The following is a 72,089-nucleotide window of genomic DNA, read 5'->3' as shown; positions in this document are numbered from 1 at the left end:
ACATAGAAGGGACCAAGATGCTGGCAGCATACCTGTACGAGGTGTCTCAGCTGAAGAACTGAGAAGTCTCACTTCCTGTGGAGGCCTGCCCAGAATCAATCTGCCCTCTGCCCTCTCTTCCTTCCAGCTTTCTTGGGAAGTGGAAGTTTCTTTTCCCTATCTCTCTCAGGTCACAGGCAGACTTGCAAGAACGGAGACGGTGCCTCCACTGTCACCAGGGCAGAGGCAGCTGTGTCAGAGAGTCGGCGGTGTTTAGTCCTAAGGCTTACTGGGGACAACTGACTGGCCCAGGCTGGGAGGAAGGAGTTCTCAGAGGTGGTGGGTGTGACTTCACCTCCAGAAAGTAGCCAGAGTCCAAAAGCTCCAAGTCTGTGAGAGGTACTGTCCCTCATGGACTGGAATGAACAGGATGGGTTCTCTGCTTTCTGTCTCAGGTGAGGCTCAGGGAATATTCAGGAGCTTGTGCTGCAATGGTGCCATGGTGACCCCTCACTGTGCTCTGTATCCCTTCTTAAGACCCTAGCTGACCATCACTGGTGTTCCCCCCATTGCAGCCTCTCAGAATCTGTCCACACAGTCCTAGTGGAAGTGTCAGTCCAGAGCCAGCTACCCTGCTAATAAAGTGACGATGAGCCCCCGGAGGGATTGCTGTGGTCTCACTTTCTTGGGGAATACGCATGCAGGTGTTCATTGGTGCACGACCTGCTTGGTAGAGCACACGTGTGTATGTGTCAGGTAGTGTCGGGTACCTGTCACCTCGTGATAAAGAGTAGTGGCCTGAGCTCATAACGCAAGACTTGTGTCCACCCTTCTGCCTCCACATCCAATTCTTGCAGTCCCAGGGCTGGGTCAACAAAGATGCAAGATGAGTGGTGGAGGATCATGGCGGAGATCTAGAAGCCATCCTGAGCACACAACTGCCAAGGACTAGCTGGAGAAGGAATATTGTGATAGTAGAGGATCAGGAAGCTGAGGCAGAGGAATTGCCATGAGTTCAACACTACCCTGGGGTATAGTGTAAAAACCCTGTCTCAAAATAGTAAGCAAAAAAAAAGGCTTCGGAGTGATAGCCTGCAGAACAAATGACTACCCACCCACCCAGCTCTACCAGTTCACATAAATGAGAACGTAGTGAGCGGGGCACAGATTCTTGTGAAGAGTTCCCACTCAGTACCGCAGAAGAAAAGGGAGGGGACCTATTGTATCACCACAACTGCCACAGGTGAGCTCACAAGTGTACTAAAATGCTTAAACTTGGAGGACTTGCTTAGTCTGAAACATACCCTAGGTTCCTTGGTCCCCAGGGAAAACCCAGTGACTTTACAGTGGAGAAGCCCCAACAGATTCGTGGACCAGGTGACCAAGTGAGCATCCTGCAGCGATGCCCATCTGTGTCACATACCTGGACCAGGTGACCAAGTGAGCATCCTGCAGTGATGCCCAGCAGTCTCTCCTCTCCTCCCCTCTCCTCCCCTCTCCTCTCCTCCCCTCCCCTCCCCTCCTCTCCACTAGGTGATGCAGTGATGCCCATCTGTGTCACATACCTGGACCAGGTGACCAAGTGAGCATCCTGCAGTGATGCCCATCTGTGTCACATGCCAGGACCAGGTAACCAAGTGAGCATCCTGCATCGATGCCCATCTGTGTCACATACCTGGACCAGGTGACCAAGTGAGCATCCTGCAGTGATGCCCATCTGTGTCACATACCTGGACCAGGTGACCAAGTGAGCATCCTGCAGCGATGCCCATCTGTGTCACATACCTGGACCAGGTGACCAAGTGAGCATCCTGCAGTGATGCCCATCTGTGTCACATACCTGGACCAGGTGACCAAGTGAGCATCCTGCAGCGATGCCCATCTGTGTCACATACCTGGACCAGGTGACCAAGTGAGCATCCTGCAGCGATGCCCATCTGTGTCACATACCTGGACCAGGTGACCAAGTGAGCATCCTGCAGCGATGCCCATCTGTGTCACATACCTGGACCAGGTGACCAAGTGAGCATCCTGCAGCGATGCCCATCTGTGTCACATACCTGGACCAGGTGACCAAGTGAGCATCCTGCAGTGATGCCCATCTGTGTCACATACCTGGACCAGGTGACCAAGTGAGCATCCTGCAGTGATGCCCATCTGTGTCACATACCTGGACCAGGTGATGCAGTGATGCCCACCTGTGTCATACACCTGGACCAGGTGACCAAGTGAGCATCTTGCAATGATACCTATCAGCAACCCACATCCTTGAAGGGGTTTCCTAAGGAGAGCTTGTCAACTCTAGAGACTTCAGTCTCAGAGAGAAAATACCAGACGCTCTGAAACTACAGAATAATCTGAATAAACTTTGGAGCCTCTCATGCCCTACATTGAATAGAATAGTGATTTTGGAAACCATGACATCATCTCTAAGGTTTAGGCCCCTGCACTCCCCTTGCCCTCCTACCCTGGAGTCACAGCCAGATTATCTTGTCTGTGTCTGATGTCTCCTCCCTGCTTGGGGTTAAGATACTGGAGCAAGAGACACACCCTATATAAGCCAAGTCAAGTCCCATGAGACCTTTCTGTATGAATTTGAATGTGTCCTCAGAATAATTTGAGTGGGAGGTAAGGTGGAGGATCCTTATTAAAAACATACATTCCTTGGCCAAACAATATGGAAAGATGATCAGCACCTCTTGCCACCAGAAGAATGTGAGTCTGACCACATGGGGCATTATCTCATATATCTCATGTACATAAGAGGCTGTGGAGACATGAACTATCACACTGCTGCTGGGATGCAGCATGTGCAGCTGCTTAGAAAACAGCCCAGCAGTGTCTCAAATGGTAGATTACACGACCCTGCAATCCCACCCCAGCCCTACATATACAAGAAAAGTGAAATCACGTCCCCACAAAAACTTTTACACAGATGTTTGTACACTTATCATTCACACTAGTCAAGAGACGAGACAACCTACATGTCAATCCACCAACAACTGAGAAATAAAATGTGCTCTATCCACACGAAAGAATAGTGCTTGGCTGTCAAAGGAGTGAAGTACTGATATGTGCTACAATGTGGCTTGAAAATTTTATGTTCAAAGAACTCAGAGGGCTGACTTCATGGAAAAAATTGAACATTAACTACTTGAAAATATTATAATTATGTTTTTTAAGAATATGTAACCGTCCAGAATTACCATGAAAAATGAATGCCAAACATGTTTTGGACTGGGCCAGCGTGCACCTAAAAATGTTTGCTAGCTGAGTATGTTACATGGGAGCTTGTGGCAACTACCTGCCCAGCCAGCAGGTGGCTCAGCATGGACACTCTAAGGTGGTGGCTGGCCCCGTGGGTCCTACTCACCATTGTCCCTAGCTTGGAGTCCACTGGGCCAGAGTTCCAAAGTTTCCTGCACAGCCCTGACTCCAAGGAACATGGAAAAGGAAGTCCTTCAGGACCCTGGGTGGGTCTCATTAAACATCTCTCTGTGCCTTGGCCTGCCCTGGCCCACCATGATCCCTGGGATGAAGGGTCCTGTGAATCAGTAGATCTATTAACATCTGGAAAACAAAGATGCCTCATTCAACTCTCCCAGTGAGAGACAGTGTGTCCCAGTTGCACAGATTTGGAATGAGGTTGTGGCCCAAGTCATTTGATGCTATCAGAGGCCAATTGATCCTGGGCACATCCCTGGAGGGCTAGGGACAAGGTCACAGCACCTGAGGACTGCATGCAGAGACAAGCTAAAGGCCACACCACCTTCACTGCCCAAGACAGACTCCAGCTATGCTGCTGAGGACTGTGCAGCTGGAGTGCAACGGGATGTGCACTGGTACCTTAATGACTGGAGTAACAAAGGACCTTACCAGGTCATTTAAACAACGGGGACGTGCTTTCCCTAACCTGGCGACCAAGGTGTGGCCAGGGCTGGTGGTTTACAGGGCTCTGAGGAAGAATCTGCTCCAGGCACCTCCTCAGCTGCTGCTGCCGCCTTCCCCTTGTTCTCCCCTTCCTCTTCTTACTCGTGTGTGTCTGCTTCCTTCTCTTTCCTTCCTCCTCCACCTCCTCCTCTCCCTCCTCCTCCTCTTCTTCCTTCACTTCCTCCTCCTCCTCCTTCACCTCCTCTCCCTCCTCCTTCACCTCCTCCTCCTTCACCTCTTCCTCCTTCACCTCTTCTTCCTCCTCCTCTTTCCTTCTTTACCTCCTCCTCTTCCTCCTTCACCTCCTCTTCCTTCTCTTTCTTCCTTCACCTCCTCCTCTTCCTCCTTCACCTCTTCTTCCTCCTCCTCTTTCCTCCTTCACCTCCTCCTCTTCCTCCTTCACCTCCTCTTCCTTCTCCTCTTTCCTCCTTCACCTCCTCCTCTTCCTCCTTCACCTCCTCTTCCTCCTCCTCTTTCCTCCTTCACCTCCTCCTCTTCCTCCTTCACCTCTTCTTCTCCTCCTTCACCTCCTCTTCCTCCTCCTCCTTTCTCCCTCTTTCCTCCCGTGCCTGTTCAGAGTCTTTCTCTGTTTCTGCTTCTTCGGCTCACCTTCTTCCTCTTCCTCTTTTTTGTCACTTTTTCCTCCTTCACCTTTTTCTTTTCATCTCTCTCTTTTTCTCTTGAAATAAGGTCTTTCCCATTCTAGGCATATGCTCAAACTCCTGACTGCCACTCAAGTCTGATGGATGATGGCTGTCCTTGGTCTCCTTGGATTGTATAACATTGCCCTAGTTTGTCTTCACCTTCACATGGCTCTGGACTTAGAGTTAAAGGTAGAATAAACAGGTTATAGAATTTGCCCCTGGGATTAAGGAAAGCTGCTGAGGCCAGGCATGTGTCAGGGGTGTCCCTGAATAGAGATCTAGAGAGACCATTGCATGAAGCTGCGAAGTTAAAGCCTGGATTGTCTTAGAGAACCCAAGATGTTAGAGATGCTAGAGTCGTGGTCTATCTCCCAAGGAGAGCTAATAACAGGGAGTGAAACCAGCCCAAGAGAAAGAAGTGTGCTGCAGTCAACAAAGCTGAGCAGAATTGGAGAGTTGGAGAGCATTTTGACATCAGGCATGGAGATGCAGAGTTTGGAGTTTGCCCAGCTGTTTTTCTGTCTTGCGTTGGTCCAGTATTTCCTTGCTTTGCTCCCATCTCTTAATTTTGGAATGGTAATGTATATCCTGTACCTTTATGTGTTGGAAGTTTGTGATCTGTTTTTTTAATTTGATTTTTGCAGGTGATAACAGTTAAGAGATCGAATGAATCTCAGAAGGGACTTTGAACTTTGGACTTTAAAACATTGTTGAGACTGTGATAGACAATGGGGACTTTTGAAGTTGGACTAAATGAATTTTGCATTATGATATTGTTACAAGCTTGTAGGGGCTACGGAAAGAATGTGGTAGTTTGAATGTAATTGACCACCATAATCTCATAGGGAGTGGCACTACTAGGAGGTGTGGCTTTGCTGGAGTGGGTATGGCCTTGTTGGAGGAAGTGTGTCACTGTGGGGGTGGACTTTGAGGTTCCCTATGCTCAGGATACCACCCAGTGTTTCAGTTGACTTCCTGTTGTCTGCAAGATGTAGGAATCTCAGCTACTTTGGCAGCATTGTGTCTGCCTGCACACCGCCATGCTCCCCGCTGTGATAATAATGGCCTGAACCTCCAAAACTGTAAGCAACCCACCCCAGGCTTTCTTTTATAAGAGTAGCCATGGTCATGGTGTCCCTTCACAGCAATAGAAAACCTGAGACAACCACTTACCCAGGGCTGACACTGTAATGCCCGTGCATGAGTCCCCCGCCCCCATAAGACCGCCAAGGAGCCGATTTCCGATGTAAGCACAAATGGTTTCGTTTATTCCAGCCTAGGCAGGGACCTCCCCAACACCACTTCACAGTAGGTGAGAAGAGGGGGGTCCGGGCACTCACTTTAAGGGGTTTACAGAGGAAAGGTTCCCATGCAGAATGTTAATATCTCAGGGGCTAGGGATGAGGTAAGCATAAGGTTGCTAATTGCTAACAGGGTTCAGGGTATCTACAGGGGCATAAATTTTTATTCCCTATGTCCTATTTTTGTTGACCCATTCAGATTGACTGTTGTATTCCTTCCGAGTTCAACTTCTGGTTAATTGAGCTCATTACTCTTTGCACCTTGTTTTGCCAAGTCTAGGATATACGGATTTATTGTCCCAGCCTTATCTTTCCCACAGGTTCAACTTTTGGTAAATTCAAAAAAACGCTAGTCAGCCAATACCTTTGGAGGAAGAAGAGGGAAGGGGAAGGAACGTCTTTTAAGATGGCTACTAAAGAGCTGGGCGGTGGTGGCGCACGCCTTTAATCCCAGCACTCGGGAGGCAGAGGCAAGCGGATCTCTGTGAGTTCAAGGCCAGCCTGGGCTACAGAGTGAGATCCAGGACAGGCACCAAAGCTACACAGAGAAACCCTGTCTCGAAAAACCAAAAAAAAAAAAAAAAAAAAGGGATGGCTACTAATTTCTCCCTTTCAACACCACCTGCAATGAGCTGGTCTCTCTCACATCAATCATTAGGAAAATACCCCCACAGACTTGCCCATAGGCTAATATGTTGGAGGCATCTTCTCAGCTGAGGTTCCTTCTTCTCTCTATATGGTTCTAACTTGTGTCAAGTTGATAAAAAGAGCCAACTAGGACACTTTATTTAATTGTTTATTTAGACAGGCTTTCATTATGTTACCCTGGCAGGTTTCAAACTCACAAATCCACCTGCCTCTGCCTCCTGAGTGCTGAGATTAAAGGTGTGCCACCATACCTGGCTATGTGTGCGAGTGCGCACGGGGACACACACACATGTGCACATTTGTGGGTGGGTGTCTACAGAGGCCAGAAGAGGGCGTCGGATCCCCTGGAGCTGGGGTTACAGGCAATTGTGAGCTGCTTAATGTGGGTGCTGGGACCTGAACTCTGGATGAGCAGCAAGTGCTTGTCACTGCTGAACCTTTCTCCTGCCCCATGCTCACAGACCTGTTTTCTCGTTCAGGTAGGCGTGGCTGAGTGACTGCTCTCCAGAGAAGGAAATGCAAACTAAGCCTGTCTTGTGTCTGATGGAAGCACCACCTGCCCTCCCTACAGGCTGCTCCAGCCCGAGGTGGTGCAGAGACCAAGGCCCATGGGAAGCAGCTGACAGTGGAAGGGAAGAGCCGCAGCAGCAGGACCCTGGCCCCCACCACAGAGCAGCCCCCGGGCCAGCCCTGGTGCACCACCTTTCACACACGGCTCAAAGCCTTCGTGGTTGAGGCTGCAGCAGTCTGTCCTGCATCATCACTAATTCATGCACAGCCATTGGAAATGTGAGCATTTCCTGCATCACTAGTTCTGACTAGTGATTCCACAAAGTGATTCCACAAAGTGACAAGGACAGAAACAACTTGACTCCACATTCCTTCAGGACAGGAGTCTCTCTTTGAGGTCAGCAATGTGGTGGCAAATGTTCTCTCCTTTTCCAAACTGGACGAGGTAGTTGTGCATTCCTAGAGGCCAGTTTCCTGCTGTGAAGAAACAATGGAGACCAGCTGCAAATATTCACAAGTGCAGAACTGTCTCCACCCACAGCACAATTTCCTCAGGAAACATTGTTGCTGAATGCTGGCCATTTCACGAGCGCCGAATAAAGCTTTTTATCTCCTCACTAGACACAAGAGTCCAAGTGCACAGACCCTGAGAGTCAGTTCAACAGTTTAACACAGGCATGTAAAATGATATCAGATTGTTTTCTTGGGGTACATTTCTGAAAGGACTAATGGGTCAGGGGTGGCGGATGGTGAGGACACATTCAAGTTGATGTAGAAAGGTCCCATGGGACTTGACTTGACTTGGCTTGGCTCATATACGACGTGTCTCTTGCTCCAGTATCTCAACCCTAAGCAGAATTCTCATTCCATGATCAGACTGCTTCTGAGGAAGCAATTCTGCTGTCGATGTGCACAAGAGGAGATCTTTCACCCCTGAAGCTCCTTAAGAACTAGAGAGGGAAAGATAGCATCAGAAGACTGGATATTAGAAACCGCCACCACTGAATAATAATGCAGGGTGTTCCCCTCTCAGGAAAGGGTTTTCCCGTTTATCAGGGATGAAGGACTGTTCTTCAGTGTTTGTGTACACTAATGTCTATTCTTTGTATTAATAGATTTCCAGCTTGCCAAGACTGATGAAGGCTTTCCCCTATGCCTCAATTTCTAGGCAGCCAAGCCTTGATATTGCAGATAATCCATATACTGATAAAGGAACTGTTTATTTAGAAGTTATATTGGGGAGAACAACTCACTGAACAGAATAGGCAAAATCGTCAGAGTCCTGGAAGGCTGATGTCCTATCTCCTGCCGCCTGACTCAGTCCGCACTATCCAAGGCCATGAGGGAGGGAGAGGCCCAGGTGTACATGCCCCTCAGCTTAAGCTAGCCCTGAGGCCATGCCCTAGGGGCTGGTACTTCAACATCATGGGTGGAACAGATACCCACTACACCTTGACTTGTGGATTTCCTCCCCTCCACTTTCTCCCTGCACACCAGCTCACAACTGCCGTGTAAGAAGGCAGGAATGTCAGTCGGGTTCACTTTTGGCTCTCAGATACTCCCTTGTCTCAGCACTTGCAGAAAATGCAGCTCTGTCAGGGAGGTGGCCACCTCTTGTGAGCCCTATAGCCAAGGATCTTCACATGCAGGAGTTCCCATAAAGGAGGCTGGCAGCTGTCACTTGCTCCTGACTAGCAAGTAGCATCTGGGATCAAAAGTATGGCAGACACAGGCTCAAGATGGTCCATGGTATCACCTGCTTGCCAAAGTTCAGGTCGCCCCTAGCCTTTCGCTCTTTTTTTAACAAAAAAGTTTGGAACATACCCAAAAGTAGACATGACTGCATGTCTCCTCTGCCAGTCAGCAGGTTCCAACAAATGTGAACTCTTGGATGATCTTATTTCAATGAAAGCCCCTTCAGTTCCCTTTCCAGCTCTAAGGTAATTCTAAAGTAGGTCCTAGACATGGCTGTATTCATCTGTAGGCCATTCCACATATAGCATAAAAAAACATGTACACATCAATGATACTATCACACACTACAAAAATTGCAAGCATTCCTTCATCTCCACAAATGCACAGCCTACCCACAGCCTGTGACCAGACATACACCTTCAGAATGTCTTTTTGCAATTGTTAAGAGTCCACAGAAGGTCAACATATTTGCTCTGTGTATCTCTTATATCTTTGCTCTTCTAGGGTGTTCTCTCTCATTTGAAGGTAAAGTGTACTTAGTACACTTTACTAAGCCAGGTCATTTTCTAAAAATTCATATATGTTGGGCTGGCAAGATGGATCATCAAGTAAAAGTACTTGCTGTCCAAGCCTGAAAATATGAGTTCGGTCCCTGAAACCACATAAAGGTGGAAGACAGAACCAGCTCCACAAAGTTGCCCTCTGACCACCACACAGGCACATGGAGGCATCATGCATACCCCCACCACACACACACACACACACACACACACACACACACACACACACACACACACAATAATAACAAGTCAATTTTTTAAACCTATAAGTGATCATCAGGTACTCATAATGATTTTAAGTTTCTGCTCTGCTTGGCAGTTATAACAAGTTTAATCATTCTCTTCTCCCGAATAAGCAAAGAACAGTAAAGAGCCAAGTGTCAGTAAATGATTGAGACTGTCCTCCCCTCCTACTCTCACCTGAGTTCTGAAACTTACAAAATGTTACCTTTGTTGTCATAGGAGCAACGTTTTGGATTATAAGTGGCATGTTGTAAAAAAAAAAAAAAAAAGCTGTTTTCTCTCTGTGTGTCTTGTATCACTATATAACCCAGACTGGCCTGGAACTCACAGCAACAGCAATCTTCCTGCTCCAGCCTTTTACAATGGGATTACAATGTGAGTCCCTATACCTCTCTTAACCCTTTAATGACTCAGTTTACTAATCTGTGAGATGGGGCAGCCTCCGAGTCGGCCTCACATGACTGTCAGAGTTCTTTAGAACAACCACAGCTGTTAACCTCAGCTCAATGCCTTCCCATCCTGCATATTGTAATGTGAACAAAAATCCTGGCTGTAAAATATTGGGACTTCTGTTAGTGAGGGTAGTGTGAAATCCTCCATTCTCTCCAGGGTTCTAAGTTATGGCGGAATCCTGACAGCACTCAGCTTTTAATGAAGAGAGGCCAATTGTCCTGCACATGAGGTTCAGCATAGTAAATGGTTAAACAGTGTCCCTGGAGTCCTCCCAGAGGTCCTGGGAGAACCACAGGGGTCATTCAACACAGTAGATGGTTAAACCCTGTCCCCAGAATACTCCCAGTGGCATCTTGGAAGAACCATGGGGGTCCTTGAGTTCCAAAGGTTCACCTTTCTGTCAATCATATCAGCAACTTTCCAGGTCCTAAAGCAGTGGAGCGTGTGCAGCTAGGTGCTTGTGTGTGGAGAGGGCTCTCCTCCATTTCTGCCTGCTGAAGTGAGAACAGACTCAGAGGCTGTCCCCGCCACCCCAGCCTCTACTGTGTAGGAGGGAGGCATTGCCAGAGCATCATTCAGTGACAGGTGCTCCAAGCCCGCTTAGGAAAGATGTTTGGTCAGCTGCCTTCTGGGAGCATGTGTAACCTCTAGCTGGTTGCACCTCTGAGCAGTCACCACCTGCTGCCCACCAGAGTCTGTCTGGGATACCTGCTCTGAAGGCACCGGGATTTGGCCAGTTTCTGAAGATTTCCCCCATGCCTTCCAGGCCCATACCCAGTTCTCTCATAGAGCAACGTGTGAACAGGAATCTATCAGCAACTGAGGCTTTTCTGGTGCTTGGATCTGGGCTCCTAGAGAAGCGGCCTGAAGAAAGAGGTATCCACAGAGGAGTCTGTCCTCTGTCCTCCCCACACCTGTCTCCATTTCTCTCAGCCCTAGAGCAGGCATGCATGGTTTCTATGCCGGGGGCTAGACGAGCTACGATCTGTTTAGTCTTACTGTTTCAGGACAGACAGGGGAAGGTTGTAGCCAAGGACTTGAACTTAAAAACTTCCCTGACCTGAGTCAGCCCTCCACACACTGAAGTAAGTGGGAGGCGAGGGACTTCTGTCCCCAAAGCACAATGCCCCAGTGTCCAGTGACTCAATCACCCTTTCAAGAAGTTACAATCCTCCCTCTTCAGAAGGATATTGGTGAACAGAGGGACTTTGATGGCACACATGTGGCTCAGAAAAAAGACACCCAGCTTCTGGCAGCCAACAGCATGTCAAGTCAGAGACTATCCCTGCAGAACCCCAAAGAATGGGATCCAGCAGACACTGAGGGCAGAGATTCAGTATGAGAGAGAGGAGGGTATTGGGAAGAAACAGATTACACAGAGTTCCCTAAGAGCCCAGGTCACAGGGAGACACCAGCCTGGCCAAGAGCAACCTCTATGTCCCAGGTTCCCTGAGTCCAGAGTCCGGTGTCTGTTTCACCTTCAGATAAAGAAGATAAAGGCAGAAGAGAGCGGTTAGTAGATACTGACCGACTGATTGATTTAGTGACCTACTCAATGCGCTGCCTATATTGCCTATTTGCCAAGCATTACTTCACTTGCTACCTGGAATAGAAAGTTCCAGGTAGAGAAGTGGCTGAGACAACAGATCACTGACCTTAACAGTTTGCTGACTGCCACGTACGCTTCTGTGAAATCTCGCCTGCCGCCCCCACCTTGTGGTTCTAGGACATAAAATGGGAAGCCAAACTGGACCCTGCATCAAGGCCTTTCAGGAGTTATCCTGGCTTCGGTCCACCAGCGACATCTCCTCCTTCCACTCTCCTCAGTGTCAGAGCACCTGCAGCAGCTCTTACCCAGCTCTGCACTTTACACTAGGCCCTGACCCCACACAGGAGGACTGCCCAGATCTACCACCTGGCCCTGATGACCAGGTGGTAGGTTTTGGATCTTGAACTCCTGGTGTCAGGGTCATAGGTACGAGCAATTCCCAGTCTCAAGGCCGAAGACATCCAGGTCAAAAACATGCCTCTTAAGGTAAGCAACCAAGTGTCCCAGCTCTTGAGTCCTTCTTCTCTTCAGCCTAACCTTGTTGCCCTCGGGAAAGTCCTCAATGCGTGACAGATAGCACTCTACATGGAGCTTGTATGGGGAGACTGGGTTGATCCTAGTGCAAAGCCAGGCTCTAGAGAGATTACCTTCTAGAAAGTTAAATTGTAGGCTCTGATCAAGATACCATCCACTCTTCAAACCTCACTTCAAAACATAGCAACAACACGCAACTTAATATTTTAATCAAAAAACACACTCAAGTTCTTGCCAAACAGCAGAGCTTCAGCTTGGCTGGGCTGGGTCTGAAGAAGCCACAGCATGAAGGAGAGAGGCTCTGCCTCTCTGTCCTGAAACAGCAAGACCAAATAGACCACAGCTTGTCTAGCCTCTGGCGTAGAGTTCCACTGCATGTAGCACCCCGTGATCTCCAGCCCCCTCGGTTACATTGTTTGGGACTCTGAGCCGCCAACGTGAACCCTAGACCTGAACTGGACACCTTAAACCAGGAGGAGGCTACCACAGCACTTCTAGACACAATAGTTACAGAAAAGTAGAATAAAATATCTGCCACTGAATCGGAGCCCACAAGATGAAATTCTGATGTGTATAAAGATGGGACAGAAAAAAAAAGTGACCTGGTCCTCCCAATACAATATTAGAAGCCTGGCTAATACCCTATCACAGAAGGCAGACTGCCAAAATAAACACATAGTGCACTTATTAAAGTATACAGAGCCAGCCAGACATGAAACCCGAAGAAAGGGCCAGTAGATGACACCTACGTGTGTGTGTGTGTGTGTGTGTGTGTGTGTGTGTGTGTGTGTGTGAGAGAGAGAGAGAGAGAGAGAGAGAGAGAGAGAGAGAGAGAAGGGAGGGCTGGAAGAGGCATTGTAAGGCAGTAGACACTGTTTAGAAGAAAGGGAAGATCTGGGAAGCACACACAACGACCTGGGTCGAAGTTCCCCTGGGTCCTGGGCCTGCTGCTGTTTTTCTCCCATGTCCTTACCCTTGGTTAGGAAATTTAAGACAGTTGCTTGCTCTTTGGTAGACGGGGGAGTCCACCAAAAGCCCCTGTCTGCATTTTTAAGGAAGGAGGATCAGAGGAATCTCCAGACTGGAAAGGCAGGGGGATAGCCATAGAGACCAGGTTCTGAGTTGTTCTCCAGCTCAACCCATGCAAGTGCCACCCTCAGGGTCTGTTGTCTGAGCCACCGTAGGAGAGACAAACAATAAGAAAGCATTGCAGAAGGCGATAGGAGGAGTTGCCAGGCAGTGTGCCATTTCCAGGCACACTGGAGCGTGTGTCGAGGGGCGCAAATAAGCATGTCTGAAACCTTTAAGGAAAAATGAAAGAATGGTACCCACGTGCGGGAATCAAAACTTAACAATGCTTTATCAAGAACAATGAATCAATTCCAAATGAGCAGGTTGCACACCTATAATCTTAGCACTCAGGAGGCTTAGACAGGAGGAATTCAAAGCCAGCCTGAGTTACAAGGTGAGCTCGAGGTCACTTTAGACTACCTAGTGAGCCTCTGTCTCAAACCACCCAAACAAATAAACAAAATACAGATATGGAAACAGCTATGACAGGTTTCAATCAGGAAAACCAGGAGAGAAGTAGCTCCATGGGTGGTGGTGGTGGAAAAAATTATTCCAAGTGTCACATAAACATGAACAAAACAAAAATAACTCAGGCAATATTTACTTTGGCAACAGTCCAAGCTGGGTGAGCAAGCAATCAGGGTGAGAAGTTCACTTAGTTTTCTATTTCACCACATTGGAGCATGTAATACGAATCTTAAATGGTCTTATTAATAAAAAGAAAAAAAAAAACTCAGTGCCAGCTATTGGGGTAAATTCTGAAAGATCAGAGAGACAGAACAAGCCACAGCTAACCTCACCTGGCCAACCTCTCAGTCGATCCTCTTTCCTCAAACTGGAAGCCTCTGAGTCCTCATCCAAATGGATCTCCGCTGAACTGCTGCTAAAAGCCCAAAAGCCTCTAGTTCCTGGTCCTCACACCTTATATACCTTTCTGCTTCCTGCCATCACTTCCTGGGATTAAAGGTATGTGTCACCATGCCTGGTTGTTTCTAGTGTGGCCTTGAACTCACAGAGATCCAGATGGATCTCTGCCTTAGGAATGCTAGTATTAAAGGCGTGTGCTACCGCTGCCTAACCTCTAAGTTTAATATAGTGGTTGTTCTGTTCTCTGACTCCCAGATAAGTTCATTGGGCTGCACAGTGTATCAACATCCTAACCTGTAACAGAGAGTCAGATTCCAGAACTAGGGAGGTTTGTAGAACACTGTAACCTGTAACATCCTAACCTGCAACAGAGAGAGAGTCAGATTTCAGAACTGGGGAGGTTTGTAGAACACTGTAACCTGTAACATCCTAACCTGTAACAGAGAGTCAGATTCCAGAACTAGGGAGGTTTGTAGAACACTGTAACCTGTAACATCCTAACCTGCAACAGAGAGTCATATTCCAGAACTGGGGAGGTTTGTAGAATACTGGCCCTTGGCAAACTAGCATTCTTTGATAGAAAAGACTGTTTCTCACAGTCCCTTCCTCTTGATGGTACATCTTCATTCTTGTCCTCACATCCAGGCAGCATATGCTGTTTTCACGGTCTGAAGTCTCCAGTAACTATAAGTTATTGTGACTGAGGATGTTTGGTGAGCCGAGAGCGGTTCCAATGAGCTTCTGGATGGGGCCCCTAACACGAGGAGCCACACAACATCCAAACAGGATCACAACCCCACAATAACAAGGCCTGTTGGAAATGAGGTCACCACTCCTCTCCATTTTCCAAACAATGGTCCATAAGGCTAGCCAAGGAGTCATCTATTCCCAAATTCTCAGCTAATTTGTTGACTAAAGCAGGCTAACCCTGAAGGGCCTTAGCGGTTGTTCCACTGCGAACTGTATTGTTAGGTCTAAAAGCAATGTTACACAAACTCTGCATTTCTCTGCTAGAATCATTATCGAGACCTAATCTACTGTTCTGAGCCATCTTACTAGTTGAGTCTTGCAGTACAGATACTCCCTTGACCACTCCCCTTGTGTAGCTGGCAAACCATCGTTGATTGTAGTAAAGACAGTTTATCCAAACTACATTTCTATTGATAGTGGAACAATACCAACTCAAATCCAGCAGCTACCTGGTTTGGAGCCTTGATCTAACTAAGGATATCCCTAGGTACCACCTATCTAGCATCTGTGTAGACATGGGGATTGAATGGTGCCTCCCCAAATCAAGAATGCTCTCCTCTTGTAGGAAAGACTCTGGAGTGAGTTGAGGTATCTAATGCCAGAAAGAAACAACTAGCCAGTTGAGTAAAAGTGCAGGTCCTACTAAACAGACTAGTAAAGTCTCAAGTAGGGACCCCCGCTAATACCACCAGACATCTGTCTTTGAGAACACCAGGGCTGACTAGCTGAACATCTCTTCAATGACAGGTCATCACTGTTACATTGCACGTGGGACTTAATTATTCCCTCCATCTTGAGAGGCAGGAGGTGGATCTATTCCCAGGTGATGGAGGCTTTATTGCTCCCGAAATCTGTCAGTACCTCAAATCCTTCAGTGGAGGAAACAATGGTGATATGGTCTGGACTCATTGTCCCTTTGGGAGGTCTAACTGGTTTTAGAAGAGAGAGACCATACAGTGTATTTTGTTAAGGTGAAATGGGAATGGGACAATTTTACCTTCCTGTTTGCCTGTTGGACAGGCATAATAATCACTCGATTGAACTTGTGAACAGAACATTTGATCCATTCTAATCAGGCATTTGCATCCCATATCCTGTTTTGATAGTAGAAGTTTGTCTTGGTCTTTAACCTCTACTATAGTAACTTTAGCTGGATCATTATTCATGGAAATGTTGAAGCCTAATGGGGCTGTGGGGCAGCCAAAAGGTACTCAAGGGATCATCAGTCCCAGATCTATGTGCATTAAGTCCTAATGACAGATAAGGGCTGACCTGTTCGTTTAGGATTATTAATTGCCAGGAGAAGGGAGTTTTACATTTAAGGGATTTGCAACTGGGAGAAAGGGTTCCTCTAATTAGTTGGATTTTATTCAGCAGCGGTTTAAGATCATTCTTATTATGGAGGGAGGTCTATCCATTATCTTAGGTGACCATCAAACATCTGCCCAGTGGAGGTATGGATAGCTAGTACATATGGGTATTGTCTTAGTTAGGGTTTTTGTTGCTGTGATGAAACACCATGCCCAAAGCAACTTGAAGAGGGAAAGTTTTACTGTGCATATGCTTTCAAATCACTGTTCATCATCAAAGGACTTCAGGACAGGAACTCAAGTAGGGCAGGAACCTGGAGGCAGGAGCTGATGAAGAGGCCATTGAGGGGGTGTTGCTTTCAGACTTGTTCCTTATGACTTCTGTGTTAGTTAGGGTTTTATTGCTGTGAAGAGACACCATGACCATAGCAACTCTTATCAAGGAAAACGTTTGATTGGGTTTGTTTTGTTCACAGGTTTAGTCCATATCGTCATAGCCAGTGGCACGCAGGCAGACATGGTGCTGGAGAAGCAGCTGAGAGTTCTACATCTTGATCCTTAGGCAGCAGGAAGTAAAGGTTTGAGTTTCTGAGACCTCAAAGCCCACCCCACAGTGACACACTTCCTTCAACAAGGGCACACCTCCTAATAGTGTCACTCCCTGTGGGTCAAGCATCCAAACACATGAGTCTATGGGGACCATTCCTATTCAAACTACCACAGCTTACTTAGCTTGCTTTCTTATAGAACCCAGGACCACTAGCCCAGGGATGGTACCACCCACCATGGGCTGGGCCCTCCCCCATCAATTGCTAATTAAGAAAATGTCCTACAGACTTGCCTACAGCCCAACGTTATGAAGGCATTTTCTCAGTTCCCTCCTCTCTGAAAACTCCAGCTTATGTCAAGTTGACAGACGGCTATCCAGCACAGGTACAAAGGAGGGTTCCGGGATGGTCACACCTGCAGATGTTTTCTGTCTGAAATGGACTCTGTTGTAATGGTTTTCACAGGAAAAAAACAAGACAGGCATCAAACTTAACAGTCAGGGAGAGCTGGATCTGTTTTATTAATGACCCAGGAGCAGTTAATCATCTGGATGTGATACAGTAACAACATTAGAATCTATTTAGAGTCAGTTTGGTGTCAGATGGGCCAGGAGTGGCCATCCATCTTTCCTCAGAGTCTGAGGAGAGTGATTTCTTTACCTGAGTGTGGGGACCTTGGTCTCCCTGGTAAACAGCACCTGATATGGCCCCTCCCAGGTGAACTCAAGCTTGTTTTCCTTCTAAGACTCAATTAGAACTCAATCAATGGGGTGAACTGGGGACTGTTGCCTGGAGGAGGGTTAAACAAAAGACAAACCAAGCACATAACTCCACAGGAAATGGTCTTTGGTCTTAGTAGAGAGGCCAGTAGACTGGCCCAAGTAGGGCAGCCTGTAGAGCATTTCGTGAGATGGCCAGTCAGTCCTTCCCTGGGGCTGTTCTGACTCTTAGGCAGACAATTGGAAGACCCTTTGTCCGGGGGAGTCCTGTTTGAGAACACGTTTGGTTAATTGATTCTTTAGAGTTTGATTCATCCTCTTCATTTCACCTGAGGAGGGACAGTGCCGGGGTGTGACAGGCCCAGTGACTACCCAGAGTCATCACGAGTCCTCTGAGGAAGTTAGCTGTAAAACAGCTTTATTATCTGAATCTCTATGGTCAACCAGACCGCTTCTAACAGCACCTTAGTAGCATTAGAAGCGGCAGCACTTGTCGATGGAATAGCTTTAGCCTAATTAGTTAATTGATCACTATAACTGAACTACATCTAACTAAAAGATGCCTGGCTGCCTTGAGCATCTCGGTGTCATCAGTTTGGATGTTCTGAAAGGGTCTAAGCCAGGGTTTCTCCTCCCATGCACTGTTTCCTTAGGTTCATTTGTTAACCTTTTTTTACATGCGGGACAACTCTGTAATTTGTTTGGCTATTGTATAGCTCTTCATGCATCTGTAAAGTTTTAAGACAGTGTTACACCAAGCCTGTGAAACCCAGGAACTCCCTTGGTGGAGCTTACTTAGTATTTCTGTCATCACAGTTCTTGAAGGCAGGAGTCATCTCTGTTAGGGGCTTTTAGAAGCTTGTAGATTTTCTAACTATTTGCCCTTGGGGTAAAAGTGGGAGAGAGACACTGGGTGGGGAGAAAGTAGGAACTGTGTGGAACATAGACACCTCTGTCTGGAGACTTGTTCCCTTTGCTGCCTTGTCTGCCACAGATTTCCATGGAATGTCCCTTTTGATGCCCTGGAACATACACTGCCACAATCTACCTTCTTTCCTTCCTCCTTCCTCGATCTCCCCCTCCCCCTCCCTCTCTCTCTCTCTCTCTGTCTCTGTCTCTCTGTCTCTGTCTCTGTCTCTCTCTCTCTCTCTCTCTCTCTCTCTCTCATTTGTTTTGAGACAGGGTCTCTCTACATAGCCTGGCTGTCCTGGAACTTACTCTATAGACCAGGCTTGCCTTGCTCTCACAGAGATATGCCTGCCTCTGCCTCCTGCGTGCAGGGATTAAAGGTGTGTGCTATCATGCCCAGCTTCCCACCACTAATTCTAAGATTTGGAGCATTCCCCCCACCCTTTTGTTTCTCTTAGGCTGTTGTCCCTGTCTTTATTCCTCTTGGGATGTCACTGACACCAAGAGGTCATCCATGTACTAAATCAAGTTCACCAGGAGGAAGTGCTCTTCCTTCTCTGGTTTTGTTGTTTGTTGTTTTACTTTGTCAGGGACAGGGTCTTCCCATGCAGCCCTGGCTGGCCTAGAACTCACTATGTAGACCAGAGTGGCCTCAAACTCATGAGGATCTGCCAAAGCGCTGTTGTTTTAAAATTTTTCCAAAATCTGTCCATCAGTATTGCTGTGTCCTATCCACCTGGGGACCCTCTCACTCAAAGGAGAAGAGGTCCTCAGTCACAGGAAAATCCCCAGCTCATCTTTTAGGTCAACAATACTGATGCAATTGTAATTATATGGAATCTTACTGAGGGGAATATAGGGCTTGGGTAACACAGAGTGTTTGCTGTGGACATCCTTGGCTCACTGCCCTAAGGTCTTTAAGAATCATCACACTTTCTCACTGGCAAGACTGGGATGTTAGGTGGAGACATGCAGAGCTTGAGGAATCCATCTCAAACCAATGCATTAATGATGGGTTTTAATCCTTGTCTCCCTTTAAAACCTATGGGATACTATCCTCATCTTATTACATCCCCTCCGGTTTTTAGAGTACTATGGGTTGGGAGGATCTTTAAATCCCCTTTATTTCTAACTTGGTTCTAGACTTCAGGAAAGAGATCTTCTGCTTGCAGAAAAGGCACCAATAGCCATATGTGGTGGTTCCCATCAATGCTCTAGCACTAGCCACAAAGGCCGGGTGATAGAGCATGGTAGTAGATACAATTGTCCTTGATTCAGTTACCTGTGCTAGCTGATCTGAAACCACAAGGAGCCCAGAACTCAGCACCAGGTCCTCCTCCACACTCAGCCTCTGGTGATTTCTGGCTCCTTATAACTCCACCCAGCATTCTTAGAAGGCTGCTTAGGATTCTTCAAACTGGATCTCCTTTGTCAGTATCGCTCACCAGTCAGCAGTGTGTGGGCCTTGCCTTTGGCAATGGGAATGAATCTAAGCCAAACTTTGCCTCAGCCAAAGTTTTTTGAGTCAGACTGGCAGATTAGACCACAGGAGAAGACGGTACAGAAACTCAGTTATCGGGGCTTTGCAGTGCATGGACAGCCGGCAGTGACAGATTCATCAAAGGGGTGGGGGTGGGGGGCGGAAGTGGAGAGTATTGAAGGCACTGTGGTACAGCAGACAGGCAAGGCTCAGGAGACAGAGTCACACCCAGTGCAGCTGAGAGGGGTAGGAATCTTTCCTAGCAGTAGGGGATGGCTTAGTGTTATCTCATGGGCAATGTATGTGTGTCCACATCCGAGGGGGCAGCTGATTTCTCTTAAGGAGTAAATTTACACACCTGTTGTCTCTCTTGAGCCTGCCTTTTGGGGTCTAACTGTTTGTATAAGACATCACAAATCCTTGGATCAGGATTGTCCACTTGTTGGGATGTTTGATTTTAGCTGCCTGTACATTTCTAGGGAGCTTTGCTCCTCACAACTGCTGCCTTCGTCTGGGGGAGGGCTGCTCCCTGAAGGAGGCCCCTCCCTCCCTGTCCCCTGCCTCCTGCCCCCTGGGTCCCCGCCACTCCTCTCTGCAGGAATCCCTGGATTGTGCTCTGCCTGCCTGGGATTAACATAACCCAGAAAAACCTGAGGGCTTTGTTTTCTTCCTTTTTATTTTGTTTGAAATCAATCACCATGAAAAACAAGGCTAATAAAACATGATTTTTTTTCTGTCATAACAAATTCAACGAAGCAGAAACAGGACAGAGCAGCCTCTGTCAAACAAGAACATTAGGACTCCAGGCGACTGGGTAAGTAAAATTTTTGGTGCCTAAATTGATGTTGTTGCTGAGATCTCTTCCTGTGTTGCGGCGGACAACCTGTTGGGCAAATGGGACACCGAAGGCTTTCAGGTGGAGGTTTAGGAGAGACACTGGGCAGGACTGTTGGAATAAGAAGGTTCTTCAGAGAGTTATGAATGCCGTGAGCAGACAGACAGATAGACAGCAGTGGTGGGGGCTCTGAGTGTAGTTCTGGCCTCAGTGCCACAGAGAGATGGCATGGTGAAGGGTCTGAGGAGAATTAACCTCTTGTGGCAGAGTTGGAGTCCATTCTTCCAACTCTACGGAAGGGAGAAGACGTTACCTCCATGAGCCTGTAGCCGGGTTCTCTGATTCCCTGGCAGAGAGCAGGGAACTGGGTGGGGAGCAGGATATTTGGCCACCAATAGATGTAAATTCACTTCCCCAGGTAAGAAATCCTGGCACCTGAAAGTCTGGTAGCTTGGGCTTCCCAGACCAATTGGTTGCCGATCAGTGTCTGTAGGGGAGCAGCTGCTGCAGGTGTTGTGGTCAGGTTTGGATCCGAACATTACATGGCCCCCTTTTCTGTTTATATAAAGAGAAATAAGGGAATGGTTTTATGGGAAAGGGAGGGAGCAGAGAAGGCTCAAAGGGATAAGAGGCATCACTGCAGATACAGACATGCTATCATTTCTACTCTGCAGTCTGTTCGTGGTCAAAGACGACCAATAGAGTAGCAGGTTTGATTCTGCTTACAGCCTACTTTTGCCTGCTATTCATGGCGCAAAGGGATTATCCCTGTTGAGTGTGGCTCTGGTCAAGGTGGTTCAGAGTCAGTTGAACACGCATGTTGACTAGCCTGGTACAAAAACAAAGAGAAAGGACAAGTGATGTCTCACCAGGGAGGAAGTCTGGGCAGCAGGTGTATGGTGTTTTGGATTCCTTGTGACTCCACCCAACATTCCAGAAGTCTGATTGGGGTCCTCCAAACTGGGCCCCTTTGTGAGTGTCACTCTTTGGAAGTGTGCAGGTGTCCCCTTTGACTGTGGGAATGAGTTTAGGCCACACTTGGCCTCAGCTGCAGCTTTGGCTCACACTGGCTGAGCAGACGACAGTACACGGGGCTACAGAAACTTGTGGAAAAGCTAAGAAGATTCTGAGGATCTGCTCCTTAGGGGAGGTGGCACAGGGCAGGTAAGGTACAGCCGAGGGGCCCCTGGGAAGACTTCAGAAGCTAAGCCTGGAACACTGGGAACCTTTGTTCCAAATATACAGCAACCACCAGTAATAAGCAGGAACCGAAGTTCGGATGTCTGCTGAAGAGGCACTGAGGCCAGAACTCTGTCCCAGAACCCCCACATCCAGTCTCCTTTCCTGTTGCCTGGCTCCTCTTTCTGCAAACACAAAAGCCAAGAGTACAATGGTGTGAGGTCCAGAATGACTATAACACAAGAAAACAACAGTGGGGAGAGGCATTTTTTTCTTTAGAGTATGGCCCTGGTAGGTGTACCATGTGCAAGTGTGTGATCCCACACCTAGGAGTATAAAGCAGTATAAAGCAGCCCAGATTAAAACTTTCCAAATATCAACTAGATGAGAAACAAATTCAAATGCTAATCTCAGCAATGGCTTGCCAAGAATTTTTCTGTCTGAGGTCGGAGATGCAGTTTGATGGTGTAACGTTTGTACAAGGCTCTGGTCAATCCCCAGAGCTGAGGGAAAAAAAGATTTTAGCACTTTGCAGTTTCAAAGAGCTAACATGAGTTTTCCTTGGTACTCTGAGCTCTTTTTTTCCCCAAGTTTTTGGAAGACAAACCTGGTTGTTTTCCCACCTGGTTCATTGGGATCTAGCTGAACCAGCTGTGTCTAGATCGAGGGCAGAGGACACCAACAGATCGCCAGTGCCACCTGCTGGTCTAAGTTCTCATTCCCATCAAGAGCAAGCCAGGCTCGCTGGCCCCTTGACTTTACCCCTCACTTCCCTCACACATTTCTCACATCAATAATGGTCGAGTGAGTGGCTGTGTGTCTGACGGTTACTTTACATCTGTGTCTCAATGCACATATCTTACAATTCAGCCAGGTAGAGGTCAGTTCAACTGTTTTTAGTGTACTCTCAGGGTTGAACCTCCATTGCCCCAATCCACTTCAGAGCATTCTCATTACTCAGAGGAAACTCTCCTCATTGACAGCCACAGCCTCCTTCACCCCAGGTTTCCTGTCTCCAGAACGGATATATTCTGAACTTTTATATCAGGGGAAGCATTCAATAAGTGGGCCTTTTTGTCTGGCTTACTTCATTCAGTACTACATTGTCAAGGCAAGTGCCGGATCACTAAACTATCCCCAACCTCACCAATACTTTTTATGACCAAGTACTTCATTGTTTTTGTTTGTTTGTTTGTTTTTTTCAGGCAAATAATGTCTCATTACAGGGATATACCACCTTTGGTTATCCATTCATCTGATGATGGACATTTGGTCTGGTTCTGCCATTTGGCTGCTATAAATAATGCTGCTGTAACCATTTTTTCAGGTTTTGTGTGTGTGTGTGTGTGTGTGTGTGTGTGTGTGTGTGTGTGTGTGTGTGTATGACTCAGAACAGAGCTGTTGGGTCATATAGGAACATGATTAATCATGTGCAGAACATCCAAAGTGCTTTGCTTTTAGGATTTTTTTAAAGGGATTGGTTTGTTTGTTTTTTTGTTTTGGAGACACAGTCTCTCTGTTACATAGCTCTGGCTTGCTGGATCTGACTATGTACACCAGGCAACCTTGAACTCACAGAGATCTGCCTCTGCCTCTGGAGTGCTGGGATCAAAGGCTTTTGTGCCCACACCAGCCAGACTCATTTTACTTTTTGTTTTTATGTTTATTTATTTACTGTGGCAGGGCACGTGTGTGTGTGTGTGTGTGTGTGTGTGTGTGTGTGTGTGTGTGTGTGCCAGAGGATTGGGAAAGGATTGGTTTTTTGTTTTGTTTTGTTTTGTTTGTTCACTATGTGGGTCCAGGGAATCATCAGCTTTGGTGAGAAAAGCTTTTACCTGCTGAGCCGACGGTTTTACCAGCAGCACATGAGCGTTCCAGTTTCTCCGCACACTCACCAGCCTTTCTATCTGACTTTTGATCCCAGCCACTCTAGTCAAGTAAAACACTGTTATGGGTTTGGTTATTTTTCTTCCACTGTAATATCCTGGCACCTTGTTCATTTCCATTATTATTATTATTATTATTATTATTATTATTATTATTATTATTATGTTTTAGATAGGTTCTAACTATGTCACCCAGGTGCAGTCTTGTTGAGTGTGACATGGTACCATGTCCAGGCCAAGGAGGAAATTTTTCCTAAAGGTATCCAAGGACATCTGGGTAGAATCATTCCTGAGGAGTGGCTGTAGGGTGGAGATGACAGATTACAGAGCTGAGAAAAGTGAGGGAGAGTGGCTGAATGGCTTGTGCACAGCCAGGCAGGGGAGGGAAGGAATACATCCGAGTATAGAGTGAGAGACACAGACCAGGGACCGAAGACGTTCCCAGGCCATGGCTGCCTCTCATAACACCGAAACTTCTAAGTTTCTTCTCTTTGTATTTAAGACACTCTCACTGCAGGGGCTGGCGAACCCCACCATTCTGCACAGGACTTAAGCATTATGAGTTTTCCGTGCATATGTGCTCGGTTTCGCCTGGTACTACTTCTCCCTCTCTCAAGCAATGCCTCTCACATCTGTCATTCAGAACTGGCTCCGTATATAGAAAGTGGACCAGGGGACAGCTTGTGTCATAGGAATAACCCAAGTTTCACAGCTTAAAGACAAGCTCATTGACTGCTGCAGGTAACACTAACATCCAAGTCTCCTCTGGGTGTGTAGGGATGGTTCTGAAGCCTCTGAGGTCCAACAAAATCCATTAGTATCAGAAGGTGCAATGTGAGCTGCCAACGGAGAGGAGCACTCAGTCAGTCCTACCCAGGTGCAAAGCCTATGCACCTCAGTGATGGCTCAAGATAGTGTCAATGATGCAAGAGTGATACTCTTGTCGGGAGGTGGTGGTGCACACCTTTAATCCCAGCATTGGGGAGGCAGAGGCAGGCTGGTCTCAGTGAGTTCAGGGCCAGCCTGGTCTGCAAAGAGTTCCAGGACAGCCACGAATGTTACACAGAGAAACCCTGTCTCAACAAACAAACAAACAAACAAATGATTCTCTATCTTGAGAGTAACTAACAGTTGTGTCATCAGACCTAAGGTCCACTTGATGGGAAAGCATTCATGCCTGGTAAGGTTAGCCTAGTGAGTTGCCTGTGGCTAGACAGGTCATAGACTCTAGAGGAGAATCTACTGGTGCCTTTTCCCTAAACAAACATAATTTCTGTGTTCTAAATCCTTATTCTTATACTCACAGATAAGTAAGTGTTCTCACTTCTGCTCAAAGAAACTTCTTTTCACTTGTTTGTTTATGTTGGTTTTTCAAGTTTTTTTTTTTTAATGTGCATTTGTGTTTTGCCTGCATGTATGTCTGTGTGAGGGTGCCAGATCCCCCGGAACTGGAGGCACAGAAAGTTGTGAGTCACTGTGTGGGTGCTGGGAATCAAACCCAGGTCCTCTGCAAGAGCAGATATTCTTCTTCTTCTTTTTTTTTGTCTTGTTTTGTTTTGTTTTGTTTTGTTTTGTTTTTCGAGACAGGGTTTCTCTGTGTAGCTTTGGTGCCTTTCCTGGAACTCACTCTATAGCCCAGGCTGGCCTCGAACTCACAGAGACCCACCTGCCTCTGCCTCCCGAGTGCTGGGATTAAAGGTGTGCGCCACCACTGCCCGGTTCCAAGAGCAGATATTTTTAACTGCTGATCCATCTCTCCAGTCCCAACAAAGCTTTTTGCAACAGATGGAGACGATAACAGAGATCCACAGCTGGTAAAAATGCAGAGAATAAGTGGCTGCAGGGTGTCAAACCCCAACTGATGTATCTCCAGTGTAACCCCTAGACCCAAGGCTTGGAAAACAGTAAAGAAGAGGAGGGAAAGACGGTCAGAGCCAGGAGACTAGGGTGCCTGTGACTGGATAGCATCCCCGAAACCTGACACTTTCAACAACATGGTTGTTTTGGCAACACCAGCTGACATGCCAACACTAATGGGGAAAATTCAACACGGTCCTTCCATAGATGAAGTACAAGTAGCTGCTGAGGGTGGGTGGGGAGTCTGTTTCCTCCAGGAACAAGATTCTACATAGGTTGCCCAATCCCAGATGTTCAGCCTTAGACTGTGCACATATGAGCCATGCTACATGGACTCAGTTGTAGTAGACTATTATTTTAAGGTGTGTTACTTTTGTATATGTTGCATTTGTTTAACTCTGTGAAGCTGTGTTACTGTGCCTGTCTAAAACACCTGATGGTCTAATAAAGAACTGAATGGCCAATAGCAAGGCAGGAGAAAGGAGAGGTGGGGCTGGCAGGCAGAGAGAATTAATAGAAGGAGAAATCTGGAAAAAGGAGAGCTAGCTAGAAGCCAGAGAAGGAGAGGAGGATGCCAGGGGCCAGCCACCTAGCTACACAGCAAGCCATGGAGTAAGAGTAAGATTTACAGAAGTAAGAGAACAGGAAAAGCCCAGAGGCAAAAGTTACAGGGTAATTGAAGTTAAGGAAAGCTGGCTAGAAAAAAGCTAAGCTAAGGCCAGGCATTCATAAGTAATAATAAGCCTCCTTGTGTGAATTTATTTGGGAGCTGGGTGGCAGGCCCCCTGAAAAGAGATAAAATGAACAACAACACTCAGTGTGTTCTGTCTACATGTGTATGTAGCTGAGGTGGTTTGAATTTGAGTGGTCCCCATAGGCTCATATATTTGAAAACAGTTAGTGCAGTGGTTCTCAACCTTCCTAATGCTGCGACCCTCTAATACAGTTCCTCACATTATGGTGAACCCCCCTCCCCCAACCATGAAATAATTTTAGTTGCTACTTTATCACTGTGATTTTGCTAGTGTTATGATTGTAATGCAAATATCTATGTTTTCCAATGGTCTTAGGCTACCCCTGTGAAAGGGTCATTCAATTCCAATGAGGTTGCAACCCGCAGGTTGAGAACCACTGAGTTAGTAGAACTGTTTGGGAAGGATTAGGAGGTATGCTCTTGCTGAAGGAGGTGTGTCATAGGGATGGGCTTTGAGGTTTCAAAAGCCCATGCCCTTCCCAGTTAGTGCTCTCCCTATCCACTCCACCCTACCCCCCCCCCCCACTTCCTGCTTGTGGATTAGATGTAAGCTCTCAACTACTGTTCCAGCACCATGCCTGCCTGTTGTCATGCTCCTTGCCACGGCTGCCATAGGCTCTAACCCTTTGGAAACATGAGCCCCCAAATTAAATGATTTCTTGTATAAGCTGCCTTGGTCATTGTATTTTTCTCAGCATTATAAAAGTCACTAAGACATATGTATAGATGTATAGATATGTATCATATATACATATATATGTGTAGCAATATAATTAAAGAAGATATTATGAATTTGCTAGGAAGAGTAGGGTGGGACATGGGAGGAGATGAAGGGCAGGTAGAGAGGGGGTGGAGAGATGTAGATGAAGTAACTATTCATGTATGAAGTTCTCAAAAAAAAAAAAAGTAGGTGCTGGAGCAATGGCTCAGTAGTTAAGAGCACTGGCTGATCTTCCAAAGGACCCAAGTTCAATCCCCAGCACCCACATGGAAGATCACAACCATTTGTAACTCTAGTCTCAGGGTATCCAATATTCTCCTTTAGCTCCATGGTATCAGGCATGCGTGTGGTGCACAAGCGGACATGTAGGAAAAACACCTGTACGCATTAAAAATTTAAATAATTAAGTTGAAATTTAATCTTTAAAAAGCATATCCACATACACATATATTTATTTAATTTGTAAAGGAAGCATGTGGGGAAAGGTGTGAGGAGGCATGCACTTCTGGTTCAACAGTCTCCGGTCACTAGTCTAACCCACGCAGAGCTGCAGCCCTGGGTAGGAGCTTTAGGAGAGCACTGGAAATGTCAGAAGTCCACTGCTGGCATTGTTTTGTCATCTACCACAGGCTTCAGCTGTCTTGGTGCTGCTGCTGCTCCTGGAGCCAGGAATGTTCTCCTCTCCGCCACCCTCAGGGCTGCTGGAGAAGCTCTTCCAGCACATCGACCTCCACCAGGATGAGTTCGTGCAGGTAGGAGAAAGCCACATGTGATGCTCTGGTTGCTTCCTTCAGAACCTGTGGCATCAGTTCGCTGGGAGATGGGGGCGGGGTTTGCGCCTGATGAGGATTCCATTTTAAATGGTGGTGACTTCTTATTAGGTTAAAACATCAGTACTCATTAGATTTGTGGCAGAGACTCCTCAGACATGGCTTCTAACGAGACACTCTCTGTCCTTGGCACATCTGATCTGTGTCTGGTGTTCACAGCACCTCTATGAAACATTGTAGTTCTTTTTTTTTTCTTTAAATGTGTGGGGGCCCACCACCAAGCTCCCAAATAAATACATGGAGACTTATCTTTATGAATGCCTGGCCTTAGCTTGGCTTGTTTCTAGCCAGCTTTCCTTAACTTAAATTATCCCATCTACTTTTTGCCTCTGGGCTTTTACTTTTCTCTATTTATATACCTCTCTTTCCTTAAAACTCCATGTTGTGTGGCTGGGTGGCTGGCCCCTGGCATCCTCCTCTCCTTCTCTTTTTCTCATTCCTACTTCTCTTCGCCTATTTATTTTCTCTGCCTGCCGGCCCCACCTATCCACCTCCTGCCTTGCTATTGGCTGTTCAGCTCTTTATTAGACCATCAGGTGTTCTGGACAGGCAAAGTAACACAGCTTCACAGAGTTAAACAAATAAAACATAAAAGAATGCAATACATCTTTGCATCATTAAACAAATGTTCCACAGCATAAATGAATGTAACACACTTTAAAATAGTATTCCACAACAGTGCGTGATTATTCTAGCCCATCAAGTAATCTATTGACAGTATTCCCTGGTTCCCAGAGACGTCTAGAGGGAACGGGAGAACATTTTTAGTTTCCAGTGCCAACATTGATAGTCTCTAGCTGTATTTCTAACACCAGCCTGGTTCCTAGCGTGTGGTATGGACATGTGGGCAACTGAAGAAAAGGAAAATAGAGGCCTTGGGAGCAGAAAGAGAGCAGACTAATAGGGAAGGAGGTGTATGTCCTTATGTCTCACTGGGTAACTTCCCTCTCCCCTCTCCGTTGGCTCTCTTGTCCCCTCTGTGGGCATCTGGGCCCATGATCACAGCCGTCCCCACACTGATTTGGGTGTTTTGCTTTTGTGAGAGAAGGTCACACATAGCCCAGACTGGCCTGAAACTCAGTACCTAGAGGATGCCCTTGAATTCCTGATCCTCATGTCTCTACCTCCAGGTGTTAGGACTGCAGGGGTGCGCTACGGTGCTTGACTTCCACCCTGTTTGCGCCTCTAGGGCCTCCTTTGGATCTCACTAGACTGCATGCTCTACATCCTAACACCACATTAGTCCAATGGTTGGGTCAAACAGCCAATGTTAGGACCATCATCACGCAAATAGGGGTGAAACCTTTGTGTTTCATGCCAAAGGCATGGAGTTGACTCCGCAGGCCAATGTGCCTAAACACGACCTCCATGTGATCCTTCCTGCAATGTTAACCCAACAGAATGACCTCTGGGATTTCTAGAATTCAAGTAGAATCTCTGGAATCAGTTTAGAAACAGAGTCTTCCAGGAGCTGAGGGAGGATGTGGACTTTTAGTCAGAACATCCCTCTTCCTGGCCTCCTCAAACATCCCGTTCACTCTGGGGCGTAAGTGTCAGCAGTACCTGCCCTACAAACTCCAGGTGAAGAATAAAACCTAATATTCCCTAAGGAAATTCTCCTATGATAAGAATGTAAATGCTATAAGCAGAAAAGAGAAATCAAACTAGAGAAACAGAGTCAAGATCAGCTATCCAAAATAGATGCCATTTTTTTTTTCATTAAAAACAGTGGTGTTTTGCTAGGCACCGTGGTGCACACCTGTAATTCTAGCACCTGGGAGGCAGAGATAAGAGGATTCTCACAAGTTCTAAGCCATTCTGGTTGCATAGTACCAAAAGAAGAAGAAGAAGAAGAAGAAGAAGAAGAAGAAGAAGAAGAAGAAGAAGAAGAAGAAGAAGAAGAAGAAGAAGAAGAAGAAGAATTCGTTTTGGCTTAAGCAGTTCAGATTCCAACACTGGACCATAAGCAATGGTTATTAATTACTCCATCGTGGGTGTTCTTAGTGAATGTTTGCTAAGTCCTATAACACAGAGGCAATGTGTCCTCCTGAAATTAGGGAACACTCTCTCCTTTAAAAAAGTTATCAATTTATTTCCTTTTATTTCTATGTTATATCAATTAATTTATCTTTTTATTTTTGTGTGTATGTGTGCATACCTTTATGAATTGATGTATATCACCCACAGTGCAGAAACCCTCAGAAGCTGGAAGAGGGCACTAGATCCCCTGATCTGGAGTCACATGAGATTGTGAGGCACCATGAGGGTACTGGGAACTGAACTGGGTCTCTGCAAGAACAGTAGTTGCTCTTAACCATTGAGCCATCTCTCCAGCCTCATTCTTCTCCTTTACAGTTGGAAATCTGAGGCTGAAAGGTTAAGGAGTTGTCAAAGGCATGTAAGGCCACAAGATGAGGTGGGTTGAGTAACTAAACTCATACAGTGATGAATTCAAGTCCTGGCTACGCTGCCTAGAGGATGGAATGTGTAGGGATGGGTTGACTGCATTCCCTCAACCTACCCTACTTCATCTTTATTATTAGATGCTTCTGGTCTCCAGTTTTTTAAATTAAATCCCAAGCTCCCCATCAAGTGTGTGTGTGTGTGTGTGTGTGTGTGTGTGTGTGTGTGTGTGTGTGTGTAGGTCAAAGGTCAACACTGTATGTTTTCCCTAGGGCTGTCCACTTTGTTATTTTTTTGTTTTGTTCATTTTGAAACCAGAGTCTTAATTGATTTATGAAGTAGGCTCAGCTGGATGGCCATTGAGTCCCAGGGACCCGCCTGTCTCTGTCTTGCCTGTTCTGGGATGACAAGCATGTACCATAATGTCCAGATTATGTTTGACAAAGCTGTCTCTGAGGAACTGAATTTGGGTTCTCACACTTGCAAAGCAAGCTTTACAAATGAAATACAGCCTGCTCCCACCACTTACTTTTAAATTTCACTGTGCTATTAAACTAATCTACAAGATTTCGTAAACTAAAGAGCGTTTGGGTACTCCTACCCCACTGGACCTGGGCTCCTGTGCCCTACCACGATAACCCCCTCAATTGTCTTTCTTTCACAGACCCTGAAGGAATGGGTGGCCATTGAGAGTGTTTCTGTGCAGCCCATGCCTCGTCTCAGACAGGAGATCTTCAGGATGACGGCCTTGGCGGCAGACAAACTCCAGCACCTGGGAGCTAGGGTGGATTCTGTGGACTTGGGTTCTCAACAGGTGCCAGGGCGTCTCCTTCCAGTTCAGGAGCCTCCAATTCAATGGCCATTAGCCATGTCTTCCTTAGGTGGTGTTAAGAAAAGGACTTCCTCAGATCCTCACCTCAATCCCCACAGAGTCCAGATTTCCCATAAGAACTAAACATGCCATCTAGTCCAAAATGAAACTGTGCTGTGGGCTTCTGGTCATAGCAGGACTGGGGACAGTTTAAGGAGAAAATGAAAGCCATGAATGTTATTGGAAGATCTGCCCCTCTTGTACTCCATGCACATTTTCCCCTTGACTTTTCTTATATGTATAGGCAGCTTTCTGAACAAACCCATGTGAAGAGTGTGTTCTTTCCCTGGAACCTGTCCTAGTTAGGATTTCTACTGCTATGATGAAACACCATGACCAAAAAGTGAATTGGTGAGGAAAGGGTTTATTTGGCTTATACTTCCACAGCACTGTTCATCAGCAAAGAAAGTCAGGACAAGAACTCAAACAGAATGGGATCCTGGAGGCAGGACCTGATGTAGAAGCCATGGAAGGGAGCTGTTTACTGGCTTGCTCACCATGGCTTGCTCAGCCTGCTTTCTTATAGAACCCAGAAAAACCAGCCCAAGGATGTCACCACCCACGATGGGCTTTGCCCTCTCCTACCAATTACTAATTAAGAAAATTCCCTACAGCTGGATCTTGTGGGGACATTTTCTTAATTGAGGTTCCCTCCTTTCAGATAACTCTAGCTTGTGTCAAGTTATCACAAAAGCAGCCAGCTCAGAACCATTGCTTAGAATTGCCATTGTACCATGGATGGCAGATCTTCAAAAAAGCATCCAGTGTCTCCTGCTTTACCACTGAGCACTTCAGAATCATCAAAGATTTCCAGGATTTGGAAAATCTGCTACTTTAAGCCATTTGAGATCTGAGTTCTTGAATAATATGTCCAAAGAACTATACCATTTGGCATTGTATGTCTGATGATTACTGATAATACTAATTCCAATGATGTTTCATATACTTATTGAAAGTGTATCACTGTATACATTTTTTGGTTTATTTTTGTGGGTTTATTTATTTATTATTTTGTTTGAGACAGAATCTCACTGTGTAGCCTTGGCTGGATTAGAACTCACTCTGTAGACCAGGCTGGTTCAAATTCATATAGATTTGCCTGCCTCAATTCTTTAGTCCTGGGATTAAAGTCATGCATCACCATAGACAGCCATTGTATGCACCTTAGAGATGGGGAAAGTGATGCTCAGAAAAATGATGTAGGCTTTATAGGGCCTCAAGCATAGAGTAGATAGGACTCTTGTTTTGAATGTTCTGGAAGAATAGAGAGTGGGTTTTCTTTGTTTTTTGTTTGTTTTAATATTGTGATTCACTATCCCACAGATGCCTGATGGTCAGAGTCTTCCCATACCTCCAATCATATTGGCTGAGCTGGGAAATGATCCCAAGAAGCCCACAGTATGCTTCTATGGGCACCTGGATGTGCAGCCAGCTCAGAAGGATGATGGGTGGCTCACAGACCCCTACATGCTCACAGAGGTGGATGGTCAGTGTCATCTGATTCTTGGGTGGAGCTTCTCTGTAGTCAAGGCTTGGGCACAGAGTCAAAGACTGTTCCGTGTCCTTAGCCATGGTTAAGAATAAGCAGATCTAAGTCTGGCAGAGCTTCTCGGAAGGCTGGAGAAAGGATCACAATTTCAAGCCAAACCTGTGCTACAACATGAATTTGAGACAAGCCTGGGCAATTGAGCAAGACCATAATTCAAAAGAAAAAGTGAAAAAAAAAGAGGTCCTGGATATAGCTTAGTAGTAAAGTTCTTGTCTACTGAGGTCCTAGATTTGATCACACACACACACACACACACACACACACACACACACACACACACACACCAGGTCCGAGAGAGAAAAGAGTGAGAAACTGAGAGAAACCATATTTTCATGTCAATGATGTCCATCTCCTTCCATTGTGGAAGAAACTATGAACTTTGTGTCTCTGTGACCCTAGGGGGTGGAGTGTTTGGCCAATAAGAACAGTTGTCTAGATCGCAACTTTTCTTTTAGCAGATCTAATTTGTATTTTGTGAAGAAAGGAAGATGAAAGGTTAATAGAGATGTACAGACATTTCATTATTCTTCTAACAGAAAAGTCTCAGCATGGGAGACTATGCTGTGAGCTGTTCAGCAACACATCCTTGAGGGCTATTAAGGAACTTGGACGAAACAGCTAAGTTCTCCCAAGACTAGTGAGATGTGTGTGTTTAGACTAGCTTGTTTTATATGACTGGTGTTGAGCGTCCTATTTGTACATGAGAAATTATGCTTTGCATTTCTTCTGTTGGTTTTGCTTTTGAGACAGTGTCTCCAGTTGCCTAGTCTGGCCTTGAACTTGCTGTATAGCCAATTGTTGGCCTTGAACTGATTTTCTTGCCTTTACCTACTGAATGCCAAATGCTGGAATTGAGCATGCACCATCATACCAGGCACATTTTGCAATTTCAGAGCAAGATTTATATCTGGAATATTAGAAATTACTGTTAAAAGTATTTACTCATGAAGCATTATTTTTAGCTGTTGATCCCAAAACAGCTCTCACCCAAAGGGAATAAAAGATGGTTCATTCTGTGGGTGGAGAGGTGGCTTGGTGGCTGAGAACATGGCTGCTATTCAGGAGGATCTGGGCTTGACTCACAGCCCTTATGGCAGCTCATGACCATTTGTATCTCTAGTTCTACCTGATCCAGTGCCCTCTTCTGGCCTTCGAGGGCTGCTGCCGTACAAGTGGTGCACTGACATTCAAGCTGGCAAAACTATCCACACATATATAATTAAAAAATGTTTTTATTGGTGAAATTATTAAGGCCACTCCACATAGTTAAAAGGGAGGTTTATTAACTTACAAGTGAAGGGATAGGTTGCAGGGTCTGGGAAAGGTGTAGCGCAGTCCGGCAGTGTTCTCTGGAGAACTCTGCTTGGTCTACCTTCAGCATCCTGGGTCCAGGAACCAAGAGAGCCCATGCATTCGGATCTTGGGTCTTAAGCGTCCTCTCTCAGCCCTGCCTTGTAGGCATGACCGTTATCAGAGCCTCAATGAGGGTTGGAACTTCCAGGTCAAAGCTGGAATGGCTACCCACTACATGTTTTTATAAGATAGATTATTATGGAGCCAAATATGAATGACCATGGCCCAGGAACACAGATTCATGCTTCTCAAAATGACACATTCCACTATGGAAATGGTTCCATGAGATTTTATTAGTCAAAGAACAATGAAACTCATCACACTTGCCCAAAACGTTGGCAGAGACCACAGGTAGGTGGGTCACACGAGTCAAGGGGAAAATCTACATAGGTTTCAGATGTCATCTGATGGCATGCTCTGCTTTTTGATTGGTAAAACTTAGGGGTCTCCTGGCATATATTCTCCAAGCTTTGGAGATCACAAGGACGCTCAGGTCAGACACAGGGATGGGGAACATATGGGTTTCAATGGGACTAAGTCCCAAATAGTCTGGTTTGGGTATGCAGTATTTTAACTAACTGCAATCACAGAGTTCAGTCATTGGGCATTGTAGAAATTTCTAACCCGGATATGGCTTTTGTTTGATCTCAGAACACGAGTTCTATAACACGTGTAACTTGGCAGATGTGCCCACACTGTTTGAAATTTTCTCCTTTCGTTTTAAAGGAAAACTCTGTGGGCGGGGTGCAACGGACAACAAGGGCCCTGTCTTGGCCTGGATTAACGCCGTGAGCGCCTTCAGAGCTCTGGAGCAGGTAGGTGGCCGGCTGTGCTCCAGAGAGGGCGGTGGATATGAAGCAATTGTAGTGAAAATGTGCTTGAGTTGCTTACCCTGTCCTCAGGACACTGCACAGGGCTACTCCCTTTTCACAACCCTGAGTGCCTGTTATTGTCCCAACCATTTTGGACAGAAAGGTGAAAGCTTTGGAAACTCTGGAAACTCGGGGAACTTACTCAGAGCAAGCCAGCCAGAGACCAATCATCCTGGAAGCATGGATTCCAGCCTGCAATGTCAGCCACGTTAAAAACAACGTGGAGCTGGTGTGCTGGGTAGACAAGAAAAAGCATTTGCTGCCAAGCCTGACTTTGATCCCCTGAGACCTACACAGTGGAAGGAGAGAAGCAACTCCTTCAAGCTGTTCTCTGATTTCTACATGTGTGCTGTGGTATTTGCATGCATGCACTCACGTGCGCGCACACACATACACACACACACACACACACACACACACACACACACACACACACACCAAACAACAAACAAACAAACAAAAAACCTAGATTACAGTGCCGGGGAGATGGTTCAGTGGGTACTGGGGCTTGAGTTCAGAACCGCAGCGCCTGCTGTAAAATGCTGGCTGAGGTGACACAAGCCTACAATCCCAGAGCTAAGGTCCTGGAGACGGGCAGATCCTGGGAGCTTGCTGCCTGAGTCCACTAGACCCTTTGCCTAAGACAGGCTATTTTCCCATCACTGTCCCTATAAGGTTATGGAAGCAAGGCAGGGGAGGAGCTCTGAGGAGGCCGTCACTCTTCCTGGCTATCTGAGAACACTGTAGGTAGGTCCAGATGCATCTTCCTCTCTTACTTTGTACTAACAAGGATAGTTTCGTCTCCAGTCCTTCCATTTTTTTATGCTTAGATTCCCAAAGAGGACTAAATCTGCTGTGTGGCTATGGGCAAGTGGTTTGACCCATCTAGACCTCAGATTCCTTTCTCTACAAATGGACATGTTGATTTGGAAAGCCAGGCTTAAACACTATGTTTTGCTTCATACTTTCATGTTGTCCAGAAGTAGCCTGTCCAGCCTGAAGTATGGAACCTGGCCCTTGACTCCATTCATCAGGATTGCTGGCATCTCCCTATGAGGAAGATCCCTCCCGCATTGCAACTTAATCTCTGAGCCCTGTCACTAGATGAATCAGAGTCACAAGCAGCAAGCCACCCTGCCCAGGCTCCAGGCTTTGACTGCAGACGGTTCCTTCTCCCAAACACTGACTAATCAACCAGACCAGAGTGTTTCATCAGAATGCCAGGGGCTTCCCTCTCTGGGACACAAGCAGATGAGATGGGAATTACTCTTGGATTCAAATTCTTCATTACACTGAGAAACAGGAGCTGAGACAATCAGAGGGTGTCAGGCTGGGTCCCACTGATCCATCTTCTTATGCAGGGAACTTGCTTAGTTAAACAGGCCCTGAGCACTGATAAGGCCACCTGTCTTTCCTACTTCCTCCCTCCCTCCTTCCCTCCTCTCTGCTTTCTTTCTCTTACTCTGAAAATGGCTTGGTGCCTTCCTTACTTCCTTTCCTCTTTCTCCTTCTCCCTGTCTTCTCTCCCCTCTTTCTTTCTTCCTTTTCTCCCTCCCTTCTTTCCTTCCCTTTTCTTCCTCTGCTTTTTCTTTCTTTTCCATCCACTTCCTTCTCTTTACCCCTTTTCTCAGCTCTTCCGGTTCTGTAGAGTTCCATTCAATTGTGTTCCCTTACCCTCTACTCTTTCCACCTCTTTTTCCTCCCCTCTCCTCTCCCTTCTCCCTTCCTCCCTCCTTCCCTCCCTCCCTTCCTTTCTATGTGCTATAACCAATATTTATAAGGAAATGACTATATGAAGGCCATAATGTGCTTTGCTTTTTTAGTTTAGCTCTGAACATTCTAGAATCACAAACAAATGAGAAATAGCCACTACTGTCCTTGGACACATCTTGTAACCTCCTCCCTGAACCTCATTTTCCTTACCTATGAATTAGGAATGAGAACTTCTACCACACAGGCTTGCGGGGAACATTAGGCGAAGAGATATTTTCAAGGCAGATGTGGTAATACATATCTGGAGTCCAAGCCCTTGGGAGGCTGCTGAAGCAGGAGGCTTGTGAGTTCCAGATCAGCCTGGACTGCATAGAGAGACGCCATTTTAAGCAAACGACTACGGAGGAACAACTGCAAATATCTCGTGGTGACGAAACCTCCTTCCTGTCCTCCCTGCCTTTCTTCCTTCTTGCTCTCAGAGAACTCAACCATGGGTCCCCTCAACGCATCAGCTCACTAAGAGGCAGGGCAACCATTAATGCCACTGTTTCATCTCAGAGAAATGAACCACCAAAAAGTGACACAGCTCATCCTGGATTGTCACAGGTCCCCTGAGCAGCAGAGGTGACCAAGTACGGACCTTGGCTTCTGGCCCCACACTTGGTAGCCATCAGATTGGTTTGCATCATTTATATTTTTAATTTTTAAAAATTTGTGTGTGTGTGTGTGTGTGTGTGTGTGTGTGTGTGTACATGTGTGTGGAGAGGAGCATGGACAGCAGGACCACATATGCCAGGGATGTGTAAGAAGGTCAGAGGACAACTTGTAGGATGTTTCTCTCCTTCCACTAGGTGGGTCCCAGAGACTGACTCAGGTCATCAGGCTCGATGCAGGTGCCCTCTCCTACTGAGCATGTTGCTGGCCCTGGTTTGCATCTTATGAGATATGATTTGCTGAAGACCTTTTTAGCTTTCCAGCTATGTCGCAGCAATCATGTGCTCATCCAATGTCACTAAAGGACATCTGACTGTGCGGATTCACAGCTTCAGCTCTTCTTCTAGGATACACAGATGTACAGTGGGTTCCACAGAGCTGATTCTTATTCCCAGAAGCCTTCATCCAAATAGGTGACCAGAGGTCACTTGTTTCTAAGGCACAGGGCTCTTCTCATTCTGGACTTGCGTCTCTGCTCCATGGTAACCCTGATCCACTCACTCTCTAGGCTGATTACCACATTGCTTCTCAGCAGGAAATGGTTAGAGTTCTCCAAAGCTGGCTCTCTGCTCTGGGGGAAATATCCTAACCTCTCACTGTGGCTCTCAAAGATAAATTAGTCAGACAAAAAGGATCAGAACTTTAAAGGAGGTGTCCATGTCCTTCTTACATAGAGAAAAACTGTAAGATCCATTTTGCTCATGATCAAAGCCTTTGAGTAACTCAAAAAGCAGATTGAACGCAGTTGAAAAATAGCACTCTTGAAAGAAAATTTACCCTGAGGCTTAACAATCTTTCAAAGGAAAAGATTCTCATTTATCGTGATCAGAATTACGAGAACTAAAGAGCAATTAGTAACTGAGTAACCTTTCTTCAGAAACACCTTTTAGGTGGACTGGGGAGATGGTCCAGTTGGTAAAGTGCTTGCCACGCAAGCCTGAGGACCCAAGTTCAAATCCAAAGGACCCGTGTGAAGGGCCAAGTGTTCATGCCTGTAGCCACGATGCCGGGGGACCGGAAGATCCCCCTACTCTCTGGCCAGCCAGCATAGCTAGATTCAGTGAGAGACCCTGTCTCAACAATTAAGGCGAGAATAGCCGAGGAGCACATTAGACATAAAGCCTTGGCCTCCACATGTATGTACCCACATATGAACATGCAACTGTGTACATACATATCACGCGTGCACACACACAGCATACTACACCACACTCACCCGACACCCCCCCACACACACACAGCATACCACACTCACACACACATCAGGTCTCTCTCTCTCTCTCTCTCTCTCTCTCTCTCTTTCTCTCTCTCTCTCTTTCTCTCTCTCACACACACACACCCCCCCACACACACACACGCACGCACGCGCACACACACACACCACACCACACCACACCACACTCACCCGACACACACCCCCCCACACACACACAGCACACCACAAAATACTCACCCGACACCCCCCCACACACACACACACAGCATACCACACTCACACGCACACCAGGTCTCTCTCTCTCTCTCTCTCACACACACACACACACCACACCACACTCACACCACATACACACACCACACACACACACATCACACACACCACACCACACTCATACACATCACACACAAACACACCACACTCACACACACACCACACACACATCACACACCACACACATCACATACCACACACACACACATACACACACACCACACACACATACACACCTCACACATTGCACACCACACCACACACACACACACACACACACACACACACACACACACACACATACACACACACGGTTCCTTTTAGTGAGAAGGATGTCTCTGTCCTCTCCCTTCCTATCCCATCCTTCCACCCCAACTTCCTGAAGCACGGTCAATCCTCGCGGTCTGGGGGCTGCTGTCTTCAGGGTCTCTGCTCCAAATTCTGTCCTAGCGTTAAATCAAAGGGCCACGTGGAACCTGTCAGCTGTTCTTTCCCTTGTTTCTCCTCTGCTGCTGTAAACAGAGTTCTGGGAAGGTAAACAATCCATACGTTGAGTATAGGTGATTATTTAATGTATCTTTATTAAGTACAAGCTTATAGATAGGACCTTGCTTGAGCATATCAGATGGTCTCTTTGTTCTGTTGTTAATCCAGGATCTTCCTGTGAACATCAAGTTCATCCTGGAGGGGATGGAAGAGGCTGGTTCTGTTGCTCTGGAGGAACTGGTCCAAAGAGAAAAGGACCGCTTCTTCTCCAGTGTGGACTACATTGTGATTTCAGACAACCTGTGGATGAGCCAGAGGAAGCCAGCGCTCACTTACGGAACCCGGGGGAACTGCTACTTCACGGTGGAGGTGCTAGCAAGCTCTACCTGTGGGGGAGACTGGGGCTGTGGGTAGGATAGAGGAATTATTGAGGACCTAAAAGAGGAAGTCAGGAAGCTCTCACTTGGGGCTCATAGCCTGGTGGTCACAGAAGTCTGGGGGGCTTGGAAGTATAGTTCACAAACTCTTGAAATCTCAGAGTGAATATGCTTGAGTGTATATTTTCCTAGAGTCCTGGATGTTTCTTTCAGAACTGTGGGTATGGGATCTGAAAGCAGGAATAATATCCTACCGAGATGACTACTTGGTCCGGTGCTAGGCTAGCATTTTGTGACCTTTCCTGTTGTGTGCCTGCAGGCCTTGGTGGCAGGGGACCCTAGTGCTGTGGTCAAAAGGAAATAGAAGGCTGATGGGACCAGAGCCATCATTCTATGACACTCAGCCTTGTGTAGATGTCTTTATCTCTGAGCCTTAATTTTCCATCTCAAAAGCTGGTGAAATCTCCTTACCTCACTCCAAGACTAGTCCTCCTTTTAAATTGTTTTTCAGTAATATAGGTAACCTATGACAGCACATACAGTTTATAATAAAAGTCCCTCCTGGGTGGATCATTAGTGAGCCACTTTAGTTTCCTCACATAACAGGCTGTAGATTTACTAGTTGATGTGATGGAAGTATACAGACCCAGGCACTTATGAGACTTAAATATTATGAACCAGACAGAAATATCATGGATATTTTTTGTTAAATTATAATATGTATTTTTATCATTTTAAAAGCAGTGTTGGGGATATAGTTCATGGAAAACACTTGATTATCTAATCTGTATGGGGCTCCAGGTTCCACTTCAGCATGACAGGAGAGAGGGATGGAGGGAGAGGAGAGAGAGAGAGAGAGAGAGAGAGAGAGAGAGAGAGAGAGAGAGAGGAAGTAAGGAGGAGGTGGAAAAGGAAGAGAGGAGGGGAGAGGAAAAAAGAAAAAAGGAACTAGAAAACAATATGTTCTCTTTGTTAGATTAGCTGATGTGAGGTCCATGGATAAAGGTTGTTGGCCTCCTTTCCCCCTCTGCTGGGTAGGAAGAAAGTTTACACACGGTAAAATGATGACCATGGGTGAAGCTGTGAGTAAGACGCCCAACTAGAGCACATAGTGCCAGGCAGTATTAAGGGATGACATCATCTGTCCATGTAGATAGAAACGTTTGCTCTACTACCTGTGCTCTGTAGCCAAGGCCAGAGAAACCAATTTGGGTAGTTTGATGTAGGTTGTCTATTCCTGATAGCTGTGATGTAGAAAGTAGTGAAAAAAATGTATCAAGATGGAGACCACAGAATGGGGGAGGTGATGAGTAGTTGTAGCTAGAGTTTTCCTGCCTGGCCCACAGTCAGGATAAATCTCTCTCACCTGCCAGTCCCACAGCCGCTCAGACCCGACCAAGTAAACACAGAGACTTATACTGGTTACAAACTGTATGGCCGTGGCAGGCTTCTTGCTAACTGTTCTTACAGCTTAAATTAATCCATTTCCATAAATCTATACCTTGCCATGTGGCTCATGGCTTACCGGCATCTTCACATGCTGTTTCTCATCGTGGCAGCTGGCAGTGTCTCTCTGACTCAGCCTTCCACTTCCCAGCTTTATTCTCCTCCTTGTCCCGCCTACACTTCCTGCCTAGCCAATGGCCAATCAGTGTTTCATTTATTGACTAATTAGCAACACATTTGCCATACAGAACATCCCACAGCAAGTAGTGGCACAAATAGAGAAAAATAAAATCAAAAGACAAGAGGTTGGGAAATCTTGGAAGAGCTAAGGTATTGGATGTCTTCATAAAAACCAAGAATGGACAGTGTAGTAGTCAGACATTTCTCTCCCACCTACCAGTTCCCAAATAACCACTCAGAGGCTTAATATTACTTATAAATGCTCGACTGATAGCTCAAGCTTGTTACTAGCTAACTCTTACATTTAAACTAACCCATAATTCTTATCTATGCTTAGCCACATGGTTTTGGTACCTTTTCTCACTACAGCATTCTCAGCTTGCTTCTCTGCATTTGCTGATAACTCTCTGACTCTGTCCTTTCTCTTCCCAGAATTCTCCTAGTCTGGCTCTCGAGCTCAATCTCTTCCTGCCCAGTTATGGGCCAATCAGCTTTTTATTAGCCAATGGAATAATACATATTCATAGTGTACAAAAAGATTGTTCCACAGATGTAAGACTGTCAACCCCAGTTAATACAACTGCCTAATCAAGTGACACTCTCCATCTGGAGTGACCAAATTGGAGACTCCTCCTCCATGAAAGGTGGGTGAGAGCAGGTAAAGACTGCTGGTCAGGCATGATATAAGGAAAGGAGCTGGAGACAATGCTTAAAACCTAAGTGGTAATTGATAGAGCATGATGCTCAAGATGGAATGAAGTAACTGGAGAAGATGTTGAACTCAGTTCTAGATCTTCCAATATGGGAAGCACGTTCAACTGGTGTACACTCTGAGCAATCACTTTTAGGTCTGGCCTTAGAAAAAAGGTCAGAGATTCTGGGATGACAATTGAAAGGTAAAAGACAGTAAATTCCACTATGTAGCCACTCCAATCTTCCAACACAAAATCAGTCATGGAAGAAGCAGTAGAGGAGGTAGAAAGAAAGGAATTATGAGAAGAGAGCAAGGGGAATGGCTCAGTGGGTAAGACTGCTTGTTGTGCAAGCATTAGGTATAAATTGTACTTCCAATACACACGTAAAGCTGGGCATGACTATGGGTGCCTATAACCCTAGATTTGGGAAATTGGCCAGCTAGCATAGGCAAATTGGTGAGCTTCAGGTTCTGTGAGAGATCCTACCTCAAGGGAATAAAGTGGAGAGCATGAAAGAGGAAACCTGACTTTCTTCTCTGGACTCTCAATGTGTATACCCAATGTACATGCTTGCACACAGATACACACATACCCATACACTATCCATACACAATACACATTCACACACACACACACACACACACACACACACACACACACAGAGAGAGAGAGAGAGAGAGAGAGAGAGAGAGAGAGAGAGAGAGAGAATTATTAAAAGAGGCATCAAGGGAGTTTCACTGCAAGTAAAAAGAGAAAGAAAAGCAAGTTTCCCTGAGATCAAGAGAGGAAACGTTCTCCAGAGCGATGACCTGTAGCATGGTGCGCAAAGCCAAGAGCAGGCCAGCTATGTGAATAGCAGTAACTCAGCCAAGGGATGTCTGGTCATCTTGGATAGAACTGTGCTAGTGGAACAGTTGGGGAATAAAGTCAGTTTACAACAGAAAAGGGTAGAGTCTTCAAGTCATGTCACTGAGAAACATGAGATGTGAGGTCGGGTCTGGAGGTCACCCACCTGAGTCCTGAAGGATACCACCAGGCATAGGAACCATGGCAGTAGGTAAATTTCTACTCTTTTATCTACTTTACAGGTAAAGTGCAGAGATCAAGATTTTCATTCTGGGACCTTTGGTGGCATTCTCAACGAACCAATGGCTGACTTGGTTGCTCTTCTAGGTAATATTTCTACTTCCTTTTGTGAGCATCAGTTCTCTTTAGTCTCCTTGGCCTCTGCTCCTCTGGTTTCTGAATCAGCTCTGAAAATGTTTGTAGTATAAGAAAAACTATACTCAGCCTTTTCTCCTCTCTCTTGTGTGTTCTCTAGACTATTTATAATTAAGTCTATGTTATGTGTTATTTCTTTTCATGGACCGAAATTCTGCTTTTATTTATTTTCTATTTATTTCTGTATTTTAAAAAGTTGTTTATTTTGTAGACATGAATATATTTGTAGGTGCACAAATGTCTGTGTGTTAATGTGGATGCACATGTGTGCATGTGTATGTGTGTGGGCATACATGTGGAGGTCAGAGATCAATCTTAGGTATCATTCCTCATTCCTCAGCTGATGTCCACTTTTATTTTTGAGACACTGGAATCTAGAGCTTACCAAGTCATCTAGACTGAGTCGGTAACAAGCCACAGGGATCCTGCTGCCTCTGTATCCCCAGTGCTGTGATTACAACTGCATGCCACTGTGTCCAGATTTTAATTTTTTGAGATAGGGTCTCACTATTCAGTTTTGACTGGCCTGAAGCTTCCTATGTAGACCTGGCTGACCTTGAATTCATGGAGATCCGCCAGCCTGGGCCTCCCAAGTCCTTGAATTAAAGGCCTGTGCCGCCACCTCTGGTACAGCATCTGGCACTATGCTTTATACATAAACATTATATTGTTTTCTTTTGGGGCAGAAAAATTGTCAAAAGCTGCATGTAAGTCCCCTTGGCCTTCATAGTACCAGACAGAATATAAACAGTCTATATGGCCAAGATGCTGGAGGGTCTTCTCAAGGTCTTCATCAGCATCTTTAGCTGCAGAATTTCCTTCCCCATGACCCAAAATTAAAATTAAACCGTGAAATCAATCTACATTTTAATTATCTATCTCTCTATCTACCTTTCATCTATCTATCTATCTATCTATCTATCTATCTATCTATCTATCTATCTATCTATCATCTATGTATCTATCTACCTATTGCCATACATTCTTCAGTGACATTATATTTTTTTTAAATATTAATATACTTGGGCAGTATCTCATGCTTGACAGTTTCAGAAAGAATATAACAAGCTTTTTTTTCCTTTAAAGAATTCAGATAATATACAACTTAATATATTGGAGCAGGGATAGCTGATCTTTTTACCATACTAATTTCTCCTTTCTTTTATCATCATCAAACAGTTATTTATTTTTCATAGACAGGATGTTACACTGTAGCTCAGGCTGACTTGGAGCTCATAGCAATCCTCCTGCCTTAGCCCTTCAGATACTGGGATCATAGGAATAAATCATCATTCCCAGTTTCACATTGCCAAATCCCAAGCAATATGTTTCAAGTTTTCCCTCAGTCATGATGACTGCGTGATATCTTGTTAGCCTGCACGGGTTTAGCCAGGCATGGAGTTTCACTTAATTTCACAAATATGTATTGCTTTGCTAAGGACAAGTGTATTGGGATCATAAATGGAACAAAACCATAAGTTATATTTCCATTTGCTTTTGGTACATCCCAAACAGCCCACAACAGCTCACCCTTTGGATTTACACTCCATATGTTTTCTGAGTGCTTTGTACAGAATCACAGGGATGCAAGTTTGATCGCTAGTGTTAGTCAAACCAACAGGAATTTTGCTTGCTGGTGGGTGGGGCTGGGCTGTGGTGGAGAAACTTCAACAGTAGACTAAATCCAGTGTCCTGGCTTAGGGTTCTAGCAGGTCACAATGTCTTAGGGGTGAAGTGTGATCCTAATTAGTTGTAACAATAAAAACCTGGAGTCAGATATTAGGGTGAAAGCTGAAAGATCAGAAAAGCAGAGCAGCAGCCACTAAAGAACCACTACCTCTATGAATCCTCAGACCAAATGGGGGGCCTGTCTCCACCCTCCTTATATTCCTGTCTCATCTCCCTTGTGCTGGGATTAAAGGTGTGTACCACCACAACCTGGCTGTTTCTCTTTTAGACTGGTTCAATCTTGTGTAGCCCAGGGTGGCCTTGAACTCCTGATCTTCCTGCTTCCTCTTCACAAGTGCTGGGATTAAAGGAGTTGCCACCACTGCCTGGCCTCTATGGTTAACTAGTGGCTAGCTCCACCCTCTGATCTCCAGGCAAGCTTTATTTGTCAGAACACAAACAAAACATCACACAACATGGGGGAGCTGGTTGTCCTTCCCTGATGACTGGCAGAGTGCATGTTCACCAGGGGCTGAGAATCCAGAACCAGCCTGACTTTATGCAAGTCTCTGTCCTTCATCATCCTCTGTCATTCATCATGCTGGCATGATGCTGGTGGCCATCATGATTACTAACAGTAACAAATGCTCACTGGACACAGAGTAGGTAAAGCCTATGATAACCTCTGCTAGGGGGACACTACACAATCAAATAAGGTTGAACATTTCATGGGTTGGGTAGGCAAGAATAATTGAATATTTGTGCTCACAGATAAATCTCGAACCACCAATGGCTTCTCCTTTCCAATTTTCTACTTGGCAACTTTTAAAGGCCATAAGGACAGTTGGAAAGACCATTGACTAATGAGTTTTCTTTTCTTCCTACTGTTTCTTTTGTTTTGTTTGTTTGTTTGGTTTGGTTTTAGACAAGGTCTCTTAGAGCCTAGGTTGGTCTCAAACACAATAATATGTAGCCAAAGATTGCTTTGAGGAGCCAGAGAAGGAAGAGGACATCAGGGGCCAGCCACCCAGCTACACAGCAAGCCATGGAGTAAAAGAAAGATTTACAGAAGAGAACAGAAAAAGCCCAGAGGCAAAAGGTAGACAGGATAAGTCAATTTAAGGAAAGCTGACAAGAAACAAGCCGGGCTGGAGAGATGGCTCAGCGGTTAAGAGCACTGGCTGTTCTTCCAGAGATCCTGAGTTCAATTCACAATTCCCAGCAACCACATGGTGGCTCACAACCATCTGTAATGAGATCTGGCGCCCTCTTCTGGCCTGCAGGCATACATGTAGGCAGAACATTGTATACATAATAAATAAATAAATAAATAAATAAATAAATAAATAAATAAGCCATCATAATTAAGAATAAGACTCTATGAGTGGATTTATTTGGGAGCTGGGTGGTGGGCCCCCAAAAAAGAGCAAAAAGCAAACAATTTATGGGTTTGAAACACTGGTATACCGTGTTGTTCACTGGGCTGGTGAAGGGTTTGTGTAACTCAGAACTGGAAGCACAACAGTCTTCAATACTATCATGTAGTGCAGCCATAGAAGGAATAGAAATCTTGGGGAAGCTCTGTGGACAGGAGAGGGCCAAAGGAGGAGCTGATGAAACACAGAGCACTGATGCCTTCCTAAGCATTCCGCTGTCTTGACCCACTTGCTCCTCAAGTTTGGCTTCCTATGATCACTTTCTGGGAAACTGCTGTCCTTTGGTAGACTTTGTTAAGCATTTGTTGACTTTCATTGTGTCTACATAGAACCAAAGAACCTGTTGATACATCTCCATGAGGCTGTTACTTTGCTAGAGATGGTGTCTTAGTAACTGAAGGTGGCAGGCATCTTCTGGTTTCCCAGCACCTACTGCAGAGGGTGTGTCCAACACGCGACATTAAGGGGTCTAAGTCCACTGTCTCCACAGGTGCTTTGTAATTAATGACACTGACCTAAAGCTTTGCTATGTATCTTAAGCTCTCCTCAAACTAACCATCCTCTTGCCTCAACCTAGTGCTAGGATGACAGTCATACACTACTACTCCAGACTTAATAGTTGTAAAATAGAATGCTTTGGAGTATAAAGTCCCTACCCTGATAATGTCAAATTCTAATCATATTAAGAACACAGAACACACACTTGTGAAATGCTGTTCCTTAAATAAATGTGCCCAGCTTTTGTGTGAGTTATATCAATGAACTTCCTGATTGTAATTTCTCTTTGATATGTATTTTCTTTGAGTGTGTGTGTGTGTGTGTGTGTGTGTGTGTGAGAGAGAGAGAGAGAGAGAGAGAGAGAGAGAGAGAGAGAGAGAGTTGAGAAAAATTTTGAGTTGAGAAAAGTTTCAGTTTCTTGTGCAAGTTTGTATGTATGCATGTGTAAAATATATACATTTCAACTATTTAATAATTTATACCTATTACTTCTTAACTCAAGATAAGATAAAATACAAAAAGGAGGCTTGCTTGTGAAACAAATGATATAGCATAGCTGAGAACTTAACTTTTTGCAGACCTGTGTCTCGGCTCTGCCCTTGAGGCCAGTCTGCCTTGTGACCACTTCCTTCTTGGGACCATAATCTCTTGGGTAAAGGGAAATGCTGCCACTGATTCTGGCCAGGGACAGAGGCAGTCATGAGTGTTTTGCCACAGAGGAGAATCTTATCTGGGCTGGCCCTAGGACCACAGCATTGGCACACTTGTAATTTCTGCATCTATTTTATAGGTAGCCTGGTGGATTCATCGGGCCACATCCTGATTCCGGGAATCTATGATCAAATGGCTCCTCTTGCAGAGGAGGAAAAAACACTGTATGAAAACATTGATCTGGACCTAGAAGAATACCGGAAGAGCAGCCAAGTGGAGAAATTTCTGTTTGACACTAAGGTATAATCTTAAATGCACACATGTTCTGAAAGAGGAACGCTCCTCCCAAATCATGTTTTCCCGGTGTCTAATCGGCACCACGCAGTGTTGATCTGTGCGTCTTAGAACACAAGACAAAGGTTAAATCCCAGGCAGATTTTGATATCCACAGTCACTGGTTTAGATCAGCCAGTCCTAGGGAGCAGTTGGTGCAGGCTTCAGGCATCTGACCGTGAATAATGACTCATTCGACACTGGTGTCTTTCCACAGCAGTTTATTAATTTAAATTCCATTCCACTTCCTCAGGGAGCTGAGCTTTCCGAATGTTCAAAGATTGGGAGCCACTGTCTGAGACACTGGCTCCAACACCTGTAATTGTTCACTTTCTCAGGCGTTACCAAGACCTTTCAGGGCTGATGAGCAAGCCAGAGAGCATTCCTCCTTTGTGCTGTGAAGAAACTTAGAACTTGGAGCAGAAATTCCTGAAGAATTTAAAATTTTTGTTTGTTTTCTTTTCTTTTTTTTTTTCAGAATACTTTACCTGCTGAGGGCTGAAGAGATGACTTAATGGTTAGGGGCATGAATCGCTCTTGCACAGGACCTGAGTTCAGTTTGCAGCATGCCAATTGAGAGGCTTACAATTACCTGTAACTGTACTTCTTGGAGATCTGACATCCTGTTCTTGCCTCTTTGGGCACTGTACCACGTTCATATGGGCACAACTCTCTCTCTCTCTCTCTCTCTCTCTCTCTCCACACACACACACACACACACACACACACACACACACACACTAAATAAACTAAAAAAAGAAAATCTTTTTTTTTTTTAAAAGAATGCTTTCTTGCTCAGGTATTGGTACCTGTGTTTGATTCCCCAGTAACTGCCCAGAGAGGGCAAAACTTTGATGATGAGTGGTATGGCTATCTGTGGGACAGTATTCCTTCCCTCAGACTAGGTTTGTGAAAATTCATAAGAAAGAAATTGGCTCAAATATTGAAGGTTTATTTAGGGATTTCTGAAGAATAAAATTTGCTACATTCATTATCAGTGTATAACCATGGTTAGAAATGGATATAGTTTCTTTCTAAACTATTTTTCCATTATTATCATTATTATTAATGTAGTGTACGTGTGTGTGCGCATGCGCACACGTGTGACACACGTGGAGCCAGCGGGCATCTTTCAGGAGTTGGTTCTCTCCCTCTACCTCACGGAGGCAGGACTTTCTTATTGGTTCTGCCACTCTGCATACTCCAGGCTAGCCCCTGAGCTATCTCTGCCTATATTCCTACAGAAGCGCTGGGATTACAGATGTATGTCTCCATGTCGGACTGTTTGACTTGGGTTCTGGGGATCAAACTCAGGTTGCCAGGCTTCTGTGGCAAGTGCTTGTACCCACTGAGTCATCTCGTTGGCCCTGGATTCAGTTTCTGAAGCAGCCCCTCAGAGAGGAAGACGTTCTGGGCAGGGCAGCAGCATGGGCAGCATGGGCAGCAGGAGGAAGAAGCCTCATGTCCTGCCTGTATTATTAGTCCAGACATAGCTAACTTGATGCTAAGCAATTGGTCATGAGTGGGTCTCAGGGACACAGATGCTGGAGATCTGAGCAATTTAATTCAGCTGAGGTCCATTCTATTTGCAGTGCTAGGAGGATGCCCCCAGGCCTTTGGGCATCCTAATCAAGTGCTCTACTATTGAGCTATATCCCTAATCCTTTCTTCATTTATTCATCTATCTATCTATCTATCTATCTATCTATCTATCTATCTATTTTGAGACAAGGTCTCACTATATATCCCTGGTGGGCCTGCCTTGAACTCAGAGAGATCTGCCTGCCTCTGTGCTGGGATTAAAGGTGTATGCAACCACACCTGGTTTGGTGTTTTTTTTTTTTTTTTTTTTTTTTTTTTGAGACAGGATCTCTTCTAGCTGAGGCTGGTCTCATACTCACTAAGGAGCCAAGGATGATGTTGAATTTCTTCTTTTGTTGCCTCCACCTTCCAAATGCTGGACTACAGGCATCTACCACTAGGCCTAGACCATGTGGTACTGGGGACTGAACCCAGGGCTTTGTGCACAGTAGGCAAGCACTGTAGCCACCTGAGCTACAGCCCCAGCCCTCCTCTGAGCTTTAGTCATATGTTCTTTGCATGACTTAGGAGGAGCTCCTGATACACCTATGGAGGTATCCGTCTCTCTCTATCCACGGCATCGAGGGAGCGTTTGATGAGCCTGGGATAAAAACAGTCATCCCCGGTCGAGTCATCGGGAAATTTTCAATCCGCCTAGTCCCTCACATGAATCTGTCTGTGGTGGAGAACCAGGTAACAAGTGTCTGCTGTCACTTCTGAGTCACTTTTTTTTCCTAACACAAAAGAATGGAACAAACGTCAAGAAGCCAGTGTCAGCCTTACTCCGTGCAAACCTCTTTCCTCAGTTACAGAAGCCAGATAAATAGCCACCTGAAGTTGCGATGATGGGAAATTTTTAAAAATTAGATGTTAGCTATAAAGGCAAGATTGGTTTTACACGTAGATGGAGTAGGTAACTGGCCACACTTGGCTGGAGCTGGAAAACCTCAAGCCCCATCATTTGTTAGCTCATGATAGTTGAAGCCAGAGTGTGGAAGGCAGCCATTGTGAGGAAAGTACTGTCTGAAGGAGTTATCTATCTGAGTTATCAGCCCATTATTAATTTACCTCGAGTTGGTTTAGCAGGAAATAGACTCCTGAATCAGAGAGCTCAGGAAATATCTCCGTGTCTCCCCCAGCTCTCAACTCTCTTGTCTCCTTTTCTTGTCTTGTGCTCTAATTGCATCCTAAAAGTCTCCTCCCCTCTCCCCTCAGTCCTTCCTTCTTTCTCCCCTCGGTCCTCCCTTCCCTCTCCCCTCAGTCCTCCCCTCTCCCCTCAGTCCTTCCTTCTCCCCTCAGTCCTTCCTTCTCCCCTCAGTCCTCCCTTCCCTCTCCCCTCGGTCCTCCCTTCCTTCTCCCCTCGGTCCCCCCTTCCTTCTCCCCTCAGTCCTCCCTTCCCTCTCCCCTCAGTCCTCCCCTCTCCCCTCAGTCCTCCCTTTCCTCTCCCCTCGGTCCTCCCTTCCCTCTCCCCTCGGTCCCCCCTTCCCTCTCCCCTCAGTCCCCCCTTCCCTCTCCCCTCGGTCCTCCCTTCCCTCTCCCCTCAGTCCTCCCTTCCCTCTCCCCTCAGTCCTTCCTTCCTTCTCCCCTCAGTCCTCCCTTCCCTCTCCCCTCAGTCCTCCCTTCCCTCTCCCCTCAGTCCTCCCTTCCCTCTCCCCTCAGTCCTCCCTTCCCTCTCCCCTCAGTCCTCCCTTCCTTCTCCCCTCAGTCCTCCCTTCTTTCTCCCCTCAGTCCTTCCTTCCCTCTCCCCTCAGTCCTTCCCTCTCCCCTCAGTCCTCCCTTCCCTCTCCCCTCAGTCCTCCCTTTCCTCTCCCCTCGGTCCTCCCTTCCCTCTCCCCTCGGTCCTCCCTTCCCTCTCCCCTCGGTCCTCCCTTCCCTCTCCCCTCGGTCCTCCCTTCCCTTTCCCCTCGGTCCTCCCTTCCCTTTCCCCTCGGTCCTCCCTTCCCTCTCCCTTCGGTCCTTCCCTCTCCCCTCAGTCCTCCCTTCCCTCTCCCCTCAGTCCTTCCCTCTCCCCTTGGTCCTTCCCTCTCCCCTCCGTCCTCCCTTCCCTCTCCCCTCGGTCCTCCCTTCCCTCTCCCCTCAGTCTTTCCCTCCTGCTTCCCTCCCTTTAGGAAACACCACTCTTCTATCTTATGGATACACACTCCACAAGGGCAGGAACTCCCTTGTCTCCTTCGCAGCTACATCCCCAGCACGCTGGTGCTAATGAGTGCTAGCTGAAGGAATGAAAGGAAGCTATGCTTCCGAGGCTGGAGCCCACCGGAAGGATTTCCTCAGCAGCCATTGGAAAGGAGTAAAGCCATTTCTTAACACGTCTCCTTCACCGTTTAGCTTGGAATTGCTCCCACTTTTCAGAATTTTCCAGAATGTGTAATGTCCCCCAAAGCGTCATTAGAGTGTTACTAGATCAAAAACCAAAGACATGGCAATTGAGGAGCTGTATGTGGATTATGTTTCATAATCTCCAGCAAACATCACTCAGCTAACACTATGGATCAGGGACTGTGCAGGTACATGGGTTGAAGGGCAATTAGAGCACATATTTCCCCTCTGGATAAAGCCCAGAGCCTTGGAAGCCCCTGTTCACTGTGACACACCCAGTGGCGTATCTAAAGGCTCACGATGCTCCAACTCACCAGGTCAGGGTTTCCTCTGGTTTCCGGGTGGAAGACTGTACACATTGCCCGAGCAAAGCCCAGCATTCTACTTGTTATTGACAGTGTCGCCTTCTAGGTGAAGCAGCATCTCGAAGCTGTGTTCTCCGAAAGAAACAGTTCCAACAAGATGACTGTTTCTATGGTAGTAGGACTCCACCCGTGGACTGCAAACATCAACGATGCTCAGTACCTCGCAGCAAAAAGAGCCATCAAAACAGGTGGGCCTTACAGATATTTTGATTCACCTGTTTGCAGCGGGGCCAAGGTACTTTTAAGACTCAAATATCAACTGTCCTCTTTATCCGATGTGCACCACTTGCAGTTATCTAGAGGGGCCGAACCAATAGAATGAGTATACATAAAAGGGGATTTATTTGGCTGCCTTTTGTGACACAGTCTGGACTTCCAACAAGGGCTGCCTCACATTGGAGAGATCAAGAACTCAGTAGTTGCTTAGTCCCTGAGGCTGGGTGCTAACCTGGTTCTAAAGGCCTGGAAGATTCCTGGAGACCTACTAGTCTTCAGTCTACATTGAAAGCCCAGAGAGGCTGGGTTCTGGTAGCAAAGGAAAGCAGAAACAGCATTGATGAACTTGACAGCAGGAAGAAAGGTGAACAGGAAAAAAAAAATGCTTCCTTTTTCTGTTCCTTTTGCTGTCTCTTTTATCCAAGTCACCAGAAGGTGCCATCCACATCTCCGGGGTGGGGGTGGGGTGTCTTCCCACCTCAGATGACCTGATAAGAATGTCCTTCAATGGAGTGCCCCATGGCTTCCCTGTTAGTTGATTTCAGATCCAGTCAAGCTGACAACTAAGATCAACCACCACACAGGGCACAGTATTGTGTGCACAGGATGTTTCTTACCTGATGCTTCCTGTAGTCATCACAACAGCCTTCTCCAGTTTACAGAGGAAATAAAGGCTTACAGAGACGAAGTAATTTGTGAAAGAGAACTGTGTTAGTTATTTTTCTCATCACCATGAGAAGTACCTAGAGGAAACAACTTGAGAAGGAATGGATTTATTTTGTCTCACAGTTTCAGAGGTTTAATCCATCATAGCAGGGAGATATGATGGGGTATTTCAGCTCTTATAATGCCAGTGAAAGGAGGAACTGCAGCAGAAGGCATGCCACAGGATGTCTTCACAGTGGATGTTAGAGGCCATACTCCTCCATGAGTAGATATAATGGTTAACAATTCCTGGTGTAAGGAGAGATTTTTCTTTGGTGGTGTAGCTACCTGCAAGTTGTCCATGCTCTTGCAACTAACACCAATTGAACTCATTTGGACACCAAGCTAGTCTTGGGTAGAATTGTTTTTCTTGTGTTGGTGCCTTGACTAGAGTGAATGAAAATTTTTCAGGAAAAGTCTTACAACAATAGTAGATAAAATATACCACTGTTAGGCCAGGCAATGGTGGTGCATGCCTTTAATCCTAGCACTTAGGAGGCAGAAGCAGGTGGATCTCTGTGAGTTCAAGGCCAGCCTGGTCTACAGAGCTAGTTCCAGGACATCCAAGGCTATACAAAGAAACATTATCATGAAAAAACATATATATATATTATATATATAATATATATATTATATATATATATAAAGAAACATATATCACTGTTAATTTCTGATTCTTGATTGTTGCACAATAGTTACATAAGATGCTTACATGGAGGAAAGAAGAGTTAGTGCTATATAGGAATGCTGTGTATGTTATGTTTGCAATTTCTCTCAATTCTAAAATTTTCACCTTGGTTCAAAATTAAAAATTTAAGCCAAGTATGGTCACACACACTTTTAAGTCTATCACCTAGGAGGCAGGGGGATTTTGAGTTTATCAGAAGTCTGAACTATATCATGAATTGTATGTCAGCTTGGGCTACATGACAAGATCCCAAGAAATAAAGAAAAGCACACATTACTGTACTCAAGGTTAGTGACAGGTAGTCTTGTCATCATTTAGTCTACTGCCCCCTTTTCCTGTGTTTCAGTGTTTGGAGTAGATCCTGATATGATCCAGGATGGGTCAACCATTCCAATTGCTAAATTATTCCAGGCTATTACACAAAAGAGTGTAATGATGCTCCCGTTGGGGGCTGTGGATGATGGAGAACACTCTCAGAATGAGAAGATCAACAGGTGAGCTGACCCTGTGAAGGTGGGGAATTCATGGGGGCCTGTCCATTAGCCTTGTGTGAGACAGGACAATAATAGACCTGGTGGCCTAAAGACTTGATGGTTATCTCCCCATAGTTCCTTAGGTTGGAAACACCAGGTTAAGCCTGGTGTCTTAGTTAGGGCTTCTATTGCTATGAAGAGACACCATGACCATGGCAACTCGTATAAGGGAAAACATTTAGCAGAGTGGCTTACAGTTTCCGAGGTTTAGTCCATTATCATCATGGTGGAACATGGTATGTAGGCAGACATGGTGCTGGAGAAGGAGCTAAGTGTTCTATATCTTGATCTGCAGGCAACAGGAAGTGAACCATGTCACTGGGTGTAGCTCGAGCATAGGAGACCTCAAAGCCCACCCCCACAATGACACACTTCCTCCGACAAGGCCACATCTACTCCAACAAAGCCACACCTCCTGATAGTGCCACTCCTTTGGGGGACATTTTCTTTCAAACTGCCACACCTGGTCTCAGACTACTGCCTTCCTGTCGTGTCCTCATGTGGCAGAACTAGAGCTAAGGGGGAGAGGGAAGTAGTGAGGAGGAAGAAAGAACTGGTCCTGCCTGCAGGCAAGCAAGGGGCTCTGGTGTTTCTTCCCTTATACACTCACCAGTGCCATCGGATTATGGCACATTCTCAGGCATCATTTAACTGAATCATCTTTTCATTGGAAGGTCCCTCCAGTGTTTGCTCATGGCAGGTTAGGGCTTCAACATACGGATTTGGAGGCTGTGACATTTGGTGCATAACAAAGAATATTTAGGAACGCTTGATATGAACATATTGACAGATTATATGAACCTCCAAATAAGTGAGAAACAAGAATGTTTGACTCTTCAATCCCTGTCATGTCAAAAATAAGAAGCCAGAGAAACTCTGAGAAACTCAAGAAAGCCATGTGGGGCAGTGCATTCCAGGAATCCTAGCATCCAAAGAGACTAAGGCAGGGGAATAAAGCAAATACCAAAGATAATGGGCATTTCTGTAGTTGAGTCCGAGATTAATTCCCTCCTCTCCTTTCTCCTCCTCCCTGCCTTCTCCTCCCCTCGCCCCCTTTTCTTTCTTCTGCTTGCTATCCTGAGACAGAATCTTGTTCTGCACCCCTTGCTGGCCTGGAAAGCTCTGTGTAGACCTCTGAGGTCTCAGCAATCCTCTTGCCTCTGTTTCCAAAAGCTGGGATTACAGGTGTGCAAACCACATCTGGTGATCTTATCTTCTGATCTCATCTTTTTAATAATAATGTCATTCTCCTTTTGGATTAACAAGTGACTTTGATCCTAGGATCTCAAAAGCATGCTAAATACTAAATGCTAATGCTAAATACAGAAGCAATCTAAATACTTTAGATTGACTGGATTTATACTACATACAATTTTTCTGTGGACATGGTTGGCTGCTTTTCCTTCATTGTGAGTGGAAATGTGTTTCCTTGTTTATATTTCTGTTAGGTGGAACTACATACAGGGGTCCAAATTATTCGCTGCCTTTTTCCTGGAGTTATCAAAGCAGCACTCATGACAACAGGTGCCGTCCAGTGTCTTCTGACCCACTGACAGATCTCTCCACTCAGACCCTGGGCAAAGCTGGAGCTGGAAAAATTCAGATAATGTCAATCCAGGAAAGTATTTGTTCCTCCCCATTTACAATGTCTTGAGACATTTGGACCAGTAATAAAACATATGAAAGACACAGACATTGAAACGGTTTAACATTCCTTCTGTCACTTACCTTCCCAAAGTCACAGCAACCTGAACCTTCACTCCCCCAAATCCAGTGCAGCTGTCTGGAACTGGAATCAGCACAACCTCCCAGCACAAGTGGGACACTTCTTCAGCCATTTAGATTCTCGCTCAGTCCTCCAGTTTACTGGTAGGCCCTGAAGAACTATGGTGCCCAATCCTTCCACCCAGGATCTCAGGTCCTGAACCCCTTTTTGCCTCTGTTCTCTTAATAAGGAAAGCAATGGCTTCCACCACTGGCTACGGTGATTTCCCCGTGGATTCAGTTTTAGAAGAGTTACTGGGGCGTGCCACTGTATTAACTTCCTGCCTCTGCCTCCCTTTGTTTTTTTCCCTCCAATTTCTTGAACATTCTGACACTGAAATGATCAATATTTATACCCACACACCATTTGGAATCTTTGTGATTTTCTTTAATTCCAAACTTCCTCACCTTTGCCATGATTGATGCCATCTGCTCATTCCTCTGCTCCCTATTCTTCCCAGGCCATCAATAAAGCCCCACTCCCTGCACACATACATACCTGCCATCCTACCAGCAGAATTTGCCCAGGTAGGATTTCTCTCACCCCACTGAAATTTTACTCAGTGACTATATCTGAATTGCTCAAAGCTTTTAATAGCATCAGTATTAGATGGAGAACTAATCAACCCTGACATCAGCAAGACACTCTCAATCTAAAGCCCTCTGCTAAATCTGCATTCATTAATCATTTTAGTTCATCATCTTGTTTGGCTTGATTAGGCTTGATGGTGTAAACACTACAAAAAGTTAATCTTTTTTTACAGTTGAGTATATATAAATAAACCAATCTTGACAAATTCATTATTTATATCATATTAATAGAAAAGCACTTGAAGGCTTAGTTTTTTAAATGCTTCTCTTGTGGTTCCAAATGAAAACAATCCATAACATGTTTTCCTTCATCTGCTAGCTATTGAAATATCACTTTTCAAATCTGCTGGATCACATTAAAGTTGGGTGGCTGAGGAAATGACTCATTGGGTGACATGCTGGCTGCACAAGCATGGCATTCCGGGTTTGGGTTTCCAGCACTCACACACAGCTAGGTGCAGTGACAAGCAGTTATAATCCCAGCACTAAAGGACATAGACAGTCAGGTGGGCGCTCACCGCCAGCTCGTCTAGCTGGTCGGTGAGCTCTAGGTGTCATGAGAGACTAAACAATACTATATTCATTAATCTCATCCCTGCAGGTTCCATGAGACCAACAGCGTCTTGGTTAATAACACAGGAGGGAAGGGGAGGAGGATAGAGAATTGGACCTAGGAAATGCCAACCTTGCAGAGTCCAGAGTTCGTGTTTCTCTGCCATCTACGTCTGAGTGAACTCAGTGAGTCTCTTCAAGTTTCCCACCCCACTCTGAGCCATGTGGCTGCCCCAGCTTGGCTGCAATGTGAGATCCTAAAAGAAAGTATCATTAAAGTTCATTACACATACAGAGAGGTAAGAAAATCATCCTAGTTACTGGTCAAGCCAATTAGCTAGTTATAAGGAGGCAAAAAATTGAGGGTAAAGAAAAATTTAAATATTGGTTTTCAAAATTTTTATTAAGTAAATATGTGCATACAGGTTACATGATTATTCAATATATCCTATCCTGGGGCATGTTGTAATATTCCTGTCTTAAGAGTTTCTACTCCTGTGAAGGGGCATCATGATCATGGCAACTCTTATAAAATAATTCATTTAATTGGGGCTTGTTTACAGTTCCAGAGGGTTGCTACATTACCATCATAGTGGGAATATGGTAGCATGCATGGCAGGCATGGTGCTGAAGAAGGAGCTGAGAGCTAATCCTGCTCTGCAGACAGGTGCGGGGCAGGGGTGGGGAAGCTGGTATGGGTTTTTAAAACCTCAAACCCCACACCCAGTGACATGCCTCCTCCAACAAGGCACCTCCTAATCCTTCCAAACAGTTCTTCAACTGGGGACCAATCAAGCAAATATGAGTCTCTGGGGGCCATTCTTACTCAAACCACCACAATATCAATCAGGTACAACCTTACTGTATCATAAGAGCGCAACATATCAAGCTTAGCTCGTATTTGTAGTATACTAATGTGGAAGTATTGTGAAGTTTGGGGGCTCTGAGTACCAACTGGGCATTCTAGATGCTCTGGAGGAAGTTAAGAAGAACTTGGGCCGGGCGGTGGTGGCGCACGCCTTTAATCCCAGCACTAGGGAGGCAGAGCCAGGCGGATCTCTGTGAGTTCGAGGCCAGCCTGGGCTACCAAGTGAGTCCCAGGAAAGGCGCAAAGCTACACAGAGAAACCCTGTCTCGAAAAACCAAAAAAAAAAAAAAAAAAAAAAAAAGAAGAACTTGGAATGTTTGGGTTTCATACTGTATTCATAAAAATAGAATGTAGTAGTCTGGGAACCAGATGTGAGTGCCCACTGGACTGTGTAAGAGCTGTGGTCATAGCCATCTCTCTGCAGATGAGCAGGGAGAGGAGAATGAGCCAGGAAACACAGAGGTCCTGCTCCAACCCTCTCTTCTTGCTCACACTAGGCACATCCAGTACTCCTATGGTTTTTGTATTAACCTAGTGGCCATCTGGCCCCCTCATCTGAGAACCAAATCCCCCAGTCTTCTGCCTGTTTCATATTGGACACACTGATCATCCATACATCATGGACATTTGCTCACCCTAAGCCTGTTTCCTCTCTGGAGTGCTTCACTTTGGCGAATAGGCAATGGTCTGGGTTATGGCAAAGCCTTGGAACTTCCTTCACATCTATCTTAACTCCATTTCTCAAAAGCCACCGCTTCCTTCTGTTTCTTCTATCTTTCATAGCTCCAAGCCCAAACTGCCATAGCTTTTGTTGGCTTTTTACAGAGGTTCCTTCCTGGTTTCTGCTTACACACAGCTTTTGTTGTTGTTGTTTGTCACACTGAAGATTATATGTCATTCTTTTTTTTTTTCCAGAGCTGAGGATTAAACCCAGGGCCTTGTGCTTGCGAGGCAAGCGCTCTACCACTGAGCTAAATCCCCAACCCTAGGTGTCATTCTAATTCAGCAGAAGACCCTGGAGTGGCAACGAGATCTTAGAATGATCACAAGGTTTCCCTACAATCACACCCATGCACTCTGCTAGCCTCACCCTTCCTTTCTAGCTGTGTCTCAACAGCCCCGATCTCCTAATCCTTCCAGTCCCTCAATAATTAAGAGTGGCCTCAAAGGCCCCTCATTGTCTTCTGTTTCCTGAGATACTCACACTAACCCCTGGGGGCTGGATAGTGCTGTTCCCTCATTATTTTTCAGATATCAGCTTAGTGTGTGCTTATACATGAGTGCCACTACAGGACAACTTGTGGGAGTCAGTTCTTTCCATCTGCCATGTGGATTTGGGGGATCAAACTCAGGTCATCAGGCTTGGTTGAAGCACCATTGATCCAGTTGTAATGGTGTGTTCATCTATGCACACATATGTGTGTACAGGTACATGTGCACATCTGTGTGCATTCATGTAGAGGTCAGAGGTTGATATTGAGTTTTTTCCTTGGTTGTTCTCTACCTTATATTTTGGGACAGGGTCTTCTCCTAAAGAAGACTTGGAGCCCCAAGATTTAGCTAGACTGGCTGACCAGCAAGTACTGAAGATCCTTGAGTCTCTGCCTTCTCTGCAGGAATATTCACAGTTCTTACCTAGCTCGGGGGGGGGGGGGGGGCAGGGATTGTGGGATATTTTGATTGTGTTCTGACAAATAAAGCTTGTTTGGAGTCAGAGGGTAGAACTAGCCACTAGGTGACCATAGAGATTTGAAGGACTGTAGACAGAGAGGAGACAGGAAGTGGTAAGGTGGGGGCTGAGAGAGGATCTCTGCCTTTTTGGATAGAGGAACGGAAGCGGTGGGAAGCAACTGGTGGCTGCTCTTTGTTCTCTGATCTTTCAGGTTCTTACCCCAGTATTTGACTCCTGATTTTATATTGATAAAGATTAATGAGATTAATGCTTCACACAGATGTCTTGTATGGGTCACCCAAGCTACTCTAATTGAAGAAAGCAATGATCTTGTCCAACTCAAAGGAAATAATCACCCAACAGAGGTCATTCTTTAAGTCAGTGGCCACAGAGTAGCTTGTGTAGACAAGACCCCTGAGACATGAGCATCTCAGTATCCTAAACACTTTTCCATGGAATGCCAACATTTCAAAATTGGCAGATTTCACAATTACTCAAACAACCAACACATGAGTTGATGCAAGAGTTACGTTGAGTAATCATCCGATTGGATAAGGGCAAGCTGAGTTGAGTCTGCATCACTGTAAGGTCCACACGGAGCCCACTAGGTTTCCTAGTGGCTGTACCCAGTAGGACTGCATAAGAGGTTGATTGGACCATGGACCTGGGTACCAGGTGACTGTAACTAGCAAGGGAGAGGTCTTTTGCTCCACTCCTTGGCATTGTTATAAATAGACCTTTGAAATAAAGTTCTGGGCCAGTCGATAAGGATCCAGGCCCACTCAAGTCTATCCTGTGTTTTCTGTTTCTTTACTCTCTATTTCTAACAAAGTCTCTTATCCCTTATTCCTCAGGAGTTCCTGGGGTAAATAAGTGTGGGGGCTGGTCCGCCACACACACACACACACACACACACACACACACACACACACACAGCACCTGACCCAGAATCAGAGTCCATTGGATTTCTCAGATGTGAAATAAGAAGACTCACAAAGTGAAGCCTGTGCTGTGCCATCTGGCTTCTCACTTATGTGGGTACATCGTTTTGCCTATAAGCAATGTCCCAAACTCTGTTACACGGCAGAACCAAAGGACTATCTAATGCTATTTTAGTAAACAGGACACTACACTACTTTAGAAGTCTAATAGTAAGTGAATTCAACATAAAATATATATTTTTAAGGCTTGTTTTTATTTATGCGTATATGTATGTCTCACTGATTCATGAATACATGTGCAGGTGTATGTGGAGGTCAGCAGAGGGCATCAGATCCCTTGGAGCTGGAATTATAAGTGACTGAGTTGCCTGTAGGTACTGGAAACTGAACTCCTGTCCTTTGCAAGAGAAGCAAGTGCTCTTAAGTCACTGAACCACCTCTCCTGATCCAAATGTTAAATATTTAAATAGCGTTTTTTCAATTTAAGTTTGAGTACTTTGAATGTGTAGTAGCTAATGAAATAACGAATGTTTTAGATCTTGACTATGTACAACAATGTAAAATATGTAAATATTCCTATAGTTAATGTAGTATAACTTGTTGACTTATGACGCCACTGCCACTCATAACATGAAGATTTAAACTGAAAGTTTCTACTGTTTGTTTTGCCTTTTCATTGATCAAGTCTGCAACTTTCCATTCACACTGTAGACTCCTCACCAAGTAAGAAAGATACCTTCCACTCTGCAATGATGAAGAAAGCCTTTTCAAAGTGAGATCCTGGGAGGGAGACTGGGTTGGGTATGTTTTGTACTTTGCTCAGCTGCCCAAGAGCTTTACGATGGGTAAACAAAGCCAGGAACACACGAGGGTTTTCTTCAGGGATGGAATGGTACATTCTTTCCACAGAATGATTTAGAAGGAAAGTGATGGTAGATATAATGACTATAATTTCTTAAGTTATGATAAGTAAATAAATGTTCCTGAACTATTTTAGTTTGGGTAGAAGTGAAGAGGAAAAAATGCCATTATGTCGACAAATCTTATTTTAAAACACTATTCTAGTGTAATTCCTTATTCTAGATGGGGAAAAAAACATGTCAGAGAAATTAAGCCTTTCACTATAGTAGAAAATATGAAGTTTTAAATTATCCCACCTCCCACATTGAAATTCACCAAAACAGCATTCAAAAAAGAGCTAAGATTTAAAATTCTAGTGTGGGTGTTTAACATACATATTCACACTGTTATTGTAAGTAGGCATTTGGATGTAATAACAAAAATGTGACAGGGAACTAGAATGTTAGATGACTGTGGAATTAGTCATGAGGAATGACCAACCTTCCTCTCGAATTGTAAGTTATTATTATCAAATAAACGGCGCTATTTAAAGTCTCTTCACACCCCCACTTTCAGAACCAGAAGGCAGAGATCCGGGATACTTCAGCAGGTAAAAATAGGGATACAAGGTTCTGAAAAGGAGAGCCTCAGAGGGAAACACTGGCTTCTGCATACTCTGCCTAAATAACTGGGTGAGGTAGGTCCGATCCCTCTAGGGAAGGATGGAGGAACTAGGTGGGACTTAACTGTTCACCATGGCAGAGGAAACAAAGCTTGAAGTGAAAAGACGGACTACATGACTGCCTGTTAAAACAACGCAGACCACCAAAGCTCTCCAGTGCTCATTAGGACCATAACGTGTCCTCCTGGCTGGACATCATTATTGCTGTCTTTATTGAGAGGAGTTAGGATCATCTCAATGAGGCCTTTACCAGACTGAGCTTTGCAAATTTCCTACAAGGGGCTGGTAAGATGGCTCAGCAGGTAAAGGTGCTTGCTGTGGAGCTTAGCAGCCTAAGTCTGGTCCCCTGGACCCACATGGTGGAAGGAGAGAGCCAACTTCCACAAGTTGTCCTCTGACCTCCCCATACATGTGCTATGGCATATGCACTCGTGAACACCACACACACACACACACACACACACACACACACACACACACACACACACATGTTTAAATAAATTCCTATAAGGAGGGAGGGGGAAAACTCATGAGGCCCCTCCTCAAGGATAGATAAGTGGTAATCAATTGCACACAAGAAGACACTCTTTAAGAAACATGTTTTTATTAATCCTTGAGAATTTCATGTTTTTTAAATCATATTCATCCCCTAGTCCTCCTTCCACTTCTCCCAGATCTACTTACACCTCCCACTCCCTCAACTTCATGTCCTTTTTGTTTAATAATATGTAAGTTCAATTGTTGCTGCCCATATACTCCTGGGTGTGAGGTCATCCACTGCAGTGTGGTGGGTCTATTAGGAGCTGTAACTTTAAAGAAAATGGATTCTCTTTTCTTCAGAAGCCACAGTCATTCATATCTCCTTACTTAGGGGTGGAGGCTCACAAGTTTGATCTTGTGCAGGGTTTTTAGATTTTCTATTTTTGATTTTTTTTGGAGACAGGGTTTCTCTTTGTATCCCTGAGCTCTGACTAACCTGGAACTTTCTCTGTAAGATCAGGGTGGCCTCAAGCTCACAGAGATTTGTCTGCCTCCTGATGCTGGGATTAAAGGCATGTCCCACAAGAATGTATAGCCCAGGCTGGCCTCAAACTTGTGATCCTCCTGATCCCCCACCTCCTTCAGCAAATCCTATGGGTGTGTGCTACCACAGCTGGCTTGTGTGGGCCTTGTACAGGCAACCACAGATGCTGCAGTGGTCCTGTCATGCCCAGAAGACACTGTTTTAGTCCAGTCCTTTCCAACCTCTGGCTCTTACAATCTTTCCACCCCCTTTTCTGTGCTGATATTTGAACCTCGATGGGAGGGCACAATATGTCCTATCTGTGGCTGAGCAATCCACTGACACTTAGTCTCTGCATTTTCCAAGTATGGAAACTGTTTCATTTGAGACAGGGTCTAACTATGCAGACCAGGCTAGCTGGAAATTCACAGAGCCCGTGTCTGCCTCTCAAATGCTGGGATTAAGGGTGTGCACCACTATACCTGGCAAAGGAAAGTGGCAATATAGTTGTATGCAAATTGTCCAGAAAACTCTAAAGATGCAGCTTTAGTGACTCATCCCCAATGTTGGAGTGCGGCTTTTAGTGGTCCAGCTGGCAGAGTTCCCGAGGCCTCTGTGAGTATAATCCCAATAAATATTTTAGGTCACCAAGCTGTACTTAGGAGGAACAATTTCTTTGGTCTGTCTGTCTTTGCCCTTGGTATCAGTGGCTTAGTTAGGGTTTCTATAGCTGTGAAGAAACAACATGGCCACGACAACTCTTATAAAGGCAAACATTTAATTGGAGCTTACAATTTCAGATGTTTATTCCATTATCACTGTGGTGGGAAACATTGTGGCCTGCAGACAGACATGGTGCTGGAGAGGGAGCTGAGAGTTCTACATCTTAATCCACAGGCAACAGGATGAGAACTGTGTCCCACACTGGACACAGCTTGAGCACAGGAGACATCAAATTTTTCAAATTTTGAGTTTCTTCTCCATAACTTCTCTCACCTGTCATCAGGTAAATAATATCCCAGAAGGAGCAGTCCAATGTGAAAGTGAGCTCAGCCTAGTGTTTGGCTGTGGATCTCTGCATCTGCTTCCATCAGTTACTGGAGGAAGGCTCTATGATGACAATTAGGGTATTCACCAATCTGATTACTGGGGTAAGCCAGTTCAGTCACCCTCTCCACTATTGCTAGTAGTCTAAGCTGGGGTCATCCTTGTGGATTCCTGGGAACTTCCCTAGCACCCAGTTTCTTCCTATTCCCACGGTGTCTCCCTCTATCATGATATCTCTTTCATTGCTCTCCCACTCCGTCCCTGTTCCAGCTCGACCATCCCATTCCCTTATGTTCTCATCCCCCATTCCCCATCCTCCATTGCCAAACCCTCATCCCCAGTTTACTCATGGAGATCTCATCTATTTCCCCTTCCCAGGGCAATCCATGCATCCCTCTTTGGGTCCTCCTTGTTAGCTAGCTTCTCTGGAGCTGTGTGTTGTAGTCTGGTTATCCTTTGCTTTACATCTAGTATCCACTTATGAGTGAGTACATACCAGTCCTCAAACTCTTAAGAGATCTGCTGAATATGGCACTTAAGATGTTTAAACTTACTATGACAAAGACTCCCAGATCCTACCAGTGACCCTCAAGATCTCTAAGAAGTTAGTGGAACACAGTGACAATTCTACCTGGATTATGGTAATGCTAACCACTGGGAAAGACTGCCCCAATGCCTTGAATGCTGCCAGGTTCTGTCCCAAACTGTGCACAAGCAGGACATTGGAGAGTTTATTGCCCCACTTTGCCTAGACAAAGTAAAGTCAGTCCCCTCCATGTTCTTCCTCCATAAGAAATGCCTTTCATCTTTGACTTAGCAGACAGAGACTGATGCTATCCTGGTACCTCCATCCCCAATTCCATGGAGACCACAGGAGCCTGGGATGGGATGACTGCCTAGGTAATGGATGATGGACTAGTCTCTGTCATTTGACTGATACATAGGCCATTTGGATTATACTTCCTGCAACAATTCATCCTTCTCAGATCTCTGATGACATTGATGGCTAGGCTAACTATAGCTTTGTCAGCTTGGCAGCAGCAGGCAACCAACTCCTTCCCCCAAGGCTGCAACTACCTTGTTAGTTCATTAGTCAGTCCATTGGTTAGTTAAAGCTACTAGCTCTCTTGTGAAGAAAAGGCAGACAGGTTTGCTATGCTCACAGTCTTCATATTAAAGGATAAACAGGTTTCAGGTATAACTTTCCCTAAAGAAACATGTTTTGCAATGACTGATCTCAGTCATAACTACTCAATGATTAGATGGAAAAATTGCTCTGAGGTACATAAGATCTGAGGATATAAGAGCTTAAATTCTGAGTGTCTCAGAAAATAATTTAAGGTATGTCAAAATGGAAAATGCTTCAGATTTCTTTCCTCTTCTACGCCATCGTTATACTAAGATTTCAAAGGTTCAGAGTTCTTAGTATTGATAAAAAAAATTGATCAGTGGAGTTCTGATAAGCTAGTAGAGCACTGAATATTCACTATTCAGTCATAAGCTCAAGATTTTACATTTCCTTTGGTTGTCTTCCAAATATAGACTTAAAGGTGCTTCTCATCAGGCTAAAACATCTCTGTCCAATCCATACACCTGACTCTCTGGATAGAGGAAAAATTGTTTGTTTCTTAACCCAAAGCTGTAGTTTTTGCTAGGACCCAAAGATGTGAGTCTACTCCAGCTATTTTATAATGTGGATTTCAGTACAGATTAATGCTCATATATAGAACTTCTAGCTAGAACTTTTATCTCTTTTTGTAAACTAAAAATTCATGTAAGCTTCAGGGAGTTAAAGAAGTCATAAAACTTGGACCACTTGTCACAAGTGAAACAGACTCCATGGAAGTACAGCCTAAGTTTCCCCTCCTGTCTATTCCTGAGGATGGGATCTTTCCCCTGGTTTTGGGACTCCCCCTGTCCTCCAAGTACTAGGTCTATGAACCTAAAAGTTCCATATGTAAGTTTCCTTTAAGCACCTAAACTTTTACTTCTGTCCCTAGTCTATATTTGTCTCAGCATATTTCAAATTGACTGATAGACACCATCCAGGGATCACCTGTGGACTGCAAACTGCTGAGTTCTGGACTTGCTGAAAACTGATGTGAACCAGTGCAGCCCATGTGATTGCTCCCTGTCCCTTCCGCTGGGTCAGTAAACAAAATGCTTCTGATGAGTACTCCACTGCTCAGCCTTTCACCAGCCCGACAATGACACTCCAGTTTCAGCTGGAAGTAGTTACAGAAGAGAGTACATCACTCCTTGTCCCCCTAACAGGCTGAACTGCTAAGTCAAAGGGAAACTTCCTGGCATAGGTGATAAAATGACTGCCTAAAATGCCAATTGGCATACCAGGAAAGTGGGCCCAGATTTGTTAACTGGTAGATTCATTAACTGAAATAGTTCTACAATATGATAGGGCACTTGGCTTTCTTGCAGAATTATATAAATAAAATATATACAGAGTCAATCTATTATATATTGCAGTATTATATGACTTGGAGAAAAATTTGTTTCTATACAAACTATTTGGGATTATAACCTGGCTGTACTCAAAGAAATATCACAAAAAACGAGGCCTGAGATGAAATAAATGACTAGTGCCTTGTGCATTTCCCAGATCCTTCTAGATAGTGACTCTAATATTAGCTGTCACAGGGCCTTTGGCCCTCCTGCTTCTGCTAATTACTGTTGGTTCTTACATCATCAATACAATAACTAAATGATAATTCCTATCTGGATACCATTAAGCTGATGGTTATTAGATCCAGATATGAACAAGTACCCATCACAGGGTCAATGATTTGACCCAAGATACAACTCAAGGGGGGAAATGTAAGACCCAATGTTTAATTCTAAGCCCTACCTGCCCTAGGACCAAGTAACTTCCTAGAATGCTGGTAGTTGCAGTTTTCGGAAAAAAACAAAGCCTCATGGGAAAATATGATGTCCATAAAAAGTTCCATAACACTCTTGGGGCCACTCAGCTGGAAATTCCAGGGAGTGTACCTAACCCTTTTTCCCCAAGTTGCTTTTGGTGCTTTATCACATCAGTAGAAACCTTAACTAAGACAGACAGAGAAGTGTTGTAATGAAACATAGAGAAAACTACTCGTGACTTGGAAAGCTTAATAAAACTATATTAATAATTACAACAATTACATTAATCTAAATGATGAGGCTGGGCCTTGGTCAGTAGTATGCTTGCCTAACATGTACAAAGCCCTGGACTCATTCCCCAGCACAACATTGAAAATAGCATGGTAAGACTGAGAAGGTGGTGGTGCACACTATTTTTTTTCCCCTTAAGACGGTGTTTCTCAGTGTAGCCTTGGCTGTCCTGGAACTCTCTTTGTAGATCAGGCTGGCCTCGAACTCACAGAGATCCACCTGCCTCTGCCTCCCAAGTGCTGGGATTAAAGGCATGCACCACCACTGCTCAGCTATTAAATGTTTCTTTTCTTTTCTTTTTTTTTTTTCCTTTGGTTTTTCGAGACAGGGTTTCTCTATGTAGTTTTGGAGCCTATCCTGGATCTCACCCTGTAACCAGGCTGGCCTCGAACTCACAGAGATCCACCTGGCTCTGCCTCCCGAGTGCTGGTATTAAAGGCGGTGCACGCCTTTAATCCTCATCTACAGAGTGAGTTCCAGGACAGCCAGAGGTACACAGAGAAACCCTGTCTTGAAAAACACAAAACAAAAGAGAGAACCTGACATGGTGGTACATGTGGTGGCAAGCAGGATCAAAACTGGCTCAGCAGTTAAGAGCATTTTGCTCTTGCAGAGTTCAGATCCCAGCAACCACATGGTGGCTCACAGTCATCACAATTCCAGTTTCAGGGATCCAGTGATCCTTTCTAGCCTCCTCAGGTACCAGGATTGCATAGAATGTGCATACATACATATAGGCAAAGCACTCTTTTTTTGGGGGGGGATTTCGAGACAGGGTTTCTCTGTGTAGCTTTGTGCCAGTCCTGGAACTCGCTTTGGAGACCAGGCTGCCTGGAAATCACAGGGATCCGCCTGTCTCTGCCTCCCGAGTGCTGGGATTAAAGGCGTGTGCCACCACCGCCCCGCAGGCAAAACACTCTTACACATAACACCCAGAAGTAAAACTATATACATCTGTTTTTAAAACATCCAAGGTCATTCTGCCTCAAGGGATCCTGCCTCAATATGTGCAGAGCAATCAAGCAAAACAGAAATGTCAACCTTGGCTTATATATATGGATACTTTCACACATATGCAAAGGTACCTGCACACATGTATAGACAGATGTGAATGCACATACATATGTACATATGCAAAATAATTATAAAAATTTCCAGAGACGTTTTGTTTCAGATTTCTATGTTACCTTCTCAGATTCTTATTTAAGAATATTTGTTCTAAATGAGGTAATGGTGGTGCATGCCTTTAATCCCAGCGCTTGGGAGGCAGAGGCAGGCGGATCTCTGTAAGTTCAAGGCCAGCCTGGTCTACAAGGCAAGTTGCAGGACAGCCAAGGCTGTTAAACAGAGAAACCTTGGAAAAAATAATGTTCGTTCTTTGCCTTTGTATACTAAAAGTCTGTGGCTTTTTTTTTTTTCATTTTATGAGGCTCATAGTTAAGCATGATTTGAGTCTCAGAAGGGATTTTGACTTTTTTTTTTTCTTTCCTTTTTTTGAGACAGGGTCTTACTGTGTAGATCTGGCTGACCTGGAACTCTCTATACAGAATAGATCAGGCTGGCCTTAAACTCAGAGATCTATCTGTCTCTGCCTGAATGCTGGAATTAAAAGTGTGTGTGCAGGCAAAAACTTTGTACTTTGAGCAGCATTGAGACTACTAAATATTATGGGAATATTTATGGATGGAATAAATGAATTTTGCATTATAAAATGAAATGAGACTGTATGGGTCAGGGCCGTAATGCTATGACTTAAAATGGTGTTTTTATGTTGAGAAGGGTTTGTGCTGTGGTCTTCATTAAACCGAACTGCATTTAAAATGAGCATAGAAACACACCTCTGGGTATGTCTATGAGGGTGTTTCCAAGAAGGTTTAACTAAAGAATGAAGGCCCAGCCTGAATGTGGATGACATCATCCAATGGATCAGGGCCTTGGGCTGAACAGGAAGGAGAAAGCAAGACCAGCATTCACTTCTCTGTGCTTCCTGACTGAGGCCACTATGTGACCAGCCTCATGTTACTTTCTCCATGTCATCCCTGCCACAGTAGACTGTAATCCTTTTAGAACTATGGAAAATAAGCCCCTCCTTAAGTTATCTTCGTCAGGTATGTTGTCACAGTAAGTGACTAACAGTTTCCTTTGCAAGGATGACAACGTCTTTATTGTAGCTGTTGGTAGCAAATGATGTGGGTAAACATTTAGCAGTGTCTATCACACAATGGGGATTCAATATATTACACTTATTTTTATAAATTTTGATGAATATTTTTATATTTATAAATACAAAATCACCATTAATCTTTTCCGTTTTTATTCTCTTTTCAATTTTTTCCTCTTCCGTTTTCCTTTTTAGCATCTTTTATTAGTAAAAAATTTTATACAATGTATTTTGATCACTCACCACAGTCCCTGACTCATCCCAGATCCACCCTCCTTTCCCTTTCTATCTAACTTTGTGTCTTCTTTTTTTTTTTAAACCTATCAAGTACGTTTGTGCTGCCCTTATACTCTTGGATGTATGTGGAGCATAGTTGACCTCTGAGTGACCATGTTCCCTAAAAGAAAAAGGAACCTGTCTCCTAGCAACTATCATTTGTAGTTGTTTTTTCTTTTTAATCTTTGGGGGTCTTCCACCCAGCTCCCAAATAAACATGAATGCCTGGCCTTAGCTTGGCTTATTTCTAGCCAGCTTTTCTAACTTAAATTATCCCATTTTGCTTTATGTTTTGCCTCTGGCCTTTTTACCTTTCTTTATTCTATATTTCTTTCTTTCCTTCTTACTCCATGGCTGGTTGTGTGGCTGGGTGGCTGGCCCCTGATGCCCTCCTCTCCTTCTCCTCCTCTCACTCCTTGCTTTCCCTCAAGTCTAGAGTTCTCCTCTTGTTTATTCTCTCTGGCTGGCAGCCCTGCCTATTTCTCTCTCCTGCCTAGCTATTGGCCGTTCAGCTCTTTATCAGACCAACCAGGTGTTTCAGACAGGCAAAGTAACACAGCTTTATAGAGTTAAACAAATGCAACACACCTTCACATCATTAGACAAATATTCCACAGCATAAATGAATGTAACACATCTTCAAATAATATTCCACAACAATCGTTTGCCAACAGCAACCTCAGCAGGGGTGGGGCTTTGTGCCCACCTCCCCTCTGCATGCTGAGATCTTGTTTGGTCTTGTGCATGCTGTCAGGACTGCTGTGAGCTCACGCACGCAATTGCCCTTCTGAGTTCAGAACACAGTTTTCTTGCAGTCATCTTCTGGTTCTTAGAACCTTTTTGCCCCCATCTTAGTTACTGTCCTAGTGCTGTGAAGAGACACCATGACCACCGAAACCCTTATAAAATAAAGCATTTAATTAGGACTTGCTTACAGTTTCAGAAGTTTACTCCATTATCATCATGGTGGAGAACATGGCAGCACACAGGCGGACATGGTGCTGGAGTAGCTGAGAATTCTACATCCAGATCTATAGACAGCAGGAAGAGGGAGCCTGGGCCTAGCATGGGCTTTTGAAATCTCCAAGTCCACTTCCAGTGGCACACTTCCTCCAACAAGGCCACACCTCCTAATCCTTGTCAAATACAGGTTTTCCATTTAGGATTGAGTGTTTCATGGTCTTTGATCCCCTGCACCTTGGTCAGTTGTGAGTCTCTGTGTTAATCTCTATTACACAAAGAGGGGTCTTTGATGATGCTGAAAGATGCACTAATCTGGGTTTCTGTGCCATGTACCTTATTTTCTGTTTTAACTTTTTTTTTTTTTTTTTTTTTTTTTGAGACAGGGTTTCTCTGTGTAGCTTTGCGCCTTTCCTGAAACTTACTTTGTAGACCAGGCTGGCCTCGAACTCACGGAGATCTGCCTGGCTCTGCCTCCCAAGTGCTGGGATTAAGGGCATGTGCCACCACCGCCCGGCCTGTTTTAATGGTTTTAAAATCTCGATTTTTAAAGAGAAAAGAACAATTAGAAATTGGCTTATCATTTAGTCCTTTGTTTTGGCACTGAAGTTTCTTACCAGGAAGTGTCCGTTCTAGGGAGCTGAGACCTCCTGGTAGTGAGGACAGCTGTGACACTGCACCCTGGCTCAGTACTATTCCTTTTCTTTAGGTGTTTTTTTTTTTTTTGGGAGTGTGTGTGTGTGTGTGTGTGTGTTGCTTGGGATAAAACACATGCTCTATCGCTGAGCTACAGCTATGTCTCTAGTCTTAAATTGTCAGATCATACCGGATGTCACTTTGTCCATGCACTTAATTTTACTTCCCTGATGGAATATATTAAAATTACATAGGCAAGCCGGGCGGTGGTGTCGCACGCCCTTAATCCCAGCACTTGGGAGGCAGAGGCAGGCGGATCTCTGTGAGTTCAAGGCCAGCCTGGTCTACAGAGTGAGTTCCAGGAAAGGCGCAAAGCTACACAAAGAAACACTGTCTCAAAAAACCAAAAAAACCAAAAAAAAAAAAAAAAAAAATTACATAGGCATAAAGAAGAATTTAATCCTATATTGTTGTGATAAGTTATTATTGACTCCTATCATGGCTGGAGTCCGAATGATCCTTAAAGGCTCATGGGCTGGGTCACCTCTTCCCAGGCTGGTGGAAATGCTTGGAGGAGGCTGTGGAACCTTTGAGACATGTAGCAGAGATGGTTACTAGGGGAGGAGCCTTGAAGTTTATAATCACCTCTGGTTCCTGCCGGATGTTTGTTTCCCAATCTGCCCAGAAGAGCAGCAGCCCCAAGCTTCTGTCACCACTGAGGAAGCCACTGCCCATTCCTCCTCCAGCATAAAATTGAATACTCTGAAACTGAGAATCGAAATAGAGAATTCCTTCAAGTAGCTT

The 72,089-nt window shown here is 45.2% G+C and overlaps 2 protein-coding genes across 2 annotated transcripts in view; both read left to right on the top strand.

The window, feature by feature from the left end:
• Cndp2 (carnosine dipeptidase 2) overlaps positions 1–617 on the top strand; it is a 20,004-nt gene extending 19,387 nt beyond the window's left edge. Inside the window, exon 12 of the mRNA XM_059246457.1 lies at positions 1–617. This exon is cut by the window's left edge and continues 8 nt beyond it. Within this exon, the coding sequence (XP_059102440.1) occupies positions 1–62 (62 nt within the window). The 3' untranslated portion in view covers positions 63–617.
• A 26,950-nt stretch (positions 618–27,567) lies between these two features.
• Cndp1 (carnosine dipeptidase 1) lies at positions 27,568–55,751 on the top strand. Its single transcript, XM_059246647.1, has 11 exons — positions 27,568–27,684; positions 30,830–30,979; positions 32,360–32,522; positions 34,665–34,753; positions 39,381–39,581; positions 42,999–43,083; positions 47,524–47,684; positions 49,827–50,000; positions 52,038–52,170; positions 53,938–54,085; positions 55,573–55,751. Exons 1-11 carry the CDS (start codon positions 27,604–27,606, stop codon positions 55,640–55,642), a joined length of 1,455 nt encoding a protein of 484 aa, XP_059102630.1. The 5' UTR covers positions 27,568–27,603; the 3' UTR covers positions 55,643–55,751.
• Positions 55,752–72,089: the final 16,338 nt, after the last annotated feature.

Source organism: Peromyscus eremicus, chromosome 19, assembly GCF_949786415.1.
Source record: "Peromyscus eremicus chromosome 19, PerEre_H2_v1, whole genome shotgun sequence".
Taxonomy (NCBI): Eukaryota; Metazoa; Chordata; class Mammalia; order Rodentia; family Cricetidae; genus Peromyscus; species Peromyscus eremicus.
The sequence above is the reverse complement of the archived record's forward strand: the minus strand, read 5'-3'. Positions and strand labels throughout refer to the sequence as shown.

Excerpts from the sequence above, each read along its gene's own strand:
- Cndp1 (XM_059246647.1), top strand. The coding sequence starts at position 27,604 with ATGTTCTCCTCTCCGCCACCCTCAGGGCTGCTGGAGAAGCTCTTCCAG. Across the intron at positions 47,685-49,826 it reads AATTTCTGTTTGACACTAAG|GAGGAGCTCCTGATACACCT; the intron begins GTATAATCTTAA and ends TGCATGACTTAG. Across the intron at positions 54,086-55,572 it reads CAGAATGAGAAGATCAACAG|GTGGAACTACATACAGGGGT; the intron begins GTGAGCTGACCC and ends TATTTCTGTTAG.